This window comes from Lepidochelys kempii, chromosome 17 (genome assembly GCF_965140285.1).
Source record: "Lepidochelys kempii isolate rLepKem1 chromosome 17, rLepKem1.hap1, whole genome shotgun sequence".
In the NCBI taxonomy this organism is placed as follows: domain Eukaryota; kingdom Metazoa; phylum Chordata; order Testudines; family Cheloniidae; genus Lepidochelys; species Lepidochelys kempii.
This window is the reverse complement of record NC_136396.1, coordinates 20998797-21070004: the sequence shown is the minus strand read 5'-3', so window position 1 is coordinate 21070004 and position 71208 is coordinate 20998797. Positions and strand designations below refer to the sequence as shown.

Below are 71208 nucleotides of genomic sequence, written 5' to 3'. Positions count from 1 at the left end.
GGGTTCAGGTGGGGGAAGAATCTTGTCCGGCAGAGCTGGGTGATCCAAATGGTCCTTAACACCTCTGAATCTAGAGAACGTCTGAAATACAGTCAGGCTACTGCCGTCCCCTTGCAGGGAGCTGCCGGGAACAGACACGGCTATCTTTGGGCCCACACCTGGATTTCTCTACAGCAGGGAGAGAAGGTGTTTTCCAGTTGGCCATTTGCTCTATGGAGCTCTTGAGAATGGGGTTCCCCATGGCATGGAGCTCCAGAAAATCTCTGCCCTTCTTTGTGGACCATTATGCGTAGGCTTGGGCTGAAATGTTGCCATGGTCACTATGTAGGTGCAGGGAACCACTAATGGCCCGCTCCAGTTATTACACCATTGAGATCATAGGTCAAATCCAAGACCATGTCATATATGAGAGGAAAAATTACCTTGGCCGACTGGTGGCCCAGCCTTCAGCCTTTAAAAGTCGTGGGGGGGGAGGGTCAAAGCTGACGTGGGGGATCCCTAAATTATAGTCTGAGGAGAATGTTATGTGGAGTCCGGGAGTGGCCGGTCCTTTGGTTGCACAGCACTTTATGACCACTTGTGAGTCCAGCTCTTCCGTTTGCCCTGCCTGGGCATCACCATTATCTTCACCTTCAAAGGGATGCAGATCGAGGACCACCCAGATCACTGCCCATCTGAGGCAACAGAGCTGGAAGACAGCAGCAATTTAGAAAAAGTGGCCTGGAGGACAGAGGGCATCTCCTGGGGAAGAGAGGGTGGCTCCTGGCCAGCCCCAACAAGTTCAAAACAAAAATCCTCAGACTCTGAAATAAAGAGAATAAGTGTCAGTGAGCAGAGCATCCCAAGACTGGCCGCAACTTGCTGGCACATGGGTGGAATAACCGGATTTGATCAGGATAAATTAGGAAGAATATTGCCCATTGGTGAATTGCTAACAGCCTATGAAGTTGCAATTATATGCTGTCCTCGGGAACGTATCACTCTAAAAGGAATTTCATACCTCGGTCTAAACCGGCGCGGAGGTAAAATAACCCCTAATTATCTCTTTTGCAATATTTATTCAGCATTAAAAGTATTTTGAGTGCTGCATCCAGCAATCTTGTCACATACTGGGGCCTTTTGAAATTGTTCTCGGCTGGTTTTTAATCAGGCTCCTCACTGCTCCACTGGGAGGCCAGCCAGAGGGAGTCGCGCCATGGGGCCCTGATTTAGCTAAGCACTAAAACACGTGCTTAAGTGGCATTGAATGGGATTTAAGCAGGCACTTCATGCTAAGGACATGTTTCAAGCTATCAAATGAATGTGGCACACATTAGATGGATTAAAAGCTGGCTAATGGTAGGGCTCCAAATGTCATTGTAAACAGGGAATCATCAAAAAGTGTGTGGGGGGGATCCCACTGGGATGGGCTCTTGGCCCTACACTAACATTTTTATTAATGACTTGGAAGAAAACAGAAAATTGTCGTTAAGTTTGCAGATGACACAAACTGGAGGGATGGTAAATAACGAAGGGGATAGGTCACTGATTCAGAGCGATCTGGATTGCTTAGTAAGCTGGCACAAGCAAACCATATGGGTTTTAATATGGCTAAATATAAATGGATACATCTCGGAACAAAGCATGCTCAGAGGCTGGGGGGCTCTATCCCGAGACGCAGGGAGTCTGCAAAGGAATTGGGGGGTCGTGGTGGATAATCACTGAACGAGAGCTCCCAGGGTGATGCTGTGGCCAAAAAGGCAAATGCCATCCTGGGCTGCACAAACAGGGGCAGCTGTAGAGGAGGTATTTTACCTCTGTGTTTGCCGCTGGGATGCTCGTCCACTTCTGGGGTCCACAGTTCAAGAAGGATCTTGGTACGTTGGAGAGTGTTCAGTGAAGAGCCACAAGAATGACAGAAGGATTTAATAATGGGTTCTTTAATCTAGCACCACCCCTGACAACTGTAGTCTTGTAGTTACGTGGTGCAAGCCAGTCCACGCCCTGCAGAACCATCGGTCTAGAGAGAGAAGACATGCACAAGGGTTAATATCATCCCACTTTGTAGGCAGGGAGCTGAGACACAAGAGGGATTAAGTGACCAAACTAACAGAGTTTTCCGTCAAGCCAAGAACTGAACCTACATCTCCAGAGGCCCAATCCATTCAGATTAACACCTAGCTCATATTTAGGGTTTTCCTCAGTAGATCTCAAAGCACTTTTTTTTCAAAGGAGGTCAGTAGCATTCATTCTCCCTATGTTACAGATGGCAAAACTGAGGCAAGGAGTGCTGAAGTGACTTAGAAACATAGAATACTAGGACTGGAAGGGATCTCAAGAGGTGTTCTACACCAGTCCCCTGCACTCATGGCGGGACTAAGTTTTGCCTAGACCATCCCTGACAGGTGTTTGTCTAACCTGATCTTAAAAACCTCCACTGATGAAGATTCCACAACCTCCCTAGGGAATTTATCCCAGTGCTTAACCATCCTGACAATTAGGAAGTTTTTCCTAATGTCCAACCTAAACCACCCTTGCTGCAATTTAAGCCCATTGTTTCTTGTCCTATGCTCAGAGGTTAAGGAGAATGATATTTCTCCCTCCTTCTTGTAACAACCTTTTATGTACTTGAAAACTGTTATCATGTCCCCTCTCAGTCTTCTCTTTTCCAGACTAAACAAACCCAATTTTTCCAATCTTCTCTCATAGGTCATGTTCTCTAGACCTTTAATTATTTGTGTTGCTCTTCTCTGGAGTTTTTCCAATTTGACCACATCTTTCCTGAAATGTGGCACCCAGAACTGGACACAATACTCCAGCTGAGGCCTAATTAGTGCTGAGGAGAGTGGAAGAATTACTTCTCATGTCTGGCTTACAACACCCTTGCTAATACATCCCAGAATGATGTTTTGCTTTTTTTGCAGCAGTGTTACATTGTTGACTCATATTTAGCTTGTGATCCACTATAGCCCCCAGATCCATTTCTGCAGTACTCCTTCCTAGGCAGTCATTTCCCATTTTGTATGTGTGCAATTGATTGTTCCTTCCTAAGTGGAGTACTTTGCATTTGTTCTTATTGAATTTCATCCTATTTACTTCAGAACCCTCCCAGCCTGGTATCGTCCACAAACTTTATAACTGTACTCTCTATGCTATTATCTGAATCACTGATGAAGATATTGAACAGAACTGGACCCAGAACTGATCCCTGCGTTATGCCCTTCCAGCATGACTGTTTACCTCTGATAACTACTCTCTGGGAATGGTTTTCCACCCAGTTAAGCACCCACCTTATAGTAGCTCCATCTAGGCTGTATTTCCCTAGTTTGTTTATAAGGTCATATGAGACAGTATCAAAAACCTAAAGTAAAGATATACCATATCTACTGCTTTCCCCCTATTCACAATGCTTGTTACCCTGTCAAAGAAAGCTATTAGGCTGGTCTGACATGATTTGTTCTTGAAAAATCCATGCTAACTCTTAGTTATCACTTTATTATTTTCTAAATGGTTGCAAATTGATTGCTTGATTATTGGTCTATTATCTTTCCGGGTACTGAAGTTAAACTGACTGTGCTGAAGTTAAGCTGACTATAACCCCCAGGTTGCCCTTGTGACATTCTGTACCTTGGGGGAGCGCCCTGTAACCCCCATATTCCTCATTTATATATAATTGTGATATTTCATATAAAGCATGCCATGTGAGGTATCAGGGGAAAGGTTATGATCTGCAGAAAGTCATTGTTCTATCTAAATATGCATATCATTTGTGCATATGAAGTTATGAGATTGTGTTGTATGGTTGTCAGTAAACTATGCTGTGAGTCGGGGAATCAGCCAGATATTAGCTCCCCAGAAGCAACAGCAAGGAAAGTAACCAATGGCCGGGTGGGTGTCAAAGAACCATCAACAACCATTGTCCAGGAAGGGAGCTACAATACAATGACTCACCTGCATGGGGCTACACCACGGGAATTGCTCAACCTTGATTGGAGAGACTCAGCAATGCCCAGGAGACATGCCTGGACATGTGTTCTTCAAGCACATGGACTAAGGGTATAAAACAGAACACAGGGGCCCCATGCTTGGCCTTTCTCCTTCCCCCACCTATGCTGCAAGCAACAAGGACACTCAGAAGACTGAAGACTCCAACAGAGGGGACTGGCCCAGGTTTCAAGAGTGAAACCTGTGTACTATGAACTGCAATACCCAGTGGGGTGAGAAAAACTGCTTAATCTAGATGTTACCTAGTCTAATAGGGTTGAGAGTTTAGACTGTGTGCTTATATTTTCTTTTCTTTTGGTAATCACTCTGACTTTTTGCCTATCACTTATAATCACTTAAAATCTATCTTTTGTAGTCAATAAATTCGTTTAACTGTTTATCTTTACCAGTGTGTTTGCCTGAAGTGTTTGGTAAATCTGCCCAGGCTTACAAAGGCTAGTGTATATCCACTTTCCATTGATGAAGTGATGGGCCAATTAATAAAATAGCACTGCTCATCTTGAGTAGTGCAAGACGGTATACTCCTGAGGTACAAGGCTGGGAGCTGGGGGGATTTGGCTGGTGCCTTTGTCAGTGTGATCTATGAGTGGCTCTGGGAGCATTTATGCAATCTAGCTGGCTGTGGGGCTCCACATGTGGTTGTGCTGAGTGATAACAGTGCCTGGATGGGTTTGCTGCTTATCACTGGCAAAACATTGTGAGAGACAGCCCAGGCTGGAAAGTTAAGTGGTCCCACAGTGGTCCCACAGTCCCAGGCTGCATCCCGGGGATCCCGTCACAGTCCTTATTTCCCTTTTATAGATGGGCACTATATTTGCCCTTTTCCAGTCCACTGGAATCTCTCCCATTTTCCATGAGTTTTCAAAGATAATTACTAATGGGTCAGATATTGCCTCAGTCAGCTCCTTGAGTATTCTAGGACCCCTGAGGGGTGGAGGGATAGCTCAGTGGTTTGAGCATTGGCCTGCTAAACCCAGGGTTGTGAGCTCAATCCTTGACGGGGGCATTTAGGGATCTGGGGCAAAAATTGGGGATTGGTCCTGCTTTGAGCAGCAGGTTGGACTAGATGACCTCCTGAGGTCCTTTCCAACCTGATCTTCTATGATTTCATCAGTCCCTGGTGACTTGAAGACGTCTAAGTAACTTTTAACTTGTTCTTTCCCTATTTTAGCCTCAGAACCTACCTCATTTTCACAGGTGTTCACTAGGTTTGGCGTCCAATCGCTACTGAATCTTTTGGTGAAAACCAAATCCACAATGTAATTTAGCATTTCTGCCAAAGATGCAAAACCCAAAAGGCAAATAAAAAGAACCTCCAAACCTATTGCTTCAAAAAAATCTCCCGATTTTTTTTTCCAACCAATCTCATGGTTTTTCAAGGGTCTGACCCATGATCTTTGAAGGCTTGCAGGTAACAATACTGTTACCACACATACATGGCGAGCCAATGTGACCGTGCAGGGACCTTTTCAGTGTTTTAAATGCAGTCACAGCTGCTTAATCATGATGCAGAGAATCGGGAAAGGTGATTCCATGGGACAAACCTCAGATAACTGGTATTTCCCCTCTTCAGCTAAATGAATGCCTTGTTGACTTAATGGGGCATGCAGGCAATTGCTCACGTTACTTTGTTGGGACAATTTTCAGGCTAATCCCCTTATCAATTGCAATTAGAGACATTTATATGGCAATTAAAGGTCAGGCAAATGCTGCAGCAGAGCGAACTGTCTTTGGAGATGAGTGGTTATAGCATTAGTTATATTTGGTTTATACAGGGAGGCTCTGTAAGTGGGGTGAATGTGAATCGTATCAGCGTGCCCTGTCTCAGTGTTCTGAAATCACAGAGTAATCAACAACCGCATTGGAAGCTGTTGTCAATTTACTGCGCAGGGCTGAAGGCAGAGGGTCTCAAATGCTTTCTATATAGTAAATGAGAATCTGGAAAGGATGGTCTCGGGGATATGATACCTGTTTACCCCTCAGGCTAGCTAGACTCAATTCCTAGCTCTGTCCCAGACTTTCGCCTTGGTTCAGTCACGTAATTTTTTTTTGCACTTCATTTCCCCATCTGTAAGTGTTTTAGGACAGAGACCAACTTTAGGATCCCACGTTTGGGATAGTTACTGTAGAATAGTTTAAGATTTGAGATACACAATGAAAGTGACAGACAAGATGAGACTAGATGGATGGGTGGGTAGGTATGGGAACTGATAGGTAACTAGGTAAACAAATGTGCATGGAGCTAGATAGATGGCAGGGGGATAGCTAGAGGGGTGTGTATGGGAAGAGAGGTACAAGCGGGTAGTCTGAATGAGCTCTCTCTTGTCATTTATTGACAAACTGGGGGAAAAGACCTCAGGATCAGACTGTATCTGCATAGACACATATGCTTTGCCTAGGTGATCAGTGGGCAGAGCTGCTTTGCCAAAGTGACCCATCTGGGGTTAAAAGTCACTGAAGTGTCGGGTAAGGAAAGGATACTCTCCTTATTGGCCAACTAAAGGGCAGCAGAACTGTACTTAATATGTCTTAAATGAAGGGCTCACCTTCCCGTGAACCTCATTTGCTCTGCAGGGGGTAGAGATGGGAAAGAATGATGTTGTGTCTGGTTGTTTAAAAGGTCCCTGGAGCTATTTGTCTAAAGATGGAGCTGACTAGATTCAGCTGAAATTCTGTGATCACTAGAGCTGAAATCCCTGATCGGCTGGTCCAGGGGGCTGAGCCATAGCCCCGGTGATGTGGACGCTGCGGCAGTGAAAACAAAGCAGAGGCTGTAGCAGCAGTGAGGTTCCTCCCTGCCCAGTGAAATCAGGAAGAGCGGACATCGCTGAGGACGGGGCTAGGCGGACGAACCTCAGGACCCGGCCGCGACGGTAGCATCAGAGACAACAACAGTGCTCCACCACCCACGCCCCAGAGGCACTCCTTGGACAACAAGCTGGGAGTGGGATGCATCGGAGGGAAAAGGGGAGTGAAGTGTTACAAGGACGCTTGGCCATTGGCTGTCACAAGGTGGGAAACTGAGGCAAAGGACACTGCCCAAGGTACTGTGGGGGCAGGTGTTTTACTTATTGTCTGCATACTGAGTCATTGTTTGCAATGTTTTCCCAAATTAAGGCCGTGTTCCCTCTCTTAATAAGTTTTCTTTTGTTCTACACAAACTCAGTGCTTGTCAGTGGGGCAGCACTGTCTCTTCGGGTGTGTCTACACAACAACAAAAAAACCCACAGCGGCAAGTCTGAGAGCCCGGGTCAACGGGCTTGGGATGGCGGGGCTCGCTCGGTGGGCTGAAAACAGCAGTGTAGACTTTCCCACTCAGGCTGGAGCCCAGGCTTTGGGACCCCCCCCCCAACCTTGCAGGGTCCTAGAGCGCCGGCTGTTGCCTGAGTCCAGATGTCTACACAGCACTGCAGCCCAAGCCTGGCTAGCCACAGGTGTCTAGTTGCTGTGCAGACATACCTGCAGACGAGCCTGAGTCAGCTGACCCTGGGTCTCTGAGATACCCTCAGAGGCGCCCAGAGGAGGTGTTCAGTTTTCTGGGTGGAGGCATGAGCTAGTTCTGGTTTGCAATATTACGAGAACCGCCTCGATGTTTAAACCCAGCCCTGGTTGCTGCAGCCAGCCCCTGGCAGAAGGGTTACTCAGAGATGGGTGTGCATGGGGATGGATTGACAGATCTGAAAGTCTCTGGTTTCCGAAGTTTTCTGGTGATTTCTCCGGCCCTACTTCGCATCATCAAACAGAGCCCCTGCTACGGAGTGTCTTTAAGACCACAGCCCTCCCCCGGACATGAATAGAGAGGTGGAACCAGCCACAGGGTTTCTGTAAGCTGCCTCCAGGACTTCCTGCCAGACACACACCTGCACACATATTGGTTTTCGGAAATACGTACTTAGCTGTGACTTTATTCCTCCTTGCTGGCTTTCCGCTTTGCCAGTGCTCTGCAGCGGGGGAACCCGTGCCAGGCTCACTCTGCTCTCTCTCTAATCAACGGCCTGGGCCTGACCCCGAGCTGATAACCTGGCAGACTCCTCGCTCCTGGCCGCCCCATTCCTAGTGATAAATGCCTTGCAATATCCTGAGCTGTCACAGCTGCCCACTGAAATGTGGAGAAAAGGGCTCCGGGGGCCGCTTCCCTTGATCTGTGGGGGCAGGATGTTCGCTAACGCGCTGTGATCATTATTCAGCAGCTCGGTCCCTGGCGTCTGCCTCTGCTCCCTCTTGCTCCCCGTACAGAGCAGAATTAAGCGATTTGTCCCGGAAGTCGGACCGCTCATGCCTTTCCCCGGGCGGGGCGTTGAATCCCTCCACTCGGCGCACTCACTGGGACCAGGACTGACCTCAGCACGAGGTCGGTGCTGGGGAAAGGTGCTGGATCAGACACGCTGGAGACAAAAGGCCTGGAGCCCGATCTAAAATGGCATCTCTCTCCACTGACTATGCTAGCTGAGGATCCAGTGGAGCGACAGCCCGTTTACACTAGCTCAGGATCTGGCCTATGGACTCCAGTGGCTGATTTGCACCAGCTGGCCCTGTCTTTATCCATTCTGACCCCTCTGCTGACACGGCCAATGAAAGGGGGAGGCAAAGCCCAAATGGAGAGTCGATTTTTGGGATGTCAGCACCTGTCCTCCTAGGAACTGGACTGACCCTCCCACATGGCTCATTTCTCATAGGCCTCCAAGCAGCCAGCCGATGGTTGTGACCAACCAGGGCTGAGTTCCAAAAAGGACCTACCCTGAGTGCTCTGCATTGTATCACCTCGACCCCAGGCAGCCAATGGGCTCCGTCAGCCCTTAGGATGCTGAAGATTCACAAGAGATGACAGATTGTGGGGGAGGTGCCCATGGACGGGATGGAAGCCCCCTTCCCCTAGACTGGACAGAACACTAGACAATGGCCTGTAAGGGACAATCCCGCCTCGGGCTGGGAATTAGGCCCCCTAATTCAATGGGATTTGATGAACTTGAATGGAGATGGAGAACGGATGGGGGCACTAGAGATGCAAAGAGAGGTCGATCTTTCCGTCTCTAATTTCTGTGATTCCCTGCTAACGCATTCCTGGCCACCTGAGGGCTCTGGCAGATAACTAAGGGCTGGCTCCTGCAACCCATACCCCCACGTCAACCTGTGAAAGGGTGGCCACCCCACCCAACGCCTGAGCAGGCTAAAAAGGGCTAATCAACCTTCATAGTTGCACCTGATGGGAGGCTCCTCCTCCGCCCCCGCTGGCTTTAGTAATTTTACTAATTGTTGATGAGCCCAGCTAGGGGACGAGATCATAGAATCATAGAAACATAGAATATCAGGGTTGGAAGGGACCTCAGGAGGTCATCTAGTCCTCCAACCCCCTGCTCAAAGCAGGACCGATCCCCAATTAAATCATCCCAGCCAGGGCTTTGTCAAGCCGGGCCTTAAAAACCTCTAAGGATGGAGATTCCACCACCTCCCGGGGTAACCCATTCCAGTGCTTCACCACCCTCCTAGTGAAAAAGGTTTTCCTAATATCCAACCTAGACCTCCCCCACTGCAACTTGAGACCATTACTCCTCGTTCTGTCATCTGCTACCACTGAGAACAGTCTAGATCCATCCTCTTTGGAACCCCCCTTCACGTAGTTGAAAGCAGCTATCAAATCCCCACTCATTCTTCTCTTCCACAGACTAAACAATCCCAGTTCCCTCCGCTTCTCCTCAGAAGTCATGTGTTCCAGTCCCCTAATAATTTTTGTTGCCCTCCGCTGGACTCTTTCCAATTTTTCCACATCCTTCTTGTAGTGTGGGGCCCAAAACTGGACACCGTACTCCAGATGAGACCTCACCAATGCTGAATAGAGGGGAACGATCACGTCCCTCCATCTGCTGGCAATGCCCCTGCTTATACAGCCCAAAATGCCATTGGCCTTCTTGGCACCTAGGGCACACTGTTGACTCATATCCAGCTTCTCATCTACTGTAACCCCTAGGTCCTTTTCTGCAGAACTGCTGCTGAGCCATTCGGTCCCTAGTTTGTAGCAGTGCATGGGATTCTTCCGTCCTAAGTGCAGGACTCTGCTCTTGTCCTTGTTGAACCTCATCAGATTTCTTTTGGCCCAATCCTCTAATTTGTCTAGGGCCCTCTGTATCCTATCCCCACCCTCCAGCGTATCTACCTCTCCTCCCAGTTTAGTGTCATCTGCAAACTTGCTGAGGGTGTAATCCACATCATGCTCCAGATCATTAATGAAGATCTTGAACAAAACCGGCTCCAGGACCGACCCTTGGGGCACTCCACTTGATACCGGCTGCCAACTAGACATGGAGCCATTGATCACTACCCGTTGAGCCCGACAATCTAGCCAGCTTTTTATCCACCTTATAGTCCATTTATCCAGCCCATACTTCTTTAACTTGCTGGCAAGAATACTGTGGGAGACAGTGTCTGAAGCTTTGCTAAAGTCAAGGAACAACATGTCCACTGCTTTCCCCTCATCCACAGAGCCAGTTATCTCATCATAGAAGGCAATTAGATTAGTCAGGCCTGACTTGCCCTTGGTGAATCCATGCTGACTGTTCCTGATCACTTTCCTCTCCTCCAAGTGCTTCAGAACTGATTCCTTGTGGACCTGCTCCATGATTTTTCCAGGGACTGAGGTGAGGCTGACTGGCCTGTAGTTCCCAGGATCCTCCTTCTTCCCTTTTTTAAAGATGGGCACTACATTAGCCTTTTTCCAGTTGTCCAGGACCTCCCCTGATTGCCATGAGTTTTCAAAGATAATGGCCAATGGCTCTGCAATCACATCAGCTAACTCCTTTAGCACTCTCGGATGCAGCGCATCCGGCCCCATGGACTTGTGCACATCCAGCTTTTCTAAATAGTCCCGAACCACTTCTTTCTCCACAGAGAGCTGGTTACCTTCTCCCCATGCTGTGCTGTCCAGTGCAGCAGTCTGGGAGCTGACCTTGTTCGTGAAGACAGAGGCAAAAAAAGCATTGAGTACATTAGCTTTTTCCACATCCTCGGTCGTTAGGTTGCCTCCCTCATTCACTTTCCTTGACTTTCTTCTTGTTGCTAACATACCTGAAGAAACCCTTCTTGTTACTCTTAACATCTCTTGCTAGCTGCAACTCCAGGTGTGATGTGGCCTTCCTGATTTCACTCCTGCATGCCCGAGCAATATTTTTATACTCTTCCCTGGTCATTTGTCCAATCTTCCACTTATTGTAAGCTTCTTTTTTGTGTTTAAGATCAGCAAGGATTTCACTGTGAAGCCAAGCTGGTCATCTGCCATATTTACTATTCTTTCTACATATCAGGATGTTTTGTTCCTGTAACCTCAATAAGGATTCTTTAAAATACAGCCAGCTCTCCTGGACTCCTTTCCCTGTCATGTTATTCTCCCAGGGGATCCTGCCCATCAGTTACCTGAGGGAGTCAAAGTCTGCTTTTCTGAAGTTCAGGGTCCGTATTCTGCTGCTCTCCTTTCTTCCCTGTGTCAGGATCCTGAACTCGACCATCTCATGGTCACTGCCTCCCAGGTTCCCATCCACTTTTGCTTCCCCTACTAATTCTTCCTGGTTTGTGAGCAGCAGGTCAAGAAGAGCTCTGCCCCAGTTGGTTCCTCCAGCACTTGCACCAGGAAATTGTCCCCTACACTTTCCAAAAACTTCCAGGATTGTCTGTGCACCGCTGTATTGCTCTCCCAGCAGATATCAGGGTGATTGAAGTCCCCCATGAGAACCGGGACCTGTGATCTAGTAACTTCCGTTAGTTGCCGGAAGAAAGCCTCGTCCACCACATCCCCCTGGTCTGGTGGTGTATAGCAGACTCCCACCACTACATCACTCTTGTTGCTCACACTTCTAAACTTAATCCAGAGACTCTCAGGTTTTTCTGCAGTTTCATACCAGAGCTCTGAGCAGTCATACTGCTCCCTTACATACTATGCAACTCCCCCACCTTTTCTGCCCTGCCTGTCCTTCCTGAACAGTTTATATCCATCCATGACAGTACTCCAGTCATGTGAGTTATCCCACCAAGTCTCTGTTATTCCAATCACATCATAATTCCTTGACTGTGCCAGGACTTCCAGTTCTCCCTGCTTGTTTCCCAGGCTTCTTGCACTGGTGTATAGGCACTTAAGATAACTCGCTGATCATCTTGCTTGCTCAGTATGAGGCAGGAGCCCTCCCCTCTTGTGCTCTCTGGCTTGTGCTTCCTCCCGATATCCCACTTCCCCACTTACCTCAGGGCTTTGGTCTCCTTCCCCCAGTGAACTTAGTTTAAAGCCCTCCTCGCTAGGTTAGCCAGCCTGCTTGCGAAGATGCTCTTCCCTCTCTTCATTAGGTGGAACGCATCTCTGCCTAGCAAACACCATCCCATGGTCAAAAAATCCAAAGCCTTCTCTCCGACACCACCTGCGTAGCCATTCTTTGACTTCCGCTATTCGATGGTCTCTACTCAGGCCTTTTGCTTCCACAGGGAGGATGGACGAGAACACCACTTGCACCTCAAACTCCTTTATCCTTCTTCCCAGAGCCACGTAGTCTGCAGTGATCCGCTCAAGGTCATTCTTGGCAGTATCATTGGTGCCCATGTGGAGAAGCAGGAAGAGGTAGCAATCCGAGGGCTTGATGAGTCTCGGCAGTCTCTCCGTCACATCGCGAATCTTAACTCCTGGCAAGCAGCAGACTTCTCGGTTTTCCCAGTCGGGCCGGCAGATAGATGACTCAGTCACCCTGAGGAGGGAGTCCCCGACCACCACCACCTGCCTCCTCCTCTTGGGAGCGGTGGTCGTGGAAACCCCATCCCTAGGACAGTGCATCTCATGCCTTCCAATCGGCGGAGTCTCCTTCTGTTCCCTTCCTTCCGATGTATGGACACTCCCCTTTCTTCTTCTGGAGGTCACATGCTGCCAAATTTCTTCACCGTCCTTCTGTCCCCCCTGCGCAGCCTGCTCTGAATCTTCAGAACGTTGTGTCCGTAGAAGCATGTCCTGATGTCTGTCCAGGAAATCTTCAGTTTCTCTTATGCAACGCAAGGTTGATACTTGTTTCTCCAGACCTTGAACCTTCTCTTCCAATATGGAGACCAGCTTGCACTTTGTACAGACAAAGTCACTTCTGTCCTGTGGAAGAAAGACAAACATGGCGCATCTAGCGCAAGTCACAACAGCTGAACGCTTCCCATCCATATCACCTTCCTTCTACGAGCTTCCTCAGGTGTTGTAGTAACTACTCAGAGAAGCCGGCAAGATGGAAGCCTCAGTGGGCTCTCCCCAGGCGAACTCCCTCTGTTAGCCGCTCCGATGTTTGCCGCTCAGCTGGTTCGCGGCTGACTGGCTTTTTATAACAGTCAGGTCCACTCAAGGCTCACCTGCAACAAAGCACTCACAACTCACACTTTTCATACAAGATGGGAAAGGAAGATAAAGGGAGGAAGTTGGCAGCAGCGGGGGGCTGCAGGGAGGGACCCTGCAGTCACTTTGGAGTGGAGGAAACCCAGGGGGAGAACAAACAAACCTTGATATCCCAGGGGAGAACTTATGTGCTGAAAGACTTGGGGTCAGGGGACTGGGGGCTCCAGACATCAAGGAGCCTTTTCCCGGCACAGCAGGAAGCTGGCACTCGGGGGCGAGGATGGTGGAACCGAAGAGAAGGTGAGCAGCCGGTTGGCTCTCCGCATGGTTTGCTCAGAGAGAGGAGGACAAAAGGTCTAAGAGGCAGGGAGAGCTTGTTGAGAGAGACAATCAGAGACAAGAGCAAGCGAGCTGGCTCCTCCCACTGCTCATCCAAACCCTGGCGCTTTTCAAAAGGGACCCAGGACCTGACCCAACCTGGTGTGATCTTTGGGCTCCAAAGCAAGTCCTCATTAGAGACGCTGGGTCCTTGATGCCCTCTGGCCAGTCTCACACGGGCTCCTTTGTCTAGGGAGCCCTCCCGGCTCTTGGACACTGAGCTTGCGCTTTGGCCATTAGGGTCTATTAGTAGGCATTGTGTGGTGGCATCCCAGAGCCCAGCTGTGGGCTGGAAGGCCATTGTGCTGCGGGCTATAGAAACAAAACAGCGTTTGTCCTCCAGGTAATTACAGAGCCAAACTCCAATCTGCACCCAGAGCATGCTCCGGTCCATCTCTCCGGCTCTTCCCAGCCTCATCAGCCGCTGATCCAGGGCCGTGACACACTTGGAGTGCAGACATACCCCTAGTATCCTAAGCTTTAGAGGTAGAGCAGGCCTAGGATTCAGTTCACTTCTCTTCCCCAGACTCCCTGGGTGACCTTGGTCAAGTCACCGTCTCTCTGGGCCTCGCTTCTCCATTTGCAACACCTGGCCCAATGTGGCCATGACCCCAGCTGGCACCTCTAAAATCTATCAGAAGACAAATACTAGCTTAGAATATCAAGTGCTGACACTGCCCGGTAGCTGTCCCGTCTTCCCTTGCAGTGGGACGGACTCACTAGCCACCGCTGACAGCTGTCCTCATAACAGGGGAAGGAGCTGTCTTTTTTTTATTTTTTTTCTTCAATCTATAGCAGCTTGGAAGCAGAAAGAGGAGAGGAGATTGTGGGCAGCTGGCAGGAAGGCATATCTTAATGCAGTACTGCAAGACGCTGGCAAAGCTCTGGGTAGGGAGCCCGATGCTGGAGTAGCAGAGAGGACTGCGGGTCAGGATCGAGGGGCATCGGCAGCACTGGGAGCCCAGCACTGGACTAGCAGGGGGAGCTGGGGTCAGGATCGAGGGGCATCGGCAGCGCTGGGAGGCCAGCACTGGACTAGCAGGGGGAGCTGTGGGTCAGGATTGAGGGGTAGCAGCAGAGCTGGGAGTCCAGCACTGGACTAGCAGGGGGAGCTGGGGTCAGGATCGAGGGGCATCGGCAGCGCTGGGAGGCCAGCACTGGACTAGCAGGGGGAGCTGTGGGTCAGGATTGAGGGGTAGCAGCAGAGCTGGGAGTCCAGCACTGGACTAGCAGGGGGAGCTGGGGTCAGGATCGAGGGGCATCGGCAGCACTGGGAGGCCAGCACTGGACTAGCAGGGGGAGCTGCGGGTCAGGATTGAGGGGCATCGGCAGAACTGGGAGGCCAGCACTGGACTAGCAGGGGGAGCTGGGGTCAGGATTGAGGGGTAGCAGCAGAGCTGCGGGAAGGGCTGAGACTTGAGTGCGGGGGGAGTGATGGATAAGGACTGAGGTGTGTACTATGGGCATGTTCAGGGAGGATGTCAGTAGCACAGCCAGCCGGGGCTTTGATCCTGATCTCACTCCCATCGCTTCTACCCTGAAGCAGCTCCATTGACAGCAGTGCCTCCTGCTTTATGCCTTACGGGAATGAGATCCGAACTGGGCCCTGCGTGTCCCGCCTTGCCACGTCATTTCCCCGTCTTCCGATGTGGAGGGTGGGTCCGCCCCCCATTCCCCTCCCCCGTGTGCTCCTCTGCCCGCTGCACGTGCGTCTTGAACAGAGTCCAAGGACAGATTGAGACAAATTGAATTTTGCTCTCTCCTAATTGTATCCGTTTATTCTGCTGTGCTCGTGTCATTATTTCTGCCTGGCTAGCGGGGTCTGTTGCTCCCACGTGCTGCAGGAGGCAGCCGCTGTTCCACGCTCCCGGGAGGACACCGCGGCGCGTGTTGGAGGAGTGACTTCACCCCCCCGACTCTCTGCTGGGATGGGGCACGGAGAAGGGCGATCCGATGCTCTCTCCTTATGGAGGGCTGCCCCAAAGCCGCTCTGCAGGATGGAGGCCCCTGTGATGCCCCGATGCCACGCCGTGCCAGGGGCGGCTGGGAAGGTGGGGTTCTCCCCACACAATGAGTAGCTGTGACAAGAGAGCGAACCAGCGGCTTGCAGAGCTGAAAGCATGAGCAGCTGTGGCTTGATCCCAGAGCCCAGGCTCCTAAGCTGGGGTAGTAACAGAGTCCTATCCACAGGGGATCAGCACGCTCCGCAGTGAGCTACGCAGCCGGGGATGTTCAGACTACACCACTTCTCTTTTCGCTTCACCAGCTCTTTTAGGAAACCAGCAGAATAAGAAAAGGCCAAAGTCCCCAACGGGGAGAGCACAGCCTGGGTGTGTCCCCCCATCCCGGAGCAGACTGCACCCCACTGGACCCAGCATGGCAGCCTCTTGCGGCACATGCCCAGCAATGGAAAGGTGCACAGTCCGCAAACCGCAAACTCCAGCACCGCGACCTGCCGTGCAGCACACACGTGTGACCGAGGCCCCGCACCTTGTGTCGATTCTCCACTGCCCCTCTGGGCCTGGCAGGATGGTGCATTGATGGTGCACATGGTATGCAGCAGGGCAGTGGGGGAATCGGGCCCCCGGTTCAGCCGTGCTCTCGGGGTTGTCACTTGCACAATTTGCACAGGCCAGGTTTAGGAGGAGTTTGGGCTGGAGCGACGGTCCTGGGGTATGATTCTCCTCTCACTAAAACTAACACAGGGCAAGAGAAACGGCCCTGAAGCCAATGGAGAGAGCCGAATCGGGCCCCTCAGAGGCTAACGTTATCCGGATCGGGTCCTTTGGAGACTAAAGCCTTCCAGCTATCCCCAGAGTGGGCAGTGGCAGGGCAAGTGCCCCCCTCCCCAGCACGTTGGTCCACCTGCACCCAGATCTAGGGCTGAGAGCTCATTTCTGTCTCTATGGCCCAGGCTGCTTTTGACCTCTCTGCCGACGCTGCCCTGTGTGTGTTTGCAGGAGGCATCTGTGATCTAGGCACATGCCAGCAGGGGGCAGGCTGAGCCCCACAGATCACTCAGCAGGAGCCAGGTGGGAGTGAGTCCCAGGTTATGGTGACTTGGGCTAGTACTGAACTGGTAAGATAGTGGTCAAAGGGAACCCCCGCCCCACAAAGGTGATCCTGCCTGTAATCCTTTGGCTGCGGGAAATTATACATCAGAGCCCAGGTCCTCCACCCTGGTAAGAGGGCTCTGTGCCATCGTGGCAGGGCAAAGAGGGCTTGAAGTTGGCTTAACCAGGCAGGTGGGGTGCTCCCGGACAGTCACCCCGGCATAGGGGGCAGGGCTGGGCATAGGGGGCAGAGCTGGAATGCCCTCTTCCTCTGGTGATCTCCAGCTGCTGCAACCACCCCTGAGGGCCAGGGGCACCTGGGTGCAATTTAGAGCACTCTTGGGGCTGCTCTAAACTACATAGAGGATTGGGCCGGTGCAGAGCACCAGTTGAACGCCCCCAAGCACCAGGCCTATGTAGCAATGAATGGCTCCTTCGCATCCCCCTCCTCAGCTGTGCTGAGAACTATCTGGGTGCAGCTGGGAGTCGAGGTCAACGTACTTTGACTGGAGCTTTTCTTTCCCTTTGCACCCTCTGTTGCTGGGGCACTTACGCATTGGCAGCAGATTTAGAAGCTCAGGGTCAGCACATGCCTGCTGTTGAGTCCCAGGTTAGTGGGAGACCTGTAAGCCAAAGCACTGAGATTCCACGGGCTGGGATGTGACCCTGGGAGCGCGGGCTTTCACCCAGCACTCATGGCCCACCCAAAGCCCGCTCCCCAGCAGCCTGGTCTGGACTCAGTATAAAAGCTGAGTGGATTCTCCCAGGCAGCCACTTCTGGGGTGGATCCAAAGCCCTGATGGGGAATAATGGTCCATCTGTGACCTCCCGGCCTGTTTCCAAGGAAGGACTTATAGCCAGGCCTTGTCTACAAACTGGGTGATGGAGGCTCTTAGACAATGGAGAAGCTCTGGGGGTGGGTGATATTTGCGGGGAGGGGGAGGGCTGGTGATTGGTGGGAATGGAGAAGGATGGAGCCTCACATCTTCATTTGCATAGGGCCCCACACTCCCTACAGTCAAATCCTGCATCCGTTGAAGTCACTGGGAGAATTGCCTTTGACCTCAGTGAAACCAAGACTGGCCCCTGGATCAGCTGCAGACGAGGCTGGGAAGAGCCGGAGAGATGGACCGGAGCATGCTCTGGGTGCAGATTGGAGTTTGGCTCCGTAATTACCTGGAGGACAAACGCTGTTTTGTTTCTACAGCCCGCAGCACAATGGCCTTCCAGCCCACAGCTGGGCTCTGGGACGCCATCACACAATGCCTACTAATAGACCCTAATGGCCAGAGAGCAAGGTCAGTGTCCAAGAGCCGAGAGGGCTCCCTAGACAAAGAGACCGGCCAGAGCGCATCAAGGATGCAGAGTCTCTAATGAGGACTTGCTTTGGAGCCCAAAGATCACACCAGGTTGGGTCAGGTCCTGGGTCCCTCTTGAAAAGTGCCAGGGTTTGGATGAGCAGTGGGAGGAGCCAGCTCGCTTGCTCTTGTCTCTGATTGTCTCTCTCAACAAGCTCTCCCTGCCTCTCAGACCTTTTGTCCTCCTCTCTCTGAGCAAACCATGCGGAGAGCCAACCGGCTGCTCACCTTCTCTTCGGTTCCACCATCCTCGCCCCCGAGTGCCAGCTTCCTGCTGTGCCGGGAAAAGGCTCCTTGATGTCTGGAGCCCCCAGTCCCCTGACCCCAAGTCTTTCAGCACATAAGTTCTCCTGGAGTAGGTTTGCAGCAGCTAGACGGCCTCCAGTCTCAAGCCTGGTTGTTCAGAGGTGCTAGGGAACTGCAGCTCCCACTGACTTCAGCCAGAGTTCTGGTTACCGAGCCTGCCTGGAAATCGGGCCCTGTGTTGGTACAGCTCCTGTGGGGAAGCTCCCAGGGGAATAAGAGCCCGGATTATTAAATGCATCTTCCATCCTGTTACCCCAGCATCCCCAGCCGCACCGTGGATCGTAGACAGTCCCACCCTATTAGCACTAGAAATGGAAACGCCCCCCCCCCCCCCTCAGTGCAGGGAGCGGATAAATGCATGGCTGTGCACTGTACCCCTGAACCACCTCAAGGGGAGGGGCAAAGGATTTGCCTAGCAATTATGCCTTAAAGGCCGGGACCCAGTCCTGGCGGTTGAAGTCAGCGAGCCGCTCAGGAGCGAGGCCTTTATCTAGAGGGTCTCTCCGACAGACAGGGGTTCTTCGGAAGTGTGTTCTGAAGCAGCAGCGTCACCGTCCGAAGATGCTGCACAGCCAGAGTCCGGATGCTCCAGAACGGGCTTGGAACGTGGGTCCAGAATGAGCCTGGAAAAGTCTCATTGGTTAAAAAAGAGACCAAGCAGCCCATTGGCTTCAATGGGAGTTGTGGCTGAGGGTGACCTTAAGAATGAGGCACAGGACTTGGACTCAGGAGAGCGGGGTTCAATTCCTGCCTTTGCCACAGCCTCCCTGTGTGACCTTGGGCAAGTCACTTAGTCTCTCTGGGTCTCTGTTCCCATCTGCCCGATGGGACTCGTGCTGTGAGACTGGCATCGTCACTGTAGAGGAGGTGCTGTATTGGGACAAAGCAAGGAGGAGGTTGCTTCCCCTCTTCCTTGAGGGTATCTAGAAGGCACAAGTCCTCCCAGACGCTGCCGCTGACGAACACCCAGGTTCCCGGTGGCAAAGCCACCTCCGTGGCTGATCAGGGCCCTGCAAAAGGAGCTCTTGCCACTAGGTGTGCACGCTCACTGCATGCAAATGTTAATAGTCTCACTGCCACTTACCCAGCGCAGGGAATGGGGCCTATCTGCTGAAACGCCCAGGCCAGTGAGCGCATGCCAGTCCTGCTCTCTGCACTGGCTCCCCACTGAGTACAGAGCGCAAACCAAAGTTTCAAGCCCCCATCTGGAAAGCCCTGGAGGGACAAGCCCCTGACCAGAAGGACCACTTTGCCCGGGGGTGACCTCCCTTGATGGCCATGATCTGCCTGGAGTGAGGGAACAGACCACTTGTAGCACGAGGCTCGGGCGGGCAGGAGACTGAACATTCTTGGAGGTTGATCCCCCCAAAACTTGGGACTCACTCCTGGAAGAACCTTATTCGCAGAGCCTGCTTCTCCAGCCAGCCGGCTCACAACTCCCTTTCCCACACCCCTCCCACTGCAACCAACCTTGCCGCTGAAGTGGGGCTGGAGAAGGAGAAACAGAGGACATTGAATGGCCAGTGGGATACAGTTGCCAGGCATTCAGATACCGCAGTGATGAATGTGGCATAATAGCAGACATAGGAGGAATGGGGGCTGAGGGGAGGAGAGATGAATAGCTAGAACAGGGAGTGTGGGGATGGATGGATGGATGGATGGATCAGGGTGTTAATGGTATCATGAGCTGTTGCAGTCAAGTAACCCGGCCTTGGGAAGCTAAAATGGATGGTTCTGAACGGCAGCACAGAAAACGCTGTGAAACCTTCACTCCTGGTTGTGTTTCCAGAAGCAGAGTGAGAGGGTGGGAGCAGGTTTCCAGGGGATTAAATCGCTTCTAAGAGGCAGAGCCAAGCTTCTGCCAAAACTCCATTAGGGATTGCGTCCTGGCCGTGCTCGGCAGAGGAGTCCAATCCATCACGGCGCTCCCTGCCTGCACTAATGCGCTCGACTCATTTAGGGAAAGCATTTCAGCAGGAACTTTTATGGGGATTCAAGTTAACTTAGCCCCACCCTCTGCAGCTAATGCCATTAAACTGACAGCGGCAGAATCCTCTTCCGCTAGCCAGACAAGGCCTTCTGGGGCATGCGTGAAAAGGGATGGGGGGGGGGACGGACGGACACAGAGGGGGATAAGGGGAGGGTATATTATCTATCTATTATACTGGCCGAGTATTTATGCTGCATTCGTGCCCTGAGCCCCTCTTTTGAGTTCAGTTAAGGGGGGCCCTTACCCAGATGTCTAAAATTTGCATAATTAGTTGAATCATGGCCCCTTCCCACAGTTGGGAGTTTGGGGGCTGGTCTCTCTGGGGCTGACTCACAAATCTCTGGGCTAGGTTCTCAGTTGGTGTTGCTCAGCACTGGAGCCAAAGAAGCTACTCGGGCTCATACCAGTGGCCCACAGAGTCTTGGTTGGGCCCCTCGACACATTGCCGTCATGCTGGGCGACTTTAACCAGCTCTTGATTAGACGGGTGAACTGAGGAAATTTCTGGGTGGGTCCTGTATATTGCTGGTTGGCTGAGTGACCTGTGGGCAAAGCTGATCTGGGAGAGGAGTCAAGGATATATTGTCAATAACCACCGTGCAATAATTTAACATTAATAGACTCACCTTTACCGCAATAACATAGCTTAGTTTCCCAATGCGCATTCATTATTCACACACTTATTTCCCACAGGATTACGTACATGCTTAGGGCACCGTTATTTGCCTTACTTTTAATATGCAGACGCCTGCATCTACTTATTGCTACATTATTGTCACCTGGTGGCGTGATTGTCTTTCATCTCTGCAGCTGATAACGCTTTGGGAGCTGAAGGGAATGAAGGACTCCAGGGCTCGCAGGATACGCCTTTATGGGGGTTGCTGGTTCCGAGCCAACCTCAGTTGGGAGCGAGTAGCAGCGGTTGCCTGCGTAAAACGAGTTTGGGGCTCTCAGTCCAATTCCCAGCTCACGAAAATAATCCCAGGAGTCAGGCGGTGTGGGCAGCCACAGCAGTGAAGCCCCTGGAGCCCGAACCTGACTCTGGATCGACCCTTCCACAACAGAAATGAAGGATAGGATGGGGAAAGTCCCCTGTCAGGGGTTAAATAGAGAACTCCAGCCCCGTAGGCTAATCATCCACCATAGAACTCCCCGCTTTCAAATAACTCTCAGGGCTAAGCCCAACGTAGGGGAGACTTCTGATGCCAGATGTCCCATTCCTTTCTCCCAAGGTGCTCAAGGAGATTGTGAATCTGTGTCTTCTTGAGCTCTGCCTTGTCTCATTCAGTGCACAGTACGGACCTGCTCTGGACATGAATCGGGGCTCTACAGTGAGGGAGGCTTGTTGTCTCTTGGAATCCCGCCCCATAAGCAGAAGAAGTTGGAAGGTGGGGAGTGAATGAGGCAGGGGATTGCAGGAAGAGAGTGGATGGTCTCATGGTTAAGGCAGATGAATCCTGCCACTGGGAACTGGTCCTGCCACAGAGCTCCTGTGTGATGCTGGGCAAGTTGCTGACACCAGCTTGATATGGTGGGGGCTGCATTCACAGAAGTGCTGAGTGCTCCCAGCTGCAGGGAAAGCCACTGGGTGCTGTGCTTTGGTCAGGTGACATGCTGAGGACACTGCGTAATCGGGTCCTAGGCATCCCAAATTGGGCACCCGACATTCGTGGAGTCTTCTGACTTTAACCTCTCTGTGCCTCTATTCCTCATGTAGAAAATAACCCTACCTCGTCATCTCACAGGGATGTTGTGACATGCACTGATTAACGTCTGCAAGGCACTCGTTCCTCCGATGAGCATGATCGGAAGGCCCAACGGGACATTTACAACCCAGTCTTCAGAGCAGGTTTTGAATAGGGTGCGGTAAATAGGGCCGGGGGGCCCCACATGGAAGAATGAGGATAAAAGAAAATATTAAATAGCTGCTCATTAAAAGACTGCCGTCCATTCTGTGCACTGACTGGGGCAGTGTCCTGTGGAAACAGCAGTGTGTGTTCATGTCCTTAAGGACTGTATCATAATGCACGTGCACAAGGGGGCTCAATTAAGGTTACCCAGGCAACCTTAAATCTGGCATTTCCTAGCTATTCAGTGCTTGACTTTGCAACCTTAATAATGTTCTTTTAATGTAGTTGTGTGTGTGTAATATTGGAGCAGGCAGACGGGGTCTGCCAGGCCTTTCTGCTTCCTGATCTGCCCCCTGCTGCCCCCTGCTCAAAGAAAATCCACTCAAACCACCTTATCAACAAGACAGTCCTCCAGCGGCCTAGAAGGGCCAGGAGGAAATGCTGGCCAATCAAGAAGCAGCAGGCCAGTTAAGAAGGCATGCCTGCTCCTCCTCAGGGGGCAGTGCAGGGGGAGATTGGGAGAAAGGTGGAGGTTCTCAGTGGTAGCCCAGGTCAGGGCCTTGCCCTCCAGCGCTGCAGATGGGCGTTTGCCTTGGCGTTTTGGTTGGTTGGTTTGTTTCAAGGTGCAAAAAGCTTGAGCTTGTTGTTTTTTATTGGGCTGGGTATAGATTGGTGCCAAGCTTACAGCTACGACTGGCAGTCTGAGGCACGGAGGGCTGGCAGCACCATGCTTGGCTTTGCTTGGAGGTTGCTACAGAGCAGACCCACCTGGCACAAATATGTCTGAATATCAACACACACATACACTGGTATGGGTCAGTGCCACCAACCAGACCCATCCCCATACACGCAAACCAACACACTTGTAAAAAGAGTTCACTCAAAAACAGGCCTGTTTTTGAGCTAAAACTTCATGTTTTTGAAATCTCAGCACAGTGGGGAGAAAGATTATATAATTTTTTTTGCAGTGAAGTGTATGAGGGTTCACAGATGCCATGTTTGCCAGAAGCTGGGAATGGATCACTTGATGATGCCCTGTTCTGTTCATTCCCTCTGGGGGACCTGGCATTGGCCACTGTCAGAAGACAGGACACTTGGCTAGATGGGCCATTGGTCTGACCCTGTATGGCCGTTCTTATGTTTGGATGCAAAATTCTGTTTCACACAATGTAACCCCAAACCCTAAATTCACGAGCTGTGAACTGGCCTGGAACAAAACTATGGATACATATTTTTTTCTGGGGGTTTGGGTCATTTTCCTACACAACTTAGGGCCAGATCCTAAATGAATGTGACTCCATTGTGCAGCTATTCCCCTGTACACCAGCTGACGTTCCGGCTCGTAGTGGTGACCGTGAAGGAGATAACAGCAGGTCAGGCAGAGCAAAGACCTAAAATACGTGGGATGAAAAAATGCCTCCTGAAAGTTGCACCCACAGCCCATTCCACGTGGGCAGAGAAATCCAGTTCAGGATCGTCTCATCCCAGAAGCTAGAACCAAAGTCCATTCCTACGGGCCCAGAACTCCCAGCCCAGTTTCTTCTCGCCCAAGGGGCTAGGCTCGGAGTCCGTTCCAAAGGCGTTAGAGCAGCAAGAGTCCGTCCCACATATTCCCGCCCTCAGGAGTGGAACCGAGAGTCCATTCCAGGCGGGCCGAGAAATCCAGGCCAGGTCTCCGGCTCCATGGCGCCGCCTCCGCAGTCCCGTTGCAGGGGGGCTCAGCAATCCAGCTCGCTCCCCTGCCAGGCAGCGGTATGGTAATGATTTAAAGAGCTCCTGGCCCCGGGGCAGCCAGCCGCTCAGCCACGCAACAGAAACCCCCAAATTAGATAAAGCTGCCTGCGACGAGCAGCATTAATCAATGCCGCGGGTCCTGCTGCCAGGAACGTTAGCAGGAGAGGAGCACTAACGGAATTGGCTAAACCAAACAAATGGGCCACGGCTCGTCTCCTGCAGCCCGGTCTCGGGCCAAGGGAACCGTAAAGCCCTGACGCCGGCCCTGGGGAGTCTTGCCCTGACGCCGTGGGAATTGCTAGGCTGGGGCTGCCTCCCTGCATGTGTGACGAGTGCAGATTCCTCTGCCGCCTGGTGTCTGTTCGGAGTCTCAGCTCCACAGCCGCACCCTGCCTCCATAGGCCCAGCTCGGCAGGATCCGTGGGGCATGTCGCCCCGCTCATGGGACCTCAGGGGGCACGGGCACGCTGAGTGAGGGGCAAGGGGCACAGGCATCCGAGGGGCAACTGCAGCATCAGAGCATTCCAGAGGCTGGGGGAAATCCCACAGCCTCCCAGCTGGGATCCCCAGCTACCTGGTGAATCTGGGTGCTGGGCTCAGGATCAGGTTCCGGGGCGATGGATCCTCTCACCCAGCTGAGCTCCCCCCCACCCCCGCCCCGTCCCGCTGCCAGGTACCGAGCACAAGCATTTCCTCGGGGTGCTGGTTGGAAGGTGACCCAGGCACATTTGGGACCAGGTTCTAGAGCCCCGGCAACTTAGACAAAGCAGAGCGACCCCAAATTGGTCCCGATGCGGACGTCGCAAGCTGGAAGGTTGGGGGCCTGGCGGATCGGAATTGTGACGGGCTGGACCCCCCCCCCCGTTCCAGGATGCCACCTGACGTACTGGGGTTTAACTGAGACTCTACTGCTCCACCAGCCTGGATTCCCTCTCCCTGTTTTGCTGAATTAGGCTCTCCGGCCTCTTGCAGCACACACACAGGTAGGGCCACACCCCGCTGCAGACACAGGCTGAAGTCAGCTCTGTGTGAGAGGATTCACCCAGCACTCACGTGCACACCTCTTTTGGGAGATAAACCCAAAATAAGACTGTCTTGTGCTGTATAATCTGCACAGCGCAAGCTCATACAATTCCGCCCTCTTCCTCAATGTGAAGAGAGCTATGCACGACTTCTTGCCCCCTCCCCCGGTTAGAAATGACATGAATGGGGTTTAATAATAAACAAAATAAATTTTATTTACTATAAAAGGCAGATTTTAATTGGTTAAAGGGACAGCAAACAGAACAAGGCAGATTACTAAGCAATTAAAGCAAAACATGCAAACTAAGCTTGATTCATGAAAGAAACTGGCTACAAATAGTAATTTCTCACCCTAAATATTGCCAAAGGCAGATTACAGAGAGTCTTGAAAGCCAACAGCTTGAAACTTCAGACATTTCCACTCACAGACTGGATGCCCTTCTAGGGTGACCAGATGTCCTGATTTTATAGGGTCAGTCCCAATTTTTGGGTCTTTTTCTTATATAGGCTCCTATTACCTCCCACCCCTGTCCTGATTTTTCACACTTGCTGTCTAGTCACCCTACGCCCTTCCTGCCTGGGATCAACTTTTCTCCCCCCAGTTCTTGCTTCCAGGTGTTTTTCAGTGTCTCTTTGGGTGGGGAGGCAGAGGAGAACAACGATGATGTCACTCCCCTGCCTTATATAGATCTTGTATATGGCGGGAACCCTCTGTGGAAAAACACTGGCATTCCAGGGGGTGGGTCTAGTAGCAGCTGACTCACACCCATGTCTCTGCCGGGCTGTGGCAGCCATTACTTTCAGGCTATCTGCAATATCCACAGGAAGACCAAGGTCTTTCACAGTTCATTACCTTTGCTGATGGGCCGTCAGCCCTGTCTGGCTTTTTCATTGTTGTATTTGAAGGGTTAGTTGTGGGTGTCACCCAAAGCAACACACTTGAAATACAGATACAGCGTCCATATCCCTAGCTTCAGATACAGAAATAGACAGGCATGCAAATTGGATAATCGCATTCAGTAAATCAAACCCTTTCCAATGATATCTTACATGAGCCATCTTGCATTAAGTACATCTCAGCTATGTCAGATCCGTACATAAACATATTTTCATAAAGAATATGGATCTAACGTCACAGGGCTAGTGACCAGAGCAGGGCGTGTTAGAGCCGTGGAGTCCGCACTGGACCCCCTCACTGCTCGGAGCATCACAGCTTCGCCACATAGCCCCTCCTGCCCATTCTGAAATACGCGAACAGCCCTGACATGTCCCTTCTGCAGCTGGCACCAGACGTCAGGAAACAGCCATTCAATCCTGCTCTTCTCGTCCCCAGCGCTCCAACGTTCCTGAGACGTCACTCTTCCCCCTGCCACGTCAAATCGCTGCCAGCTGTGGCCCCAGGGCGAGCGTGAAAGAGAGATGAACCCCACCCCCACCTGCCCCCAGCCCTCGCCCGCTCCACCATCCCTGCCCTCGGTGCTCTCCATGAGCGCTCAGCATCCCCTGCTGATTTGCCTGGTGCTGGCGCAGCTGGCCAATTATCTGGCGCTTTATGCAGTGAGACCAAACCCGATGTGGAAAAATTGGAAAGCGTCCAGCGATGGGCAACAAAAATGATGAGGGGACTGGATCACATGACTTCTGAGGAGAGGCTGAGGGAACTGGGATTGTTTAGCCTGCAGAAGAGAAGAATGAGGGGGGATTTGATAGCTGCTTTCAACGACCTGAAAGGGGGTTCCAGAGAGGATGGCTCTAGACTGTTCTCAGTGGTAGCTGATAACAGAACAAGGAGCAATGGTCTCAAGTTGCAGTGGGGGAGGTTTAGGTTGGATATTAGGAAAAACTTTTTCACTAGGAGGGTGGTGAAACACTGGAATGCGTTACCTAGGGAGGTGGTAGAATCTCCTTCCTTAGAGGTTTTTAAGGTCAGGTTTGACAAAGCCCTGGCTGGGATGATTTGATTGGGGATTGGTCCTGCTTTGAGCAGGGGTTGGACTAGATGACCTCCTGAGGTCCCTTCCACCCCGATCGTCTATGATTCTATGATTCTCTACCCACCCTCGCCCTCCCTGCTCTTGGCCTCTCGGCCCATCTTGCTGCCCGTGTGGGTGGGAGGGGGCAGGGGGCTGCCTAACAGATGGATGTTATCACTGTTATTAAGCCAGAACCCCTCTGTTTGGAGTGGGGAGCTGGATCCTGTGTTTGGACTGGATTTCAGTAAGTTGGATTTCAGTAGGCCTCATCCCATGGCCTATCGGTGTCTGATGGCCACCAGCTCCCGTCCTCTCCCAGTGACCATTTATGAGGGGGCTTCGCAGCCAGATCCCAGCCCCAGCCTGTGTTTGGAGCCAGGCATGCTGCCTGGTTGAATTAGTTTTGGGGTGGGTGTTCTCTCGAGGGACCACTCAGGCCCCATTTCCTACGCACCGAGTGGTGCCGGCTAGGTTCAGCCCAGAAGTCGGTTCCCCATGGAGATCCTCAGCCTCTTTGTGTGGGGCCAGACATTAGAGGGTGACATTGAGCTCCCACCAAACCAGCCGCCTCAGCAGCACCTGAGCCACCCAGACCCACCCCTGAGCTCTTCATTCTGTGTGGCCAGGTCCACTTTCAGCCCTGACCTTCATGTTGTGTGTGTGTGGGGGGGGGGGGGGCTGGCTGAACTCCTTGCATCCAGCCAGAAGGCCAGCATCACTTCCCACCATCACGCCAGAAGAACCACCGCAGCCCCCACCCCATGCACCCCAGTGCCTTTCCCCGCCGCTCGCCCCAGGTGTGGAGCTGCCGGGATTTGGGCAGCTCCAGGAGTGCCATTTGATGCCATTGAGCGAAGGAGCTAATTTGCACCGGTGCAACTCATTTGCATAGGTGCAACTCATTTGCATGTAGCTGTAAACTCTGGTGTACCCCGCCACAAAAAACAACAGTGAAGGTTTAGTGCTGCCGGTAAAAGGCATGAGGTTGGCTGCCCCTGGTGGAGGAAGCTCTCTGCTTTTTTACCTTCCCTGCCTGGGCTAGGGGGTGGCATGGGAGTTCAGTCCCCCTAATCCTTTGGCTGCTTTGCTGAGTCTGGGGGCTTCCATTCCTGCTCACCTGATGCCACTCCTCGCTTCTCTTCCCCAGTTGCTCCTTTGCCCTCTGTGCTTCCTGGGCATTGCCCACCGGATTTCCATGGGTGCTCTGTGATCCCTCACCGCTGATCTAACTCTCGTTCTGGGCCATTGTATGGTCTTTCGTCTCTTGGCCTCACTCCCAGCCCATGCTGTACCCCGATCTCCTATCACTAGCTTGGCTCCTGCGCTCTACCCTGATCTTCCCCGCTTCCGGCCCCACTCTTGTCCCTTTCTGCTTTGCGTTGGCGAGTTATTCTCTTGCATAATTCTTCTGTTCCCACTTAGTCTCTGTGTTATTCTCCCCACGTCCCTCTGCCTTAGGCTGGCTCCCTCTCCTCAGTGGGTGTCATAAATAAGGCATAAGGCATGCTAAAATGGAGAGAAAACATTTAACCCTATATTCCAGTTTGCTGCAGAGTTGAGATGGATCTGTCTGCTTAGAATTCTGCCTCCTGCATCCGCCGGCCCTGCCCACCAGCGAGGGGCCCCGCCACTCCCTGCATCTTTCTTTAGTGCTCCTTTAGAAAGGGGGAGGCAGATGATGGGTGCGTCTGGGAGGGAGGAAGGGGCAGGTGGGTGCAGCTCACACTTCATGCTGTGTCATGCGTGTGTGCCAAGCCACATGCCTCTCTGGCAGCGTGTGCAGGGGTTGAGGTTATAAAACACTTTCCATCCCCACCCCTGAGTGTGTGTCTCTCTCCCAGATAGCCCCTCTCAAAGCTGAAATCTCTGTATTTGGCCTCAGAGACTGAGCAAAATCCCTGCTGGGGGTTTCATGCTGGAGCAGATTTTGTGAAAATGTTTCACACCCCGCCCCCCCAAAAAATCTTAGTGAGAGACTGGCTAGCCTAGTGGTCAGGGCACTCCTCTGGGACATGTGCTGGTTCCAGTCCTCCCTCTGCTTGATTGGAAGCAGGGACTTGACCTGGGTCACCTGCATCCCTGGTGAGTGCCCTAGTCACTGGATTGTTGGCATGGGTCTCTTCTGCTCTCTTCTCCTCCCGTCCCAGAAATTCCTGGACCAAGAAACCATTAAAATCAATTGGCATTTTCCAACAACAAACAGTTCAACCAAAAAATTCCAAACCAGCTCAAATTCTCCCAGATCCTGAAATTTAAATTCCACATGTGGATTGAGTTCATCTCCAGGGACAGAAGTCTCACCAAGTGGTTTACAATAGAGCTAAAAGAAAAAGAGCCAGCTGCCAACTTTGGCTTTCCCATAGGCAGGGGTGAGAAAACTATGGCCCGCGGGCTGCCTCTGGCCCATCAGACCTTTTAATCCAGCACTTGAGCTCCCGCTGGGGAGCAGGGTTGGGGGCTTGCCCCACTCTATGTGTGCTGTGGCTCAGCGTGGCTCCGGGAAGCAGTGACATGTCCCCCCTCTGGCTCCTACATGCAGGGCTCTGCACGCTGCCCCCACCCCAAGAGCCAGCTCTGCAGCTCGGCCAATGGGAGCTGCAGGGGAGGTGTCTGCGGATGGGGCAGCTTGCAGAGACGCTGGCCGGCACCGCGCCTCTGTGTAGGAGCTGGAGGGGGGACATGCCGCTGCTTCCAGGAGCTGCTTGAGGTAAGCACCAGCCGGACCCGGCACCCCTGGCCTCCTCCTGTGCCCCAACCCCCTGCCCCAGCTCTGATCTCCCTCCTGCCCTCCGAACCACGCAGTCCCAGTCCAGGACACCCTCCTGCACCCCAAACCCCTCAGCCCCAGCTCCACCCCAGGGCCCGCGCGCCCAGCTGAAGCCCTCACCCCCCCCGCCCCAACTCAGAGCTCCCTCCCACACCCTGAACCCCTCATTTCAGGCCCCACCCTGGAACTCACACCCCCAGCCCAGAGCCCATACCCGCTCCTACACCCCTCCCCTCTGCCTCAGCCTGGAGCCCCTTCCCATACTCCAAATGCCTCTGCTCTATCCCTAGCCTGCAGGCCCCTCCTGCACCCCAAAATGAACCCCTCATCCCCAGCTCCACCCCAGAGCCCGCACCTGCATCCAGAGCCCTCACCCCCTCCTACACCTCAACCCTTTATTTCGTGAGTATTCATGGCCCACCGTACAATTTCCATGCCCATATGTGGCCCTCAGGCTAAGAAGTTTGCCCACCTCTGAACAGGGTAGGTCCAGACTGCAATCAGAGGTGGTCTAACGAGCTCAAATTACAAAAGCTGTGAGATCGCTACAGGACATATCCAGATTCCTGGGCAGGATTGTGCCGTCTGCGTTGGCATGGCTTCACTACTATAGTCATTGGGGCTGGCCAGATCAAAGCTAGCTTAGGTTTGTCTACATAGCTGCGGTCTCCCCTCTGATTGTAGTGTAGACATACCCATAGGGACCAAGCCAAAGTGCAGGGAAGTCAACAGGAGCTTTTTCAATGACTCTAACTGTGGATCAGGTTCATCATCTTCACTGCGGATTGGTGCCTCGGCTTGGTATGAAGATGGCTGGGTTTGGTTTAGCAACGTTGCCAGAGTTTGAACACTGCCGGCTGAGCATCTGCAGGAGAAAGCGCCTGGTGGGTGTGGGTTTGCTCTGCAAAACTGCGATTGTGGGCTCCGTGACTTTGTCTTTTGTGGACTCTAGAGCTGATGTGGTGAGCACGTAAGAAGATGATGTGGCTTTTTACCAATTGTCAGCACCCTGAGGGCTGAGAGCCAAGCTGGGATCTTTCCGGCTTGAGCCTCAAGCTTTGAACCTGCCTCTGGAGCCAGACTGGAAAGGGGTCTGTTGTCTGGTTCTGAGGCAGCCCACGGGAGCAGAGATTGGCTTTGAGACTAAGCCACTGGATTGGGAACCAGGAGGTCTAGTTTCAACGCCCTGTGTGACCTCACGTAATCTCAGATGTGCCTCACTACCCCTTCTGTAACGTGGAGGGAAACAGCCCTTCCCTACTCTGTGAGCCAGGAACTTCTTCATGCCAACTGGCAAAGGGCATAGAAGGGCTGCCTAGGGGTCACAGGGCTCTCCTGGGTCTGACAGGCACATCACCAAAGAGTGCCCTGTCAGGTCTCTAATGAAAGCCTGTGTCACACTGGTCATCAATAACATTGCAAAACACATGGGTGGATGTTGTGTACGGAATTATGCACAGACACTGAAAAGTATGTTCTTAAAGTCGGTGTCTAGGACTGGTCACGAGCAAAGGTCAGAAGCAGATTTCCTTTCAGTCAAGAAGTGTTTATCGGTCTGTTCACATGTAAATGAAGTATTGGCTGGTGCACAAGGGGCATCCACTCACACGTCCGAGCTGAATGCTAATAAAGGACTGAGACATTTTCAGAGAAAGGAAATTAACAGGAAGAAGTAGACAGCAGGTGAGAGACAACGAACTGTTGGAGCTATACCTGGGGCATGGAGCTATATCTGGGAAACTCTTATTTATTTCTTCAGTGCCAGGACTTGAACCTGGGGCGACAGGGCAACCAACCTCCCCACATGGCCACCGAGCAACAGCTGTAATCCGGCTGCCTCGTGCGACCCACAATCTGTAGAGGGCCCACACCAGGCCTCGAGTGATCCAACTGATGGGTGCCTGCCTGAGCAATCCCTGATTGGCTCCTCGATCTCTATATATGCTCATAGGATGTACCAGGAAGTATCCAGGCAACAACGCAAGTCCCTGGCTAGCTCTGGCTAACACTGCTCTGCTTTTCTGTCTCTGAACTCCTGGTATTAACCTTGGCTCTGACCTGGATCCTGACTCGCGCTCAACCCCCGGAACCCCAGCGCTGTCCCTGACACCTGGTATTGACCCTCGGCTCAATTTCTGACTCCGTCTCTGACCCTTGGCTTGGCTGCTGACTGTGACTCTGGCTTTGACCCTCAGTTTGACTCCGACGCTGGCTCTGACCCCTGACCTTGGTTCCTGGTTCCCAGTCTCCTGCCTCTGATCCTGTCTACCTTTGTTGAGGCTCCTGCCATTCAGTCTGTGAGGACAAGCCGCCAGTGAGTTTGAATTTATTGAAAAGGGCTCTCAGCCAAACTGGCTGAAAATGCTAGGGCAAGAACTTGGGTGAGCGATCTTGTAGGAGATTGGGGAATGCCTTGTGAGTTAAGTTTAGTCTCTAGAAAGTGTGTGATGAGTTTGTTTTATTTGTAACCATTTGTTTCTAATATTTTTAGTCACTATCATGGGAATCTCTGTTCTTCGATAACAAACTTCTTCGTGTTTTCTCTATAAATATATCTCAGTGCTGTGTTGTTAAGCAAAGTGCTGGACTTGAGTTGACGCTTACAAGCTGGTGTATATCAGTCCTTTGGGAAGAACAGATTTAAGAGTCCTTCTGTGAGTGTTCAGTGGACTAGGACTGGGTGCTCCACAGGGATGTTTGGAGGGCTCAGGGGTTGGTTGTGCCTATCACTAACCTGTACAGATTGAGTGGGGCCCGCAGAGTCCTGGCTGGCAGCGCTTGTGAAGCCAGAGGCTGGTGGAGTCAGGGAGCTGATCCCCAGCCATCACAAGAGCGCTTTACACCCAGGGCAGGTGGTTGAGTAGGAGATTGGGAGGGTGAATTCACTACTGTCTGGAGGTGCTTACATGTGAGTAGATAGAACAGCAGGTCTTGTGAGCTGGCAAAAAGCACTTGCACCTTTAATACGGTTACATGAACCCTAATTCTTAGCCTGGAGTTAATCAATGCCACTTCAACCCAGCTGCGACTGATCTTAGGTATTTACATGGCCCCCCAGTACTCATTTGTGTCTGAGAGCCTCGCTCTTTAATGTGTCTATCCTCGCAGCACCCCTGCGAGTTAGGGCAATACTGTCTTCCCCACATCACATGGGGGAACTAAGTGTCTTGCCAAGGGTCCCCCGGGAAGTCTGTGGCAAAACAGGGCACTAAAGCGGAGTCTTTCATAGCTCAGAGGAACACTCTCGCCACTAGACGGCCCTTCTCTTGTGCTGCATACACTACCTCAAAAGAGGAGCCCCCGCACTCCCTAGTTAAGACAAATCCTGTTTTTCTTTTTTTATAGGAAAAAAGTCCTCGGGGAGATTAAAGTTTATGCCTGAAATAAGCCTCTCAAAATGTCTCTGAAGGATTCCCATCAGCGGGGGTTAAACTAAGCTCTCAGCCTTACAGGGAATGCTTGGGCTCGAGAAGCGATATTTTAAGAGTAAACAGATGTTAAAAAAAGCACCCGTGTCTCACCACAGAACCAAATAATAATGGCATGAAAAGCGCCTGGATCCCACAGCTTAGCATACAGCCGGGCTCCACATAAGAGAAATTTAGGACAGCACGTCTCAGAGCTCTGCCAAGGACAGGAGTGAGAACAGGGATGCTGAGCCTCTGGTTGTTAGGAACAAATGTTTTTAAAGTGCAGTTCTTTGCTGGAAATAGACTACGTAAAACCAGCTCCTTGCTGCCCACTTGATTTCTAGTCTGCGGCCAAGCGGCTGGCGCTACTCTCAAACAAGCGTAATACTCAACACGGCAATGGGAGAGCAAGCCGGATTCCTTCCCGACTGGTGCATCGTTAGCGGAATTGTTAACTCTGAGCCTGATTCAAAGCCTGCTGAAATCAGTGAAACTTTCAGTGGGAGCAGGCCCTGAGCGCCCATTGCAGGGCCAGTCGCTGCCCTGTGTTTCGTTCGTGCTACTCCATCGTTTCAGCGAGCTCGCACCGGTGTAAACAAGGGTTTAATTGGAAGGGGATCAGGTTGCATAGTTGACATTGAGGGCTATGCAGATGGAACTGGGGACACTGACGTGCTGTCATCAGCTTTCTCAGGCCAGGCAGGACGTCCTCTCCTCTCCGCAGGGTTTCACAGACTAGAAATGACTCTGGCGAGGTTCCGATAAGCGCCCCAAGTCCAAGGGCAGATCTTGAAATTGTCACAGCTCCTAAGAGGAGGATCCACCCCCAGATCTTGATCCCAATGTCTTGGGTCTGGAGAACAGGGCGGGGACTCTCACAACCCTGTGTACTGAGTGCCCTCAGGGACAGCAGGTTGGAAAGCAATCAATCAATCAGGTTTGCTACAAATTTAGAAATGAAATTTTGAAATTTCATCCAAAAAAATGGAAAAAGTTCTGTGAACAGCTGTGGGGAAAAAAAGGGAAAATGTTTTGTTTCAGCCACATTTCTAGAGGATTTGGGTAAGAAATGTTTGGTTCCCCCTGCCCACCTTTGCAGGAGGGGATCCCTGATTAAGCTTGAGACACAGGGGTGGAGAGCATTGTGGGAAACGCCCCCATCCCCTGTTGTCCTTGAGCACACGCCGGGGCTTCGGAACCACCCAGGGAGCAGCGAGGAGCGCACCTGAGGGGGGTACAGGGCTGGCTGGACCGTGGCTCCAGGACCTCAACCTGGAGGCTAGTCAGGATGGGACGGAACCAGCTCCTCTCCGGTTGACTATTCCAGGGCTGTGTTTGTAGCTATGCCAAGGCCAGATACCCCAGGACCTAGATCCCACAGGGCTGGTGCTTGAGACACACACCGCAGATGGACTAGTGATAGATAGAGAGGTGTGTATGGGGATAGATAGATTAGATAAGGTGTATGGGGTCAATAGATAGAGGGGTGAATAGAGATAGATCTGAAAGTCTCTCATTTCCAAATCTGCCCGATGGCAAAGGTGTGGGGGAGGAAGAGATGGGCGGCTGGGGTGGGAAGAAGGGGAAGGGGAAGAAGGGTGGGGCAGGGGGTAGGAGAGAGAGGGGCTGCCGGAGTGGAGAAGTCGCAGCTGGAGGAGCAGTGCAGCTGATCAAGGGAAGCAGTAGCTGCGATCAGGGGCAGGGAGGTGCTGGTAAGTACGGAGAAGGGATGGAGGGGTGGGCCCTGGGGGCGCTGTGAGAGTGGGGGCCTGGAGGCATTGGGGGATGGGGAGTGGAGCTGGGGTCGGGGGGACATGCCCGGGAAGGGGAGAGCAGTAGCAGAATGTGGGCAGCACAGAGGGAACTGCGGCCGCGGGCTGTGCCGGTGGGCCCGGCCTGGTTACATGGGCATGAGCGGGAGCAGCTGGTGACGTCTCGGAAGAAGGCAGCTGAGCCGGGCGGGCTCCTGCCGTGCTACCGCAGTCCCACTGTGGCTGGCCGTGCTGCTTTCCAGAGCGACGGAGGGGAGGACGGGGGCCTGTAACTTTTCCCAGCTGCCCCTCTGGCCCCTGCAGTGATGGGCCAAAGCCTGGAGCTGGTACATGGAAAGCAAATGCGCCCACCGACTCCACTCAATGTGCAGCGACAGTCAAAAAAGAGAACAGAATGTTGGGAATCGTTAAGAAAGGGATAGAAAAGATAGAAAATATCATATTGCCTCTCTATAAATCCCTGTACGCCCACACCTTGAGTACTGTGTGCAAGTGTGGTCGCCCCATCTCAAAAACCATATATTGGAATTGGAAAGGGCTCAGAAAACGGAAACAAAAATGATTAGGGGTCTGGAACATCTTCCACGTGAGGAGCGATTAGTAAGACTGGGACTTTGCAGCTTGGAAAAGAGGCGACTAAGATGGGATATGCTAGAGGTCTATAAAATCATGACTGGTGTGGAGAAAGTAAACAAGGAAGTGTTTTTTAATTCTTCTCATAACACAAGAACTAGGGGTCACCAAATGAAATTAATTGGCAGCAGGTTTAAAACAAACAAAAGGAAGTCTTTCAACACACAGTCAACCTGTGGAACTCCTTGCCAGAGGACATTGTGAAGGCCAAGACTTAAGGTTCAAAAAAGACGTAGATAAGTTCATGGAGGATAGGCTCATCAATGGCTATTAGCCAGGATGGACAGGGATGGGGTCCCTAGCCTCTGTTTGCCAGAAGCTGGGAATGGGCGACAGGGGATGGATCACTTGGTGATCACCTGTTCTGTTAATTCCCTCTGGGGCACCTGGCATTGGCCCCCGTTGGTAGACAGGATACTGGGCTAGATGGAATTTTGGTCTGACCCAGTCTGGCCGTTCTTATGTTCTGATGTCTTGCTAGTGTGATGGCTCCAGTCGGGGCCAGGACACAAATCACCCCAGGCTGGGTGTTTAATGAGCCAGACCCCTTTCCAGGAGGGTGGCTGGGGGAAGGGTGGAGTGAGGGGGGTTAAGGCCATTGATCAGTCACAATGAACACCTGGAGGTCCCTTGCAAACCTCCTCTCTGAGCGGGCACAGGAAGGGGTTTTCTTGCTGTGTAGCATGCTCCAGAAGCTGGGTGTGTGTGTGTGTGTGTGTGAAGAGGAGCAAGAGGATAAATGAAAGCTAGGGATCCAATAGAAGAGGGTTATGTTGCCAGGAGAGGTGGGGTGAGGAGCAACAAGAGGGGATCTGGGCAAATAAAGACCAGAGAGAGACTCCAGAACCACCCTGGGCATTAAGATCAGCCTCACGAAGCTGCTGGCAAGAGTTAGGAGCCCAGATCCTATTACCTGAGTGCCTAACTCACTTAGGAGCCTTTGAAACCCCAGCCTAGAGGGCCTGGCCCAGAGGAAAGACTGCTCTTGATGTCAGTGGGCTGTGGGCGATTCATGGTGAGATGAAGTTGATGCATAACACGATACCCCAGGGGAATCTTCTAATGTAACTAGGGGTGTCCCACTGGGATCTCAGATTAGCATGTGTGTGCTGGGGACAGGGAGGGTCTGTGGTGAAGTCCAGGGATATCCTGACCGTGGGGAATCCTGGTGTACGTAGGAATTGGTTGGAATGAACTCGCCTTCTGCCACCTAAGGAGATTGTTGGACAAACATCTGCTAGGGCTGGTCTACGTTTACTTGGTCCTGCCTTAGCGCAGGGCTGGACTAGCCGACCTCTCGAGGTCCCTTCCAGCCCCGCATTTCAATGATTCTATTATTCTTTGCTGGCAGACCCAGTTGCAGTCCTGGCTCCCTCGCTAAACCACCCTGCAGAGAAAGTCTTGTTTCTAGTAACTAACCCAGCTGGGCAACACACTCTCCCTGCCGCTGGATCTGCAGCAGCAGAACCAGGGTCATGCTCGGCCTAGCAACGGGAACTCAATGCTCATGAGAGATCGGCGAGGATACAGGTCTGCTCTAGCTGCCAGCTAAGGGCCTCGCTCCTTTACCTCGTGCTGCAGTAGACGCTCATGATGGAGGCAGCTGGCTGGGGAGGTTGGCCACCTGCTGTGCTTTGGTACCTTCAGATGTCCCGCCCTGCCTGCATCAGGATAAAGAGTAAGAACGAAACGGAGCTGGGAAGCCCCAAGGCGTAACTCAAGACAACTATGCAACGGCAGAGAGAAGCGACGCTGCGCATTTTGAAAGACACTCGGCCGATGCTGCTTAGTAATTAGTGTGGCGTGAAAGCTTGGACGGTTGGGTGGTCGAGAGGGTGAAGAGGAAGGTGGGTGGATGTATGAATGCATGGAGTGGAGGATGGGTAGATGGATGGATAGGAGGCTAAGCGAATGGATAGGTAGGCGAATGGGTGGATGGATCAATAATCTAATTTACACTGGTGTAAAACCAAAGTAACTCCATTGATGGCACCTGCCTCTGACCATCCGGTCTAATGTATATGCCCCACTTTAGGCTCCCAAGTATGCAAATCACAACCTTCACCTCACTTTGCCTCACGTTCCCCAGCTCTGGGATGAAGACGCTGGCCCATCTTGTTCGTGTTGATGGATGAAAAGAGCTGGGTGGATGAAAGGCTGGTGGCTCAGAATGGGGGGGAGTGACGGGAAGCCGGCATGGAGTGACTCTGGCAAGCAGAATTCCATTCACCCCCAAAAGTCAGAGATCTCTCTCCTGTTCTGTGTGAGTCGCGCGTCCCGCTTCATGACAGATCAGCAAGGATACAGGTCTGCTATAGCTGCCAGCTAAGGGCCTCGCTCCTTTAGCTCGTGCTGTAGTAGACACTCATGTGCAGGCTCCGGATGGCCCCTTCTGGCCTTAAAGTTGATAAGCTCTGGAGATACATCGGTTCAAATCCTAATTGCGCCCAAGATGATGCTCATTTCACGAGCTCAGTCATTCGCAGGGTTCCGTGGGCAATACGGTGCAACGAGCATGGCAGTTCTCTGCCTGGCCTGGTCCCTAAATCTTCACAACAGCCTCCACTGTTGGAAAGAAATGGTCCTGCCCCCCCCCCCCCAGCCCTCAAGGGAGCGCCAACATCACAGGAAGCAGTTTCACATGGTCCATCAAGTGGTATCAGGCCATACCCTCAGCCTGGGCAGATTGGGGACAACGCCGCAAAAGGACGGCTAGTGAGAATGAAAAGAAGCAGGGCAAGCTGGCAATGACCGCGCCAGGCTGGGCTGAAACTTGCACAGATGCCGGGGACGGTCTCGGAGACACGCGGAGGAGAGAAAAACAAAACCCGCTACAACGCAGCCGTAAAGGGGAAGCAATTGCAGCAACGGGATGCAAGTGCCAGGGCCAGGCCAGCTGGGAGCCTCAGCCAGTTAGCGCTGTGCTTCTGGAGATGCTAGCTCAGACTGTGGGGCCTGGGTCACGCTGGAGGCTGGAGCACTGGGAATGGAGAGGAGGAGGATCTGCAGCTCGGCAGGCTGGGCCCAGCAGCAGCCGTGCAAATCTGTGGCTGACGCACAGCCTTGCCAGTCAGAGGATGGGGCCACGGCGGGAACGTGGCCAGGGGAGGATGGGATGGGCAAGGTGCTTGCTACCCTCTCTTGACAGATTGGCAAACTGTGTTCCAGCCTCCTCCAAATTGAGTGTGTCATTGCAAAGGGAGCAAATAGCTTTAGAAATAATCAGCGGCCTTGGCTGGGGAAAAAAACGGCCAAACAATAAAGTGCTGATTACATTGCAGATGACTCGGACCTAGTGTCTAGAGCCTGGGAGTCAGGTCTCCTGGGTTTTATTCCTGGCACTGGGGTGAATGCGGTTGTCTGTTTAGAGCAGGATACTGTGACTCTGGGCTCCTGGCTTGTAGTCACCAATCTGCCGCAACTTGCTGTGAGACCCTCAGCCACTCACTTCCCCTACCCGTACCATGGGGGAAATAAGCCCTGCCTGCCTCGCCGAGGTGTTGTGAGAGAGAATTAATATTTCCAAAGCATACTGACCCTCGAATACAAAGTGCACTGTTATACACACGTAAAGTCTGTCACAATCCCCCCAGCCTGTCGCTACATTGCACACCGTCAGGCAGTGACCTTCACGCCGCTAGCAGGGATTCAGCCTGGATCCTCCTGGTCTAAAAGCACCAGTGCCGACCACCTGGAGCTCCCAGATAAGCTGTTCCGATTCCATCCAGTAGGGGGAGTGGTGCCACAGAAGGAATCGCCACTCCCCACTAGCAGCACAAGCCCTATGACATTTGGATGAGCAGCTAGGATTCCATCAGTAGGGGGCAGCAGAGCACGTGCCCATGAGCCAGGTCAGTGCAATGACTGGCGTGCGTGGCATGGAGGAGCATCCCTGCATCCGAGAGAATGAGCGTGGGCCGTTAGGGGTGTTGCTCTGTGAGCATCTTGGGCAGGTTCATCGTGCTGCCCGCATCCTGCTCTCTGACCAGCTCTCAGCACCTTTGGTTATTAGCTGCCAGCAGCACCAGCAGCAGAGGTGACGGGCGGCAGGACGTGGTTCCCTTTTAGTTTGGAGCTGAGCACTCTGCACCTGAACTGGGGTCAGTGGCCAGCTCTCCGGGCTGTGATTTCACTGCTCAGCTCTCTCGCAGTCCCCGAGCATCGCTCTGACTTATTACTCTGGGAAGAGAGTCATAGAATCATAGAATATCAGGGTTGGAAGGGACCTCAGGAGGTCATCTAGTCCCACCCCCTGCTCGAAGCAGGACAAACCCCAACTAAATCATCCCAGCCAGGGCTTTGTCAAGCCTGACCTTAAAAACCTCTAAGGAAGGAGATTCTACCACCTCCCTAGGTAACGCATTCCAGTGTTTCACCACCCTCTTAGTGAAAAATTTTTTCCTAATATCCAATCTAAACCTCCCCCACTGCAACTTGAGACCATTACTCCTCGTTCTGTCATCTGCTACCATTGAGAACAGTCTAGAGCCATCCTCTTTGGAACCCCCTTTCAGGTAGTTGAAAGCAGCTATCAAATCCCCCCTCATTCTTCTCTTCTGCAGGCTAAACAATCCCAGCTCCCTCAGCCTCTCCTCATAAGTCACGTGTTCTAGACCCCTAATCATTTTTGTTGCCCTTCGCTGGACTCTCTCCAATTTATCCACATCCTTCTTTTAGTGTGGGGCCCAAAACTGGACACAGTACTCCAGATGAGGCCTCACCAATGTCGAATAGAGGGGAACGATCACGTCCCTCGATCTGCTCGCTATGCCCCTACTTATACATCCCAAAATGCCATTGGCCTTCTTGGCAACAAGGGCACACTGCTGACTCATATCCAGCTTCTCGTCCACTGTCACCCCTAGGTCCTTTTCCGCAGAACTGCTGCCTAGCCATTCGGTCCCTAGTCTGTAGCGGTGCATGGGATTCTTCCATCCTAAGTGCAGGACTCTGCACTTGTCCTTGTTGAACCTCATCAGATTTCTTTTGGCCCAATCCTCTAATTTGTCTAGGTCCCTCTGTATCCTAGCCCTACCCTCCAGCGTATCTGCCTCTCCTTCCAGGTAGAGTGTGTGACTAGACTCTCTAGGAGGGGCAGAGGGGCACTCGCTGCCGTTCACACTGCTGCAAACTCTAATAAACTGAAGGAGTGAAATGGGGATGGAGAAGCTAGTCAAGGACAGTCAGTCCTCCATGACTGTGCCTCTCTTCCCACGACTGTCCTCCTGATGGTCGTGACTTCTGTAACAGGCCTATTAGCTGCCCCGGGCAATGGATTTTCCTAGATGGGTTTAAGAGAAAATGGAGTCGCTCTTGACAAACGGAGCCCGACTGGTCCTGGGGAATAGTCTGGGGGCAAAGGGTCACCCCGATGGTATTTTGTAGCATCTCTAGGAGCTGGACAAGAGAGATCTGGATACTTTCCCCCGTGCCCTTGTCCCGGTTCCTGATCTGAAGTAATGAGTGATTTAGTTGGGGTTGGTCCTGCTTTGAGCAGGGGGTTGGACTAGATGACTCCTGAAGTCCCTTCCAACCCTGAGACTCTATGATCCTGTGAGTGAAACGAAGATGCCAGGCCAGTGAAAGTAGGAACACAGTGACCAGAAGGGGAAAGAACAAGCTGAAGCTGCCCACCGTGTTTGCCATAACTGAACGGACCCTCCAAAGGTGGAGGAAGCCTGGTTTGCATATCCTGTGTCTGAACATGCAGCTTCAATTCTGGGCTCTGCCCCAGACTTCCTGTGTGATCTCAAGCCAGTTACTTTGGCTCAGATTCTCCCAAGTGGTTTGGCTCCTAATTCCATTGGGCCTCAGTTCCCCCATCTTGCAGATAATGAGCTTTCCCTTGTTGTGGTGTTGTGAGGACAAATTCATTAGTGCTTAGGAGCTGCTCTGATCTTGCGGATTTGTAAGGGGGTGCCCGCTGGCTCCTCACATGCCTCCTCATGTCTAGATCTGGGAAAGAAGCTCTTGCAGCACCAGGTGCCCTCTTCTGCTCTCTGCTAACATCTCTTCTGGTAATTCGGCCCTCCTGCCAGGTCCCCTTTTAGTCCACCCGTTCCTGGGTTACAAAGTCCCACAGGACCACTGTCCAGATGCCTGCTCCAGTCACTGATCAGTGTCCCTGTACCAGTGCCTGGGAGAGGACCCAGGGCCTGTCCGCTACACCGGGTTCCAGACCAGGGATCCTATAACCAGCAATCCAGCTCTTCTCAGTCCCTTCCCTGTTGCTGTTTCCCTGGGCTCCTTCCTACCCAGCCTCTCTCCCTACCCTTGTCTGTTTCTGACCACAGGCACCTATTCTGTTCTCTGTGGCTACTTCACCCTTTCCTAGCCTCTTGTCAGACTCCTTAGTCCAGAGTAGGATCTCAGGGCTTACTCTCCCCACCAGGATTCCCTCCTTGTCACAGACAGACAGACTCATCCCAGAGAATCTGCAGCCTCCTTCCCCTGAAACTCTCTTCTGCTTTCAGCCTCCTTTCTGCTTTATAAGGCTGTCCCAGGCCTTCCCAGCTGTGCTTCACTCTCAATTAACCCTGGCCTTCCTGCTGGCAGATGATCTAATTGGCCTCTCTGGCCCTCCTTAGCTCCATCAGGGCTGGTGTGGGGTACACACCCCATCACAGGATTGGCTAAAATCCTAGATTAGACAGAGAAGCTCAACACCACTTTAAAAAAGATATGAATGGATGGAATTACAGAGGCAATCAGCAGTAAGTGAATGTTTATTCCCTGATTAAAATCCTAAACTAGACCTACTTAGTGAAGCCCCTTCAGGAATTTGTATGCAGCTACCTCTCCAGTCTACCAGAGCAAAGACACACCTTTGTCACTTCTCTCTGTAGATTAGGGTAAATGGAGATCCAGCTAATTAGCCTCTTGGTCCAGGGATTCAGATACCTTGGGGCTGAGGGCCGAAGAAGTACTTAGATTGACAACTCCTGATTGCCAAATCTTTCGAAGCACCAACCCCACTCAAGGCAGATCCTAGCCCCTCCCTGGGTTTACCAGCTTGGAATCCAAGAAGATGAAATTGAAGTCGAAGGTAAACAAATTCAGACTGGAATTAAGGTGTACATTTTTAGCGGTGAGAGTAATTAACCACTGGAACAATTTACCAGGGGGCGAGGCGCATTCTCCACCCCTGACCATGCTTAAATCAAGGTGGGCTGTTTTTTCTAAAAGTTCTGCTCCAAAGAAATATTTTGGAGCAGGTCTCTGGCCTGTGTCATACGGGAGGGCAGAGTAGATGATCACAATGGTCCCTTCTGGGCATGGAATTTGTGACTCTAGGAAATGATACACCGGCATCTTTGAGATGTATGACAGTGCTGTGCATATCTGTCCATAGCCCTCTTTCCTCTATGGGTATCACTCTTCCCTTTTTCCCATGAGCGTCTCCATTCCCCCAGTCTATAGCCCATGGTTCCAGGGGATATATTAGACCAACCCTGGCTCCAGATACACCAACATTTTGTCATCCCCAAATAAATCCCCAGCCCCCACCTCCCCGACACCTCAGCACCCTGTGGGCACTAGGAAACACTCAACACAGTTTCATTTTGGACACTCTGGTAAGAAGAGGCCATTTTCAGGGTGTAATGAGAACCTTGAATCTGTTACGAGCAATGCTACATATTTTTCTATGCCAGGAGATGGTGAGTTTTAGATTAACTAGAATTGGTCAGGGAAAGGGAGGGATTTAAATGCAGAAAATGTTGATGAAAAGAGGGGAAAAAAGTTCCCTGCAAAATTGTCAGTGAAAAATTTCAACTTTTTCATTACCCCACCGCCCAAGCTGAAAACCGAACAATTTTTGAAACCGAAAGATGTTGTTCTCAGCCAAAACTTTTCAGGATGTCCATTTTCCCACCAAAAAATGGAAACTTTTGGCATCAAGTCGACAGTTTTGACCATAATTTTGGTGTAGTCAAAACCCCAATTTCTCATCACAAAAAGGCCACCTCGTGATTTTTCAGAGCCTGGCTCCTTAGTTTTGAATGCTTGGTGCTGACGATATGAGATCAGGCCCTTTGAAAGGGTTAAGGTCCCTCCTAGGTCCTCGGGCTAAAGTTACCTTTGTGGTCTCTCCGTCAATAGTCCCGGAACATTTCCTATTGAAACAAGGAGCCCAGTTATCTCCTGGCCTCTTTTCAGAGTAGCAGCTGTGTTAGTCTCTAAGATGCCACAAAGTACTCCTTTTCTCCTGGCCTCTGTTATCTATTATAGTTCTATCATCTCTGATTGAATTGCACCAAGGAGACATTGGGCCCAGCACTTTATACATATAAATAGCAGCTGTAGAAAGTAACAAAAGAGAACACACTTTACCCCTGATCAGGAGCGATTTAATCTTAAATCAAGCCTTACATTTTCCCTGTGTCGGATGCTTGTGAACGACGTGTTGACAAATTGCTTTTTAATTTACTTCGGTGTAATAGAGTAACTGGGGAAAGGGGATTCTGGAAGCGTCTGGGCGGCTCTCCTGCCTCAGTGATTTTTCTAAGTGAGTTCATCTGCTACTCTTGCGTGAAAATACGTGCTTGAGAAGGGGGCTGCTTTCACCGTGCGGATGGGCAGAAAGGCAGCTGCTCGCGGAAGCTGGTTTTCAAGGGGATCTGGACGGCGTCTGAATTTCGTAGGATGGCTGCTACGGCCAGCTAGCTAGCTTTGGATGCAGGAATTAAATGAGAATAAAATAGAGGGTGTTGGTGGGGGATGGGCAGCACAGGAGGCTGGTGACGGGGGGCTTTCATTTCTGTGCCAGCTCTTCCAATCCAGTCCAGTGGTGGTGACGACCGACCTTCTGCTGGCAGTTTGGTTGCCTGTGGAAAGAACTGGGTGGGTTGCAATACAGTACTGTCATAGTAAGAGGGTGGCTGACGGTGACATGCTGTGGCTATTGAACCTACGCAGCACCCATGCTCTAGGAGTTCAAGTCCTGCCCTTGGCAACTTTCTGAGAACGTGTATTAGTGGCTCTTTGTTGCATTCAAAGAGGAACAGTGTTTGGGTGTGATCCTTGGTCTTGAGGCCCAGGTTCAACTCCCTGCTCTGCCATAGACTTTCTGTGGGACCATGGACAAGGTGTTTAGACCCAGAACCTCAATTAGCTCCCATTGAAATCATCCTTTAAGATAGGATGGACATATCTCAGATACTTGGTGTCCTGCAGTGGTACTGTGTCCCCCTTCTCTGCAATGTCTCGCTGCCTAGGGTGGATGCAGTCCTGAGGCTATGGGACTGCCTCAGATCATAGAATCATAGAAGATCAGGGTTGGAAGGGACCTCAGGAGGTCATCTAGTCCAACCCCCTGCTCAAAGCAGGACCAATCCCCAATTTTTGCCCCAGATCCCTAAATGGCCCCCTCAAGGATGGAACTCACAACCCTGGGTTTAGCAGGCCAATGCTCAAACCACTGAGCTATCCCTTCCCCCCAAGATGCTACAGAGAGCTTCTTGCTGCCAAAGGGGACGTTCTGTGCCTATCATGGCCCATGTTCCCCTCTGCCAGCTTTGAAATAAATAACTCGAGCCGCTCAGGAAATTTCCACTGAAATGTTTTTGAATGGACAAGGTGGTTTCTGCAAAATTAAACTGTTCCACGGGAGAACGTTGGATTTGCAGAAATGTTTCAATATTTTGACGGGGGAAATTGCAATGAAATATTTCATTTCATGTTGTGCCAATGTCAATCTCTAGCTCCACCTGAGCCCCCTCATGGGAGTTGTCGTTTGGTTACCTTGGGGTCCCATTCCCTCCTATGGATGGGACTCGCCTGATGTATGGTGGTTGAAGGGTTAATGTCTAGCTATTCCACCTGGAAGCAGGCGGGACACACCCTGACTGTTTCCTAGGAGCAATGCACACATTGCTCTATCCAAGGACAAGGGCTAGATATGAACCCTGAGAACTTGATTGTTTGGACAGCTACTGTGGGAGGTTTCTTTAGCCTGGGCTCAAGGCCTGAGAACCAGGATTGTAGTAGATAGAGGATGGTAACTAAGCATATGAATCAACGTCATACATTCCTTTGTGTAGCAGTGTGTAATGCTTAGGGGGAGAAATATAATAAAAGGAGAAGGTGGAAGGCAGGGGGGGCAGAACAGCCCATCTCCGCTGACCAGCCTGCTTGCTTGCATAAAGCTGTGTTCTGTCTCATCACTGAACCGCAACAACTGGCGCCCAACGTGGGGCCCTCAGCACTCACCTCGCCCGGCAAGGGTTTCAGACGCGTCACTCATCCACTTCGTGGATCCCGGTGAGTATTTTTCATTGTGGTAAGTATGGGAAGCTCCCTCTCTGCTTTGCAAGTGCAACACCGTAATGAGCTGCAGTATTTGCTGCGTAAGGCTCAGCATGACTGCCCGGCTCGAGAACTCACTCTCCTGCTACAGGAGGTGCGTGCCAAGTGCCCGTGGTATCCTGAAGCTGGAAGCCTTAAGCTAGCGGACTGGGAGCGATTGGGCCAGACATTGCACAAAGAGCCTCGGGCACCCGTGCAGGCTTTACATGCCTGGCACCTCTGCCGCGACGTGGTACAGCGTGTCGCCTCAGACAGACCCTCCCTCGCGAGGCTGGTGCTCTCGCTGCCCCCGTCCGCCCCTGCAGTCATCCCCCCTCCTGGCGATGCGACACAGCGTGTCGCCTCGGAAAGGCCCTCTTCAGCACCAACAGAGGAGCTGCCGATCCTGCCACCCCCGTCCGCTCCTGCAGCCATCCCTCCCCCTGCTTCGCCCCCAGTGCCTCTATTACCACCGCCTCCCTGGCCTTCCCCACCGGAGCCGGTGTGTGATCACCCTCCCCCCATGGGGCCCCCTGGAGAGTCATCTGCATCTGCTCAGAAGCTTTCGCTGGTGCAACAAATGGTTCACGCAGCGAAAGCTCGATCAGATCTTACAGCAGAGGAGCTGGCTGATCTGGTCTCCGTTTGCCCGGTGACCTGGCAGAATGATGACCAGGGCAACCCCGTGGGCACCTGGACCACTCTGCCATACTCGGTGGTTAGAGAGGTAAAGAAAGCAATTCGTGAATTTGGCCTGACTAGCACCTTTGTGCGTGGTCTCATTGAAGGGATGGGTGCTGGGTACTCCCTAATCCCTGAGGATTGGAAAACGCTGCTGCGCATGATGTTGTCACCCAGTCAGTATGTTATTTGGCTTAGTGAGTATCGGCAGATGGCAGAACGCCAAGCCCAGGTATATAGAGAGCAAGGTATCATTTATGAGCATTTGGCAGGGGAGGGCCAGTTTGCTACTATTGGGATGCAGTCTCAACTCCCTCAGGCCGTCTTCCCCATTATCTCCACCTGTGCCCAGCATGCCTTCAAGAAGGTCCCGGATTCAGGCAAGCCTACCAAAAGCTTTGTCAGTATCCGTCAGGGTGCCTTAGAGTCCTTTTTGGATTTTACCAACAGATTGCAGGAGGCTATCCTCCGACAGGTGGATAACACTGAGGCAGCTCACGAGCTCCTGTTAAAATTGGCAGTTGAAAATGCAAATGAGGATTGCCGCCGTGCTCTCCAGGCAGCACAAGTCTCTGGTATTTTAGAGCTCTCAGACATGCTGCGGGCGTGCCAGAACATTGGCACACAAGCCCACAAGGCTGGAGTTCTGGCTGCTGCCCTCAGAAAAACTGGGAAGGAGGGGAAGCGCTGTTACCGCTGTGGTAAGGAGGGTCATTTTCAGCGGGAGTGCCGCTCATCTAAGGCACCAGCCCGACCCTCAAAGAAGTGCCCCAAGTGTGGGAAAGGTTATCACTGGGCTAATCAGTGTCGTAGCGGGTCGGGAAACCGCGCGACGGGTCCCCCCCGAACCCAGGGCCAAACGGGGGTGTTTCCTACTCAGGCAATCGCTCCTCTGCCTTGGAATCCGTAGACTCTATGAGGGCAGCGACTGCTGGAAGTGCAGGGCTTGATTTGATCATGCAGGAGGACACTGACTTTCGGCTGCCAGGGGAGGTCTGTGCCATACCTACACAGGTGACGGGACCTCTCCCTGCCAGCTTTGTGGGTCTTGTTCTCCCTCGCTCACATGCTGGGAAACAGGGCTTTTTTGTCATTCCAGGGGTCATTGATGCTGATTACACTGGCATTATTAAGGTTCAGGTGTGGACTCATCTTCCACAGTCGCTCCCACGTGGACGGTCAATTGCACAATTGATTTTAGTCCCCTATCAGGTGCCAGCTGCCGAGGATCGAACTCGGGGTGGAGGAGGCTTTGGATCGACGTTGTCTCACTCGCTGTCTCACAGCGCGTCTTCTCCACTTGTTGCTCTGACAATGTCAGTCCGCCCCTCAAAACCTTGCTAGATAAACAATTAAAACAAGGGGAGCTGCGTCTCTGAACCTTAGGAGACATTCAACAACAGATGTATATCCTCTTGTTTACTTTACATAATTTAACACTGAATGCAGATCAGCAGACCCCTGCGGATCGGCATTTTCACAAATCTGAGGTACTGGAAAGACCGCGTGTCTTTTACCGTCAGCTGCCCGATCCACAGTGGCTGGGCCCAGCACCTCTAATTACTTGGGGTCGGGGATATGCTGCTGTGTCTCTCCCTGCAGGACCGTTGTGGGTTCCAGCCCGGTGCGTGCGACCAGCACTTAAACAACATGGCATGGCACCAGGGGCTGTCGAATCCCATACCAGAGTTTCAGCTGACCTTGGAGGAGACCGCGTTGCCCCCCGAGTCGACAACGGCGGGACGGAAACGGAGGAGGCGTAACGTCCCAAGCCAGCCCGTGACATGGGGAGCAGTAAAAGCATTGGTCGCACGGCTCAACGAAAACTGGCAGCAGATCAGCAGCCAGAAACTCCTAAGACTTTGTTTGTGGCGATTCTCGCCCAAATCACTGCTAATTCTGTGATGATTGTGTGCCTTTTGTGCCTGCTATTTCCTGTAGGGGTTGGCTCGGAAGCGCCTCCCCCGTTACAAGTCCGAAGGAGAATAAGATACTGCTCTTTGCTTATGCTAATCTTTTCTCCCAGTACTCTAGCATGGCTAATTGGGGCCCGGCCAACTATATTCTGCCTTGCACGGCTATATCCCTTCACACACCGCACCCGGCCGGGGCTCACAATGTCACCTGTGCGCGTGTAGTTAACTGCACTAGTACAAAGGTGCCATTGGGCTGTCAAAAAATTTCTTAATCCCTTTTAAATTGTTCCCATGCTGTTAATGTTTCATATAATTATGGCCATATCATCCTACCATCAGGATGGGTTTTTACTTGTGGTTCATGCACCTTTAATTATATTCCTGCAAATTTAAGTGATGGCACCCTTTGCTGTCTTAGTAGAATGATACTTATATTGCCTTTTGCTGGTTACAATTGTAGTAAAAGAAGTGTATCCCTTTTAGATGATTATATTGCAGATGTTAAGCTTTTGGTTATTTTGTGTTTGTAATTATTGGGCTTATTTTTTGTTGTTGCTGTGTACAATGTATTCCTTCCTTGTTAAGACTTTGTAAAATTTTTGCCCTGGAAAGCTCCCCAGGTTATGTCCTTGTCTGTCTGGGAGTTAAATAGCATGATAAAACAAATTGGCGGCTACCATGAGATGGCCAACTTCAATAAACAAAAAAGGGGAGATGAAGGGTTAATGTCTAGCTATTCCACCTGGAAGCAGGCGGGACACACCCTGACTGTTTCCTAGGAGCAATGCACACATTGCTCTATCCAAGGACAAGGGCTAGATATGAACCCTGAGAACTTGATTGTTTGGACAGCTACTGTGGGAGGTTTCTTTAGCCTGGGCTCAAGGCCTGAGAACCAGGATTGTAGTAGATAGAGGATGGTAACTAAGCATATGAATCAACGTCATACATTCCTTTGTGTAGCAGTGTGTAATGCTTAGGGGGAGAAATATAATAAAAGGAGAAGGTGGAAGGCAGGGGGGGCAGAACAGCCCATCTCCGCTGACCAGCCTGCTTGCTTGCATAAAGCTGTGTTCTGTCTCATCACTGAACCGCAACAGGTGGTGGCTCAGCTAGAGGGAGAGACTGAGGTGCACCATTGGGAGGTGTTGTCTGAACCGGGATCCTGGCCGGTAGAGGTGAATGGAGAGATGAAGTGCACAATAGCTCAAGCAGTTCACGTAACTTAACATCCATCCAACTCGAAGCGAAATGTTTTGATATTTCCAAACCACACATTTTTGGAGCCTTTCGTTCCATGAAAAGTTGTGACATTTTTGACTTTTTGTCCCGATTCAGGATGAAAACAGCCAATTCTGAGCATTTCTTGCTGGATAGAAATTCTGTTTTTCTGTCAGCTCTACAAATAAGAGAGCTGGTTCACAAATGTGGAAAATAATTGAGGGAACAATTTAATTGACACTCGCTTCCCCTGATCTTCATGGAAAATGTTCTCAGCTATGTGCTCTATAACAATAAAAAAAGAGAAGAAGCAGAGAAAATATGTACTAAACAAATGCATTACAAAGAACACAGACAGTAAGATGACAGAGGCGAGAGAAAGACAGAGTTGTCAACGTTTCTCCCATCACGATTTATCACATGGCGTGCGGCAGGGAGAAACCTCCCAGAATGCCCAGCTTTGGCTCATGCTGATTGGCCATGGCCTCACTTGTTTAACCGACAGTTCCCACACCATATGGCCTTGACAATGCTGAGTCTCAGAAGTCTGTTTCCAGCAGCTGCTCTGCTAATGGGTCCCTATTAATAGCGCGACTCTGGAAGGGCACCGGTGACGGCCTTTTGGAGACGAGGCTTTCATTAGTGGGATTGTTTTAGGACCTCCTCTTTTATGGACAATGAGATGACTCAGTTAGCAATCGTTTGGGCTAAATCACTGCTTGCCACTGACATGAGCTATGTGGCGAGGTGCCGAATTGCTGACATTTAACTGTCATCGGAGAGCTCTGTGTCTAGTGCTAATCCCAGGCAATTAGGGCACGGTCTACGTTGGCCATCAATATCCCAATTAATCAGGTGTCAGAACCAACTGCGTCCTGCTGTCAGGAATACCCACAGTGAAGAGCTCATTCCATCTATCAAGACCTAGAAGAGTTCCAATGTTCAAGACTTGGAGGAGCCCAGGGCAGGGCTAGCTGTGAGCTCCTCCCAGAGCCACATCTCCTTGGCCAATGGACAGACACTGGGCTCCCATCTCCCATTGTCAGCCTTCTTACACTAGCCCCTACAGCGCCTCCTGCTGGAAGAAGCTGGACGCAGGGTAGCAGCTGCACTCTTCAGAGCTCGCACTCGGACAGACTAGCTTTCCCCACAGCCGTGGTTCTCAACCTTCTTTTCATTTGCGGACCCCTAACAAAGGTCGAATGGCGGTGCGGACCCCTTTGGAAATCTTAGACGTAGTCTGGGGACCGCCAGGGGTCTGCGGACCACAGATTGAAAACCATTGCTCTACAGCACCTCCTGGTGGGAAAGGCTGGGATTGGAGCAGCTGGGAGCTCCTCATAAGGAGAAGTCCTGGACAATTCCTCCCCGCACTTTCTGTGCAGCAGGATTCCCGCACTGGCCTCACCCCAGGGATCACTGGCCAGATGATCACCTGCTAATTGTCTTTGGGATGAGGCTTCTCCTGCATCCAAGGTCAGATGTGCTCTACCTCTCTTGCCCTCCCTCAGCTCCTCCTGTGCTGAGCAGCTTGTAGGGGGCAGGCCGTGCCAGCACAGGGCTGGCAGAGTCCAGCCTGAGTACTGGAAGCGAGATCAGCTCTCATCCCTGATGATGAAGGCTTAGATACACAAGATTCCTAAAGCCAGCAAGACAGGCCTGAGGGACAGGTGATAGTTACTTGCCACGGATCCATAGCAAATATATTTCTACCACTCCATCACCCTAGCCTGAGTCCCTGCTCGGAAAAGCCTGCATTCAAGAGCAAGCATAATGCAGAATATGGAGTGTGCTAATTAAAGATGGCTTGCTCTTTGCAACAGGTGGGCCTCCTGGAGTTTGAGGAAGCAGGAGATGCAGCAGCGGGAGTCCATTACCCACTGAGGAGGTCCCCTTCCAGTGGCACCAGTTCAACCCTCAGGGAAGCTGGGATGGCACCCAGCTGAGCAGATTGCAAAGGTGTGAAAAACACTGGCTTTACCTAAAGAGACCCTGCAGGCAAAAATTTCCAACAGAAGTCTGTAGTCTTGCCAGTTCTCACAACTTTATTGCAAGTCTCTGAACCAGTCTCACAATGTTTGATGTTTTAATTAAGGCCCCAGCTCCTGGCTTCATGTGAGTAGGGAAGAATCTTGGCAAAAAGTCCGTTTCTAGCCTTTGTGGTTGCTGATAAAAAATGGATCCATGGGCACCCTAAAGGCACAGAGACCAAAATATTTTTAAATCAGTCTCATGGGGTCTGGCTTTTTGAGGTCTGGCTTGTGATTTTTGAAAGCTTGGGGTAGGAAATACTGTAACTTAACCACACACACACACACACACACTCGCATGCTTCTGCCATCACAAACCAGGTCATGACACAAGCCAAGCTGTTGGTTCTTTCATATATTAATTAATATTGTTCTTCATTTGTATGGTCAGAGCATGGAGGAACCCCTGTCAGAAACCAGGTCCCCATTGTGCAAGGTGCAGCACAAAAACAAAATAAACAAACATAGCAGATAGCCTCTGCTCCAAGGAGCTCACCGTCTGAGTATAAGACAAGAGACAACAGATGGACACAGACAGCTGGGAAATACAAGGAAACAATGAGACGATACTGGCCAATATGATAGCAGACTATCTGCTGTCAAGATTTCTGTAACCCTCATGGAAGAGGAGAGCTTGCAGGAGGGTTCTGAAGCAGGATAACTTTGCAATATGCACCCGCTAACGGGCAATTCTGTCTCAACCTTGGCATCGAAGTACCTTTGTAAATGAGAGGGTAAGTGAGGTGACATATTTTATTGGACCAGCTTTTGGTGGTGAAATAGACACGCTTTTGAGCTACACAGATATTAGCTGACCCACCTTGTCTCTCTACTATCCTGGGGCCACCGCGGTTACAGCAACCCTGCCAATAGCCGTGTAAACAGCAGAGCCGCTCAAAAAAAGTTCCCCCACACAATTTTCAGACGGAAAAGGCTTTTCCAACAAAAGACACGTGTTTCTGAAAACCCTTCCTTCCCTTCGGCCGGGGTCTCAGTTGTTTGACCAAAAATATTTAGGATCACCCTGTTTCGTTTCAGTTTTTCCAAAATCGGCAAAAATGTCTGTGTTTCCATTGAAATTTCTTTTGTTTCCCTTGCCAGCACCATGCCCACACTCACTTTCTCTCTTCCCTTCCTCCCTTCCACCGGGAACCAGGGACCAAACCAACCCAACAAAACAACAAAAGGCTCCCACAAAATGAAACTACATGTTTTGATCCGATAAGTATTCAAATAGTTTGCGTTTCGTTTCTGAATGTTTTTATTGGAAAATTGAAAAAATATATGTGAAAAATTTCAAATGGCAAGAACATTTGTCATTTCATTCCAAAAATATCTGTGATTTCTCCCCCCCCCCCATTAAAATTAAAACATATTTAAAATAAACAGGTAAACAAATAACTTTTTTAAACATCTTGTTTCAAAGCACTTGGGGAGGCTGTATGGTCTAACTGCTAAGACGCCAGGTTGGGGGTCCAGAGATGTAGCTTCTATTCCCAGCTCTGCAACTAACTCGTGATCTGCCCTTGGGCTAGTCACTTATTTTCTCTATGTGCCTCAATTTTCCCATCTGTGAGAAATGTACAAGAGCAGAAAAGTCACATTTAATTGTAAGGGGCCTGATTCTGATCTCACAGCACCTTTTCATTGTGCAGGCCATATTTTCAGCTGGTGTAAACTCCATTGACCTTGATGGAACTTTGGCGGTTTACACCAGGTGAGGATCTGGCTTGTAACTCCCTTGGGGACGAATCTCCGTGGCCATTTATGCCTGTACAAAGTGGCCGTACAAACACTGAAATGGAATTCGGAACTCACTCACTCACACAGTAGCATTTTACCCCCCTCTTTGCACTCCCTTTGCCCAAGCATTAGTGAGTATCCATGGTGCAAGGCTGGTGAGACTCCGGCCCATTGACTTTGACATTTTGTTTTACACATAATGAACAGTTAGCCTGTGGAACTCATTGCCACACAATATCAGAGGCCAAAAGCTCAGCAGGATTCAGAAGAGAACTGGATGCATGAGTTGGGGGAGAGCACTGCCAGCCTGGGGGCATGGGCAGGGGTTTGGCACTGCCAGGCTGGGGGCAGGGGCATGGGGAGGGCACCACCAGCGTGGCAGCATTTGCACAGGATTTCAGGGAGGTGCAATAGTCACCCAGAGCTCTCCCTAGTGTAAATCATAGCAGCCAGAAGCATCCTGTGCTGGGAACAGAGCAGACATGTTTTCTCCTCACACTCACACCCCTGGCACAACCCCTCTCCTGCCTGTGGCGGGCACCGAGGGGGGGTGCAGTTGCGAGCGCGGGGTCACAGAGCAGGGGGGCAGGGAGGTGAAGGAAGCCAGAGGGAAGGGAGAGTGAGTGGGAGGGAAGGTCCATGAGGTTTGCTGGGAAAGGCCAGCATCTGGGGCCTCCATTCCTGCAGCCCAAAGAAACCTTAGCGAATAATCTCCATAAATAATTAAGCAGAGGGGCTAATTAGTAACAAACAAGCATTAGTCCCTGGTGGGACGGCGGGGCTGGCTGCCTGATGCATGTGGGCAGCTAGCCGGCTGGCTGCAGCCAGGCCTGGGCCCTCTGTCGCGCCCGGGTTCCTCAGGCTGGTGTCTGTGGCGGGCCCTGTCCCCGTGGTCGTGTCCCCCGGGGGAGGGTGATGGTATGAGGGAGGCCGTGGCGGGGTTTGGGAAGGGCTGGTTGATGCGTGCGCGCGCTGTGGCCACGTAGGGCTGACACCTGCCCTCCGGCGTACCAGGCCGGCCTGGGGGACCTGTGGGGCCCTCAGTAAATGAAGTGGCCAGATTGTGTGAAACCAGTGGCTGCTTTGCCACCAGCAAGGAGTGTGTGTGATGGCAGCTGATGGGGGCTCAGCGATTGCTGCTTTGCTGTGTGTGGGATTGCACTGGGGCCTGACAATGGGGGACTGTGCCCGTACACTCCACGCACACTACACCCCAGCATGACAAGCACACACACACCTGCTCCTTTACATTACAAGCACATACCACTACACTTTTCCACAACGACACCCCTAAACTACAGGCACATACCCCTACACCGTTACATAACTACAGCCGTATGCTACAGGCATGTACCCCTACACCGTTACATAACTACAGCCGTATGCTACAGGTACGTACCCCTACACCTTTATATAACTACAGCCGTATGCTACAGGTACGTACCCCTACACCGTTACATAACTACAGCCGTATGCTACAGGTACGTACCCCTACACCGTTACATAACTACAGCCGTATGCTACAGGTACGTACCCGTACACCTTTACATAACTACAGCCGTATGCTACAGGTACGTACCCCTACACCGTTACATAACTACAGCCGTATGCTACAGGTACGTACCCCTACACCGTTACATAACTACAGCCGTATGCTACAGGTACGTACCCGTACACCTTTACATAACTACAGCCGTATGCTACAGGTACGTACCCGTACACCGTTACATAACTACAGCCCTATGCTACAGGCACGTACCCCTACACCTTTATATAACTACAGCCGTATGCTACAGGTACGTACCCCTACACCGTTACATAACTACAGCCGTATGCTACAGGTACGTACCCCTACACCGTTACATAACTACAGCCGTATGCTACAGGTACGTACCCCTACACCGTTACATAACTACAGCCGTATGCTACAGGCACGTACCCCTACACCTTTACATAACTACAGCCGTATGCTACAGGTACATACCCCTACACCGTTACATAACTACAGCCGTATGCTACAGGTACGTACCCCTACACCGTTACATAACTACAGCCGTATGCTACAGGCATGTACCCCTACACCTTTACATAACTACAGCCGTATGCTACAGGCACATACCCCTACACCTTTACATAACTACACCTCTATGCTATAGGCTCATACCTCTACACCTTTATAGTACTTTTCAGAAGGAGGCTGGATAGCCGTCTGTCTTGGATGCCTTAGACACAACACATCCTGGATCTTGGCAGGGGGTTAGATTAGATGACCCTTGTGGCCCCTCCTAACCCGCTGGTTCTACTGCACCCCCGCAATACCGGTGCACACCCTTTCATCTTTACAGTATTACGTCATCCCCCTACAGGCACACACTCCTCCATCATTACACGAATTTACCCTCGTGCTCCCGGCGCACACCCTGCCCCATTACAGAATTGCACCCCTATGTTCCAGCTGCGTACCCCTCACGTTCAATGGAGTGTGCACAACTCTCTCTGCGTGTTCTCGGACACTTCGATTGCCTCCAGCTGAGGATCTCTAGCCCAGCCAACCCGGCCTCTCTTTGGGCCGCATCCTCAATCAGTGTCTCTCTGGAGTTATGCTAATTTCCTCCAGCTGAGGAACTGGACCACTCTTATCAGGACAGAACCAGAATCTTACTTAAGTGACCCAGCTACCGCTTCCGACCAGAATTGCTTCGAGTGTCAAATGGGGCTCTAATGATGCCTCCTTTCCCCCTCTTACGTCTGCCTTGTCTATACAGCTTGTAAGTTCTTTGGCTCAGGGATGGTGTCTTTATACATGGACACGCAGCACCTAGCGCGGTGGGGCTCTGAGTACGGTGGGGCTCAGCTCGGTTCTCTGGACTGCCATAGGTATAATAATAAGATCAAACTTAGCATGGGGTAAGTGGGAGCTACTCCAGTGAAATCAATGGCATAGCTTAACTCTGGCTTAATTTGGCCCTTCCCCTCTCCAGAGACAACCCAGGCCTGCCTATAGTGGGGGCGGGGAGGACACAGAGTGAGGGCAGCGGGCTTCAGCAGTGTTACGGAGCATGCTCGATACAAGCCAAGCAACAAATTTGGGGGGAAAGGGGGCATGTGACCCCCCCCCATGCTGCTCACAGCGTGTCACCTCTACCCCGCTCCATTTCTGGCCCCAATTCTGCCCTGACGAACAGCAGGATAAATCCGGCTACTGGAGGCAGGCGGTTCACTCCAGGTTTCCGCCGAGAGCAGAACCGGGCCCTTCGTTTGCAATCAGCCAGAGAAAAAGCAAGCAGCCCATAAATAAAGCCAGCGGCATGACCTGGGACCTTGTGCACAGAGCTGTTAAATATCACACAGGAGGGGACTGGATTTATCACCCTTATCGCTTCCCAAGTCAATTACCTGCTCTGACTTTGCCCAGCTCTGTCATTCCTCTTGTCAAGGCCGCGGCTAGGAGAGAGGAGATGCTTCCTCTTTAATCAGCCTCTTGCCCGAGTGTAGATCAAGGCAGTCCCATTGCCAGGGCACTCATCTGCAAGCCTCTGGGCTGCATTTGCGGGGGGCAGGCAACCAATTCTTTGCCTCACCTCTGAACCTCTCCCGGGAGCTGCGGAAACAAGAGCAAATCAGGGCCGGCTTGGTGAGGACCAAAAGTCATTGCTTCAGAGAGACAGGCTGGGCTTGTGTTTGGTGTCGTGGTCTGTGCCCGGGGCACCTCACGCTACCATAACACAGCTAATTCATAGTATTAATAAGGCATTTGCCTGGGACTCAGAACACCTGGGTTCAGTTCCCCGCTCTGCCACAGGCTCGCTTCAGGACTTTGGGCAGGTAACTTGATTGGTGATTCAGTTTTCAAATCTGTACAATGGGGATAATACTCCCTGCTCCCTCCCACCATCTGCCTTGTCTGTTGAGATGGTGAGCTCTTTGGGGGAGGGCCGGTCTCTCATGGTCTGAGGAGCGCCGGACACAATGGGTAACACTAGAGGCTAATGTTATGCAAACACAATTAAGAGCAAGCGTAATTACTCTCCCCCTGGCTGTCTGATGCCCTGTGTGAAATGAGTTGGGGTTTCCGTCAACTCCCCAATGGCCCGGTGGCCCATCACCCAAACTACCCCCACGTGTGCCAGTCTTGCCTTCTTGCTGCCTTTGGACACTTTGGATCTAAAGAATGAGCTCCCGCTCCAGACTTTTGCTCAGGGTTGAAGCCCCACGGCAGGTGATGGACGGAAGTGGCATACGTTACTGCTCACGCACCCGTTCCGCTGCCCGCCTCGCCTTCTGGAGCCAGCTGTCGGGCACGCCCTCATGCTGCGATTTTACACCCTGCTCACCTGGCGCGCGAACCCACTGCAGCGGGTTTGTTTAGAAACAATTAACGAATGCGGCTCGTTTCCAGTCAGACCCGCCGTGTTCCCGGACATGTCCTCATGCCATCGCACATTGGTCCCCGCTCTCTCTGCTGTTCGACACGACACTTCTGACAGGGGAACAGGCCTGTGCGTTCGCTAATTGCCGACAGCGCTGCTCATTAGATTTCCCCATCGTGCTGGGCAGAGCGAGAGTTGTTACAATGCCCTCTTGCGGTTCATTTATTACAAGTTTAGACCCCCCCAAAGTGTATACCCCATATAAAAGCAACCCATCCGATATGGAATGGTCACATTTTATTATTTTGACTTCTTAGGGTAGCATCCAGGAGCTCAGCCATGGTCCAGGACCCCGCTGTGCAGACCCATTTCTGCAGGAAGCTGGGAACCTATTGGGCCCCTTCTAGCCTACATGGCTAGGCCTGTGCAGTGAGAGGGGTGGTCCCCTGTCTACCACCAGTGCATTGCAATCCAGCCGTGGTATCGGGGCTGCGGGGCAAAGTCACACCGGGTCTGGCTGCAGCAGAGCCCAGACGTTTGAAAGACGCCGTCTCGGGCTATGCCCTCTCTCAGGTCACATTTTATAATGTCTTCTGCCAGCCAGTAACTACCGATGAAGTGAGCTGTAGCTCACAAAAGCTTATGCTCAAATAAATTGGTTAGTCTCTAAGGTGCCACAAGTCCTCCTTTTCTTTTTGCGAACACAGACTAACACGGCTGCTACTCTGATACCGGTCCTTGTGTCCTCACTGAATTCCCACAGAGACCTATGAGATCTCAGAGGGCTGCCGCAATCGAGTGCTAAACCAGCTGTCTTGTGAGCAGGCAATTAAGTCACAGGGTATCCTCCCACCCCCTGGGCCCCCAGCTGTTGACAATCCCAGCAGATGATAAGGAGACAGAGGAACACTTTTGCCACTAGCTGGAGTTCTTCCAAAGGAAGGGCACATTTTGGCTGGATGCTCAGCGCTGCCCAGCTGTCTGGAAGGAAGGGCAGGGTGGGCCTGCTGTCTGCTCCACTCTCTGCCCGTTCCCCCGTCCGGTGCCTGGCGTCAGCTCCATCCATTCGCAGCTCCGTCTTGTTGTCTGGTGTAATCTGCTCAATGGCAGATCTCCCAGGGCAGCTCACTAGCCACGTGGTTAAGAGTTCAGGTGGTCTGCAGGCATTGGAAGCTCATTTGTGTCCACCCCTCCCCAGGCAGCGAGCAGGCGTCTCCCCTCCTGCTGCCAGGTGCGGGCTGTCAGGTGCGAGGCGCTGGGCCTTGCCGAGCGCCTGGCTTGCCTGCCAGGAGCCACCCACACTTGGCAGCAGCTGGCACCATCCCGGCAGAGGAGGAGGAGGGGGGATTTGAGTGCAGCTGCAACAGCAGCAGCTTTCCAAACTGAGAACACAGGGGTCTCAGACCCCATGGAGCAGCATTTGGTGTCTCCTCTCCCAGCCCAAAGGCTCGCCCTCGTGAACTCTCTTGGGGTACTGCTGAGTCCTGTTCCAATGCCAGCAACACCCCACCCCAGAGCTGGCCGACATATCCCCTCTATAGGGAGCCCACAAAGTGCTCTTAGGCTTGTGGAAACTGAGCCATGTTAATAATTCACTCCTGGGATTCTCCACTTCCATAGTCACTGGATCTTGGGGAGGAGGGGGAGAGAGAGACACACTCAGCATGGTGGACTGGGTCCTGCTGTGGGGAGAACGGAGCCCCTGAGAAGGAGGAAGCAGGCCACGCACTGGGGGACAGGAGAATGGAGGCGTACACCGAGCGGCTGACATGGGCGACCCTGCTATCGGAGGAGGGCACACGGAACGAACCCTGGCCGGGGAGATGCAGGAATCTCTGAAACAGAGGCAGGTGGAAGTGTGGCTCGCAGGGAGTTTGTGGGGTGGGTATGAACGCCACCCTCGAGTTCGAAGGGCGTGAATACAGCCGACCTGGGAGCACATCCATGCGGTCACTGCGGCTGTGAGTGGGGAATCAAACCTCGGCCCGCTCAGCGGCCAACACACAACACTTGGTTGTTTGAGCTGAGGGGCGTCTCTTCTGCTGCTGCTCAGCAGCCGGCTGCTGCAGTTCCTAGACCCAGCCGCTGGGGAGGAAGGGTGTAAGCACATGCATAAAGCCTGTGCCTTGCACAAGCGGCTCCTGGGTTGTGCGCACAGCTGCAGTGACCGCGTGTGCGAATGGCCGGTTGAACAGCTGTGTGCCCGCCATCACCGAGACTGCACAAGCAAAAGTGCCTGGAGGAAGCGGGACTTGGTGAATGGGGCACTGGGTCCATCTGTGTGCTGGTTGTTTGACGGTTTGTTCTCTGGGTACAGCAGGGGTTCTCAATTGGGGGTCGGGACCTCTCAGGGGGTCACGAGGTTATTACATGGGGGGCTCCACCCCAAACCCCGCTTTGCCTCCAGCATTTATAATGGTGTTAAATATATTTAAAAGTGTTTTTAATTTATTAGGGGGGTCACACCCAGAGGATTGCTATGTGAAAAGGGGTCACCAGTGCAAAAGTTTGAGAACCCCTGGTGTACAGGAGAAGCTGGGCTGTGCGCCCCTGAGTAGGCCTTGCACCTTTGATCAGTGCCCTTGCTAAAGGCTGTGAGGCTCTTGCCCTGGGACCTGGGATCAGTCTAACTGTTCAAAGTCTCTCCGTGGTTAATCGCTTCCTGGTGGTGATGGGAGGAGCTGAGCTAAGCTGAAAAAACCTGGTCTAAAAAGTCACTTTTTTTTGAGATTTTCGCCTATTTTATTATACACAAAAACATGACCAGAGTCTTCTACTGAGGAGGCTGACCACTGCACTTGCTAGGCAATCTGGAGAGTCAGAAGCAGAGGTCGTGAACAGGGGAGTTTGGGAGGGTGTTTGGAGAGGGAGTGAGAGGCTTTCCTTCCGGGCCACCTGAGAGAAGAGACATGTCAGAATCAATGCGCCAGATCCCCAGCTGGTGTAAATCAACATCGCTCCATCTGAGTCAATGAGCCAGATCCCCAGCTGGTGTAAATCAACATCGCTCCACTGGAGTCAATGAGCTAGATCCCCAGCTGGTGTAAATCAGTGTAGCTCTGTGAAAGCTGATGGAGCTGTGCTGATTTGCACCAGCTGAAGTCCTGGCCCATCATCTTTAGGCCCCATGGGGAAGGGGGTTCTGGTGCTGGGGAAGTGCCTTGGGACTCTATCCGGACAAGAATCCTTGACCTGTCTCTTTGATACCAGATATGCTGTTTGATCTCTGAGCTATCGTCCTTCGCAAGGCCTTCTTTCTGCTCCTCAAGCCAGCCAATTGCCAAGGGTTAGCTTTGTGGCAGCAGCTTGGTTCTCAAAGGGTTAAGGGAGAAGAACCTGCCGGCTGAGTAATGAATTTCACTTTGCTCCTATTTTGTAGTTAAAAAAAGCACTAATTCATCCTAAATCTGCCTGAAAGAGCCTTAAGTGGTAATACGCAGATAAGAAGACTTTATTTGGCTTAGCATTTACAAAGTTATATGTGTGCAAATGGGTGAGGAGATTGGAACTGCTCCTTGTCTTTCTTTTTTTATCCTGCTACAGGGAGCATGCGCAGAGAACCGCCCCTGCCTCTTAATCTTTCAGCAATAATGATTTGGATGATCTTTCACATTGCTCAGTGTAGGACAACCACCCTGCTTTGGTCACCTTTGGCCCGGCTGCCCCATCATGAAGGATGCTGCCCTGGCCCTGTGAGTGGTACTGTGAAAATTGTCTTTCCTCCATCTCTCTGCTTCTGGGTGGCGCTCCATCATGAGCACAGTAAAGAGGGGGTCAAACCCAGCCAGAATCTCAGCTCTTCCACTAACCATCAGCAGGTTGCAATCTGCACCTGGATCTGAATGTTGCACATTGCTCCATTCTTTATAGCTATTATGATGGGCTAAGACAGAACTCCAGATCTGACCAATTCCAAGCAATATTGGCTTTCAAATCTGGATTTGGATCTAGAGCCCAATATGATGACGTGGGTTCATCTCCTCTTTTTCCACCTCTAGTCTCAGTCACTTTTTCACCACCTCCCAAACCAATTCCCCACGACAGCATCTTCTCTGCCTGCTGCATCTTCCTGGGAACCAGGGCTTGTAAAGATCTTTCCAGATCATGGGTATCATAGAGATGTAATTCATTTAGAGCTGTGTGAATAATGGATTTTTTTGGTTCACTGGCCATTTCAACAGAACCTTTTATTTTGATTTGGAGCATTTTTTTAAAATTTAAAATAAAAAAAAATCATAAAACTAAAGGACATTTCCAGGCAAAAAGTCATTTTGAATCGACAGCCTGAAACGTTTCATTTAGAATACGCCAAAATTGATATTTTTTTAAATTAGTTTTTAAGGGTTTTTTTTTTTTGTGACTGAACCAGTTAGGTGAAATTGACATGAATTGAAATATTTTGGTCAACCCAAATCTGCATTTTGTCACTGATCATTTTGGTCCATTTCCCCGCCCCCCCCCAGTTCTAACTTTGTTAGTATTATTCCGCATTCTTTGTAGAGAAGCTGGCGATGGATCTATAAACGTAAATACATGGTGTTTATAGGACACTGATCACTGTAGAATCTAAAGGTTTGTCTACACTATGGAGGTTAGAGTGGCCTAGCCACCGTGTGCTACAACCTCATAGTGTAGATAAGACTACAACATTGGAAGGGGTTTTTCCTTTGGTTTAGTAATGCCACCTCCTTGAGTGATGGTACTAGGTTGATGGAAACATTCTGACAATGACCCATGATCTACATGTTGGGGTTAGGTTAGGTGGATTTTTCATACCCCTGAACACCGTAGATATGTCAACCTAAGTTGGAAGTGTAGACACGCCTGAGTTGTAGGGGGCAGAGTCTCAACTGGTGTAGTCAGATTGTCAGTAGGGTGTACAATATATCTGCACCAAATTTCAAACCTATGCAAAAATACAGGTTTTTCATTATAAAATGAAAAAAAAAAATGTTTGCAGAAAATGTAGTTAATACTTTGAGACAAAATGAGCCCTTTTTCAAGCAAAGATACCATTTGCATAGAAATGGGCAAAAGGCCATGTCTTTTCGGGGAATTTTTTAACATGGAAATCGTCTTTTGGTCTTATTAAGGAACCAGGTAAAATCCAGCATGTGTGTGCAAGAATAGGTGTGTATTTGGAAACATGCATGCCTGTGTGTGAATGAATGGGTATGTAGCTCAGCGACTTGAACGAATGTCTACACATATCAGTGTGTCGGAACTGTTGTGTGTGTGTGTCTGCGTCACAATGAATGAGTGCCAGTGTGTGAGAGTGTCTGAGGAGGTGCATGTGTTTTTGTGTGTGTGAGCTAATAGGTATGTCATAGGAGCAAGGAGGGAGTCACAAACTATCCTATATTTTCTCCTGATCTGCTGGAGCTGGATTTCTTCTCTTTGCTGGATCTGCTTTCAGCCTCTCCTGGGACATATCAGACACGTCTGACCATTGCTCTCAAACCCAAGTGGGCAGGTCCATTTCCCTGCTACTCAGAGGCATCAGAGGGATAATCCTGGAGACCAAAGCCCTCTGTACAGCACAGGTTAGCAACAAAGAAAACATCCTCTACCCTGCCCTGCCAAAGTATCTCACCCTTGGCCTGGAGTAATGAGACAGCAGTTCATTTCTCCTAAGCCCAACTGTTCCTTGGTCTCTCTGGGAACAGCTAACAAGGGGGGTAATTAGCATTAACTGTAATGATTGGCTTATTGATATGATACAACCTGGGCTGAGGGCCACCTCTTTATGTCATGAGTCAGGGCAGATAGGAACCGCTTTACTGATCTGCGAATTCCGCTTTGTTTCTTCCATGTGAACTTTCTAGTACCGGTGCCGGAGCACGATAGCCTAGTCCCCTTGTAGAATTACCCACTACACATGGAGCTTTCTCCTCCTGATCCTTGACTTTACCTACTGGGGCATTTGTATAACTTATCAGCAGTTAATAAGGCCTGTGAAGTGTTCCTGCCAAAGGTTAGTGTAACTGCTATGAGATTGATCATTAGAAGCTGGAAGTTGGCTAAAAAGAATAAATATTGCAGAGTGGTCCTGGGGCCTGAGAGATTTGGCAAATTCAGAAAAGGTCAGTTATCAACTAAATGAGAAGAGATGAGAAATTGCAGGAAAAACGGTCCCTGCTTCTTGGAAATGTCTGATTGAGCAAAATGCTTGATGGTCTCTGTAATGGGTTCCGTTATCTTTTGTCTGTCAGTGTCTGGAATTAATGTCTGGGCTGTGAATATGAATGTCGCTGCAGAGTTCAGATCATATATCCCTTTAGTTTTGGTTAGACTGTGTCTAAACACAGAAGTTAAAGTGGCTTAACTTTTAGTTGAATGCAGTTAACAATAATAATCAATGATTTTATAGTTAATTAAATTCAGTTAAACTAGTGCAAACTCCTTTTGGGACACTATTCTTTTGATTAAGAGTGGTTCATTTCAGTACTAAATTGAATGAATTTCTAACAGATTTTGAGATTCAGCAGAAAATTCAACAACCCCTTATCTCTAAAGTTCTCCAGAAAAGGTGGAAATCTCTGGAACATTGTTACTAAATGAAGCTGGAACATCTGCCATAGCAGGCTGTTATTCACAGCTGGGGGAACAAGCAAAGCTGACTGAAAGGATCCCTCCCTCAGACACTGCTCAGAAGGGAAACTTACAGGAGTTAACAACATAGAGTCCAGGAAAAGAGCAGCCGGGGTAGGCAGAGATGGCAGAGCCTGGCTTGTGCCCAAAATAATGTCTGATGGGACAAGAAGGATTCAGATTATTTCAGTTTCTTTTAAATTTGTTCCTCCTCGATTTAGTTATATCAGTATAAGCCAGGCTGAAATTTATTTAAGATTGTGTGCACAGCCATTTGCACAAGTTAAAACAAATGGATTTTAAATCATGCTTTTAGTTAAATGGGGGTAAACAAACTCTGTATTACAGGGTGAATTTCCAAAGGGCTTTTCACCATCTTTCAAAAAACCAAACAAACCCACACAATCATTTAAAGCAAGAAAACAATGGGACTGTCTGACAGAATTTCCTGTGCTGGCAAAAGTTTTCTATGGAATGTTTAAATCTCCCTGTAGAATTGGATAACAGAAACATAATCCTCTGCAGGTTTATAGTCGGTTCCATAGATTTCTATTGGATTCATCCACATTAGAGTCAACGGGATTTTTCAATAAAGAGGAAAAATACATATACAAAAGCAGATTTAGGCAGCCAGCAAAATGACCATATTTCACAGTTAGGCATAACCATGGTTGTTTCTGTCTATCTCAGGCACCTCTGTCCATCTATCCCTTTATAATAATAAGGACTGTGAAGTCCATTGAATTTATTAACCCAATTCAGCAGATGTTTCCTCCGGCTCACAATCTAGCACACCGTCCCCTAGGCCTGCAGGGTGCTGCATTGTGTTTTGTCTGCAACGCCAGCTCTGTGCTTACCCTGTAGGAGGCTGAGTGGGCCTGGATCTCAGTTTAGTTGGCAGGGAGGAACTGAAGAATGCTCATTGCAGATGAAACGTTGACAGATTTTAGCGGCTAGCAACCAAAAAGCCCCGCAGAGCACGTGCACATGGCCATTATACAGGGTTTATAACTCACCCAAATCTAGATGTATTTTCACAGGGACAGAACTATTTGCCTACCAGTGTCAAACTCCTGCTCTACGTCTTACGTGCCAGAAATCTTTAAAGAAACAGTTGGAAAAATTCCAAACATTGGCAAAACTAGTCGTTTTCCCCTTACCGCCTTCTGGGGAGCTGTTTTCACTGAAACTTCCCCCAAAATCCAGCCTCAGGCAGAGACACCCCCGCCCCCAGCCTGGCAAAATTCAGCCTGAATGGTTAAAGTTTGGCCAAGTTCTAAGCAACTAGAAGTAGGATCTGATTGGAGAAATTGTTAGCAACCTTAAGCACAATTGCACTTTTGCCAGCCATTGCTATAATAATTTAGTGTTAACTTGACTCTTTGGCATAGATGCTGTTACATACGTTTGTTTATTGGGAGAAATTCATCTTTTCGCAGCATGCTGAGAATTAATTAATGACCTGGGCTTTTCTGACCTTGGGATTCTAGCTCATTTTCACTTAATTGCTTTCAAACAATGCATCTTATTTTCTACTTCGTCCCCATCCCAGCCACGGCTGTCACAGTCTCCGGAGGGAAGCGCAAGTCAGCGAAGAGTTGCATTTTCCTTCCTTTTCCCCCCCTTCCTTTGCTTGTTTTCTCGTTCTCCCCATTATGCACCGTATGTCAGGCTCATTACGGATCTAAATATAAACTCATAAATAAAACCAGGAGCTGCAGGGAGGATTTGGGCTGGCGGAATGTAACAATTATCCAGCTTGGACTTTGGCCAGGACACAGTGGTGAAAAGTGACATGGGATCTTAATTGCCACAAGTAGCCAAGCGCTGAGTCTGCCATCACATATGAAAGACGACTCCTCCCGCGACAAAACGCCCCCTTAGCACCCAGCTGTGGCGTTGGCCTGGGGGCTGACTCAAAGTTCAGCGCGTCACCTACTGGAGAAGCTGGGTCACTTCCTGAAGCAGCTGAAAATTCCTTCGGAGGCCTCCCGAGTACTGAGCAATGCTGAAGATAAGAGCTTAGTTCCTGAGAGCTGGGGAGCTCATAGCACAAGGGGATATGGCTGCGGGCCAAGGAGATGGGGTAAAGTTCGCTGCATGGCTGTCTTACCTACACAAAAATCTGGTCTGGGGTGTCTGGGTGTGATAGCTAGATAGATTCCAAGGCCAGAAAAGACCATTGTGATCTTGTAGTCTGACCTCCCATATAACACCGGCCAGAGAACCGGCCCTGAAATAATTCCTGGCGCAGATCTCAAAGAAAAACATCCCAATAGATCAGACTGTATAATTCTTCGTTCTTACTTAGAATCATAGAATCATAGAATATCAGGGTTTGAAGGGACCTCAGGAGGTCATCTAGTCCAACCCCCTGCTCAAAAGCAGGACCCATACCCAATTAAATCATCCCAGCCAGGGCTTTGTCAAGCCTGACCTTAAAAACTTCTAAGGAAGGAGATTCCACCACCTCCCTAGGCAACGCATTCCAGTGTTTCACCACCCTCCTAGTGAAAAAGTTTTTCCTAATATCCAACCTGAACTTGTTCCTTTTGAGAGCAGAGGAAGGAGGATGTCCGAGTAACTGAGTGGCTCATGGTGACCATTGAACCTGAGTAGCACCCATGCACTGTGCATTGAAATCCTGCCCTTGGCAGCATTCTGAGAATGCATATTGCACATATAAGTCACTTTCTATGTACAGACGCTGAGGGAGGATGACCTAGTGGTTAAAGCACTAGCCTGGGACTTGGAAGACCTGGCCTCAGTTCCCTGCTCTGGCACAGGCTGACTGCGTGACCTTGAGCAAATCACTTGGTTTCTCAAACCTCAGTTCTCTGTCTGTGCAATGGGGATAGTAGTACTGCTCTACCCCAGGTTGTTGAGACGTTAAGTGTGACTGCGAGGTGCTCAGACATGCTGCTAATGGATGGCTGTAGCTGGGTAACATACTGTAGGACCTCTGGACACCCTGAGCCTGTGGCCCCTGGGCTGTCACCATAACACTGCAAGCCGCAAAGCAGAGACAGCAGAATCTGAGATTACACTGTTAGGGGGCTTATTCCTTCACCCACTTACTTCTCTGGTCCTTCTCGCATGAACAGAGAGCAACAATACCTGAAGTCCAAAGGTGCAAACAATTCGATGTGAACTTCCAGCAACTGATTCCAGTTTCCTTCCTTAGTATCCTCCTTCCCAGCTCTGAGACCACAGACCCTTACACCTGTGTCCCTGTTCCCGTTCCTACCCTTAGCCAAACATGATTCCAATTTTCTTACCCCCATTCCCTGTTCCCATCTCCCCCACCCACCCTTCCACTTCCTCATTGACTACAGATAATATAGTAAAACTTGAGTTCTGCTTAGCTATACCTTAACCAATCATTTTCCTAAAATTTAACTAACCAATCCTAACATATTGTAACATGATTATGTAGCCAGTTATATTCCACCACCTTAATTAGTTTACACCCAGCAAAATTAATTATACAGCAGACAGGAACAATCACAGAACCAGAGAGATTATACAGACAAACAATAGCAAAGTGGGAACTATAATGCCAAAACAATACAGAAGTGAGGATTTCACATCCCAGCTATTGATAAGTGAGTTCTTGCCAGACAGGATGCTATCAAACTAAGTTTCCTTTTACATTTTCAAGGCACTTCCCTTTCTCTGGAGGTGATAGGAATACAATCCCTGTCCTGCTAGTGCCTAACAGCCCAATAGCACCTTATTTCAATGTGACTAGTTCGGGATGTGAGGAGGTGACCGGTCGCTTCCCAGCTTATGGCTGCCTCTGCTGCTTAGCCAAAGACCTTAGCCTACGAACAGGGCCTCAGACTGTCACAGTAAGAGAAGGCCCTTACACCAGCAGACAGTGATTTTGATTCTTTCTTTTATACCTCTAGAACTAGCCAAGTGATAAGAATACACCTAAATTCTTAGAGTACAGGCCTTTGCAGACAGGCCTAAATATCTATATCCTAACATACACCCAGCCTCGCTTCTGGAAACTGCTGCCCCATAGCATCTTCACCTGCCCTCTCCTCCAGAGGCTGATTCCAGATGAGAGCTGCAGGAGCAGTTCAGCCGCTTCTCCCATAAATACAGAGAAACGTGGCTCCCACCAGCCTAGTATGCCAGCCGTTCCTCCATTGCCTTGGGTTCTAGGGTGACCAGGTGTCCAGTTTCTGACCGGAACACCCAGTCGAAAAGGGATCCTGGCGGCTCTGGTCAGCATCGCTGATTGGGTCATTGACTGTCTGGTTGGCTGCTAGCCTCTGCGCCACGTGGCTCCTGGGAAGCAGTTGGCATGTCCCCTCTCCAGGTCCTACATGTAGGAGCACCCAGGGGGTTCCACACACTGCCACTGCCCCCACCCCAAGCGCCGCCCCCACAGCTCCCATTGGCCAGGAACCGTGGCCAATGGGAGCTGCGGGGGTGGCGCCTGCGGATGGGGCAGTGCACAGAGACGCCTGGTCGCGCCTCCACGTAGGAGCTGGAGGCAGGACATGCCGCTGCTTCCAGGAGCTGCTTGAGGTAAGTGCCACCCAGAGCCTGCACCCCGACCCGCTCCCATGCCACAATCCCCTGACCCAGCCCCGATCCCTTTCCTGCTCTCTGAACCTCTCAGTCCCAGCCTGGAGCACCCTCCTGCACCCCAAACCCCTCATCCCCAGCTCCACCCCAGAGCCCACACTCCCAGCTGGAGCCCTCACCCCCTCCTACACTGCAGCCCCCTGAGCTAGCCTGGTGAAAATAAGCGAGTGAGTGAGGGTGGGGAGAGCGAGTGACAGAGGGAGGGGGGAATGGAGTGAGCGGGGGTGGGGCCTCGGAGAAGGGCAGGGCATGGGCGGGGCCTCAGAGGAGGGGCGGGCCAGGGGCGGGGCAAGGGTGTTCGGTTTTGTGCACGTAGAAAGTTGGCAGCCCTATTGGGTTCTCACACTTGGTCCATGCCATAGCCTGGCCTCAGAGTGGCCTCTTCTGAGCAGCAGCTGGCCCGGGTTTATATCGCCCCATGAGTTTATTTTGTCCTAATGGTTTATAGAACTCTGTGGGTTTATTTTGGCTTATGGGTTGTTACGGCACTATGAGTTTATTTTGGTCTACTGATTTATATGGATTTATGGATTTATTCTAGGCTTTTGGTTTATATGGGCCTCTGGGGTTTATTTAGATTATTCTGACCAGCACTACCATGAGGCCCCATTTGCCTCTTTGCTGGAGATGGCTGACAAATTTCCATTTAAATGTTTCCTTGACGGAAAATGCATTTTGGACAAAATTAGAAACTGTCACAGAAAAAAATCCATTTCCCTTGAAAATGTTCAGGTTTTCATCCAAAAACGGAAATCCCCTAAACAGTCCCAGTTTTGTGGTTTTTTGTGTTTCTTCATGAAAATCAGTTTTCAGTGTCGATAAAAGTGAAAACATAATTGTTTTCACTGAAATTTTTCACATACAAAAACCAAATTCTTTTCCTGATCAGTAATCATTCTGGCTTATTTAGATCCTCCCTATTTGACAACCAAAACTCCTGTGCTGCAATATTTTGCCATTCAGGAACAAGTATCCAAAAGTAAGAGAAGAGGAAGGATGGTCCAATGGTTGAGGCTGTAGCTTAGCTCTTGTGAGAACTAGGGTCAGTTCCCTGCTCTGCTGAAAACTTCCGGTGGGACCTTGGTTGAGTCATTCAGTCTCTGTGCCTCGGTTTCCCCATCTGTACAATGGGGACAATAGCCTGGCCCTGCTTCACAGGGGTGTTGTGAGAATACTGTTGACAAATAGACTAGGCCTGCATTAGACCTTATAACTTGCTTGGGAAGCGAGATTCCCATGATGCTTGTTAGGATATAGATATTCAGGCCTGTCTGTAAAGGCCTATACTGTAAGAATTTAGGTGTATTCTTATCACTTGGCTAGTTATAGAGGTATAAAAGAAACAATCAAAATCACTGTCTGCCGGTGTAAGGGCCTTCTCTTACTGTGACAGTTTGAGGCCCTGTTCTTAGGCTAAGGCCTTTGGCTAAGCAGCGGAGGCAGCCATAAATATGGGAAGCGACTGGTCACCTCCTCACATCCCGAACTAGTCACATTGAAAGAAGGTGCTAGTGGGCTGTTAGGAATGCAATCCTGACCTGATAATGCCTATCGCCTCCAGAGAAAGGGAAGTGCCTAGAAGATGTAAAAGGAAACTTAGTTTGATAGCATCCTGTCTGGCAAGAACTCACTTATCAATAGCTGGAATGTGAAATCCTCATTTCTTTGTTGTTCTATCACTGTACTCCCCATTCCCTATTGTTTGTCTGTATAATCTCTGTCTGGTTCTGTGATTGTTCCTGTCTGCTGTATAATTAATTTTGCTGGGTGTAAACTAATTAAGGTGGTGGGATATAGTTGGTTAAATAATCATGTTACAATATGTTAGGATTGGTTAGTTAAATTTCAGGAAAATGATTGGTTAAGGTATAGCTAAGTGGAACTCAAGTTTTACTATATAGTCTGCAGTCAATCAGGAAGTGGGGGGGGGGGGGGGAAATGGGAACAGGGAATGGGAGTAAGGAAATTGGAATCATGTTTGGCTAAGGGCAGGAATGGGAACAGGGACACAGGCGTAAGGCTCTGTGGGGTCAGAGCTGGGAAGGGGGACACTAAGGAAGGAAACTGGAATCATGCTTGCTGGAAGTTCACCCCAATAAACATCAAATTGTTTGCACCTTTGGACTTTGGGTATTATTGCTCTCTGTTCATGTGAGAAGGACCAGGGAAGTAAGTGGGTGAAGGAATAAGCCCCCTAACAATG

At 50.9% G+C, this 71208-nt stretch overlaps 1 protein-coding gene across 2 annotated transcripts; it reads left to right on the top strand.

Annotated features, from left to right (window-relative positions):
• Positions 1–45364: 45364 nt before the first annotated feature.
• Positions 45365–49515, top strand: LOC144929525 (uncharacterized). Of its 2 annotated transcripts, none has more exons than XR_013634790.1 (2): positions 45365–45827; positions 48135–49515. XR_013634790.1 is itself a non-coding variant. In XM_078849271.1 (2 exons), exons 1-2 carry the CDS (start codon positions 45853–45855, stop codon positions 48435–48437), a joined length of 1029 nt encoding a protein of 342 aa, XP_078705397.1. In that variant the 5' UTR covers positions 45834–45852; the 3' UTR covers positions 48438–49515. The 2 variants fall into 2 exon arrangements, 1 of the variants encoding a protein (XP_078705397.1); XM_078849271.1 differs by lacking the exon at positions 45365–45827 and adding an exon at positions 45834–46578.
• The last annotated feature ends 21693 nt before the right edge of the window (positions 49516–71208 follow it).

What these genes read in the sequence shown, in the direction of transcription:
- LOC144929525 (XM_078849271.1), top strand. Translation starts at nt 45,853, where the DNA reads ATGGGAAGCTCCCTCTCTGCTTTGCAAGTGCAACACCGTAATGAGCTG. An exon ending in CATACTCGGTGGTTAGAGAG is followed by an intron (nt 46,579 to 48,134) that starts GTAAAGAAAGCA and finishes CTCTCCCTGCAG; the next exon opens with GACCGTTGTGGGTTCCAGCC.